Source organism: Antechinus flavipes, chromosome 4, assembly GCF_016432865.1.
Source record: "Antechinus flavipes isolate AdamAnt ecotype Samford, QLD, Australia chromosome 4, AdamAnt_v2, whole genome shotgun sequence".
Classification (NCBI taxonomy): Eukaryota; Metazoa; Chordata; class Mammalia; order Dasyuromorphia; family Dasyuridae; genus Antechinus; species Antechinus flavipes.
The window spans coordinates 382,744,011-382,816,099 of NC_067401.1; the positions used below are offsets into that span (position 1 = coordinate 382,744,011).

Sequence of the window (72,089 nt, forward strand, 5' to 3'; positions counted from 1 at the left end):
AATTTTCTATGTAATAAAAATTATCCCTTTTATCTCCCACGAACCTGTCTCATTTACTTATAATTCTTCTGACTGGGGATATTCTTGAGAAGACACAGCAAGTACTTGACAACTATTTCCACAGATTTGAATAAGTCATAAAACCTGGGAGAGAAATTAATATTGTTCTGTTTAGCCCTGGAGGGAATAATTAGTAACAATGTCCGGAAATCACAAAGAGGCAAATTTAGATTTTTTTGAATGGGGGAAAAAACAACCAAAAAACTTACTTGTGAACAATTATAGAATCATCCAAAGGTAGAATGGGCTGCCTCAGGAAGTGGGTTATTTCCCCTTCACTAGCTATCTTCAAGCCAAAGCTGGAAGATCCCTTGGAGAGGGGATCTATGGTCAGGTAAGGATTGGACTGAATGACCTCTGAGACTCTGTTACTATTAATACCTTCTCTGCTCCCAGATTTTTCCTGGGAATATAAAACATATAGCTGCCACAATGCCTTTCCTAAGGTCTGACCACCTCAATCACCTCTGCTTAAAACATTCGGTGGTTCTTTATCATCCCTTGGGTAAACTAAAATGTCTTTTGCTTGATTTATGAAGCTCCATAATCTGGTTTTAACTCCCTTTCTAACTTCATTTCTCATCCCTCCCACCTCCTTCTCAAATGATGTTCCAGCCAAACTGAACTCATTTCCCAAACTTAATGTACCATTTCCCATCTCTCAGCTTTTGCTTAATCAAAGCATACTTTCCTCTTTCTCTTCCAACTTCTTCCCTCTGAATTCTTTTCTATCAGTGAGAGAGCATGAGGGCAGTAGAAACAGCCCTGGATTTGGAGACAGGGACCTTTGATTCAAATTCCAGTTCTGACATTTAAGATCTTCGTGACCCAGACAAGTTACTCTTTAGGTGAAAATTTTCTAATCTTACTAGCCAAAGGGATTGTGCTAGGTGATCTCTAAAGTACCTTCCAACTCTCATCCTTCAAAGTTTAGTGTGAATGTACATCTCCCCAATTATTCACATTCCCCTGTAACTATCTGTGTTCTTTGTTTCCTGAGTAGAAGTAAGCTCCATGAAGGCAGGGACTGTTATCCCCAGTATCTGATAGATAGCTCTGTATATAGTAGGAACTTAATAAATATTTGCTCATATATTATATATAAACAGAGAAGTGAATACCAGGTTGTTGGAAGAAAGAAAGAAATAGTACAATGAAAGGAGCACAGGACCTGTCCAGAGGAACTGGGTCTGACCATATCCCAGCTCTTGACACATGACTCATGTGATCTTAGGCAAATCATTTCACCTACCCAAGGTCTCATTTTTTTTCAAGCTGTAAAACAAAAGTTGTAAAACACTTAGATGACCTCTTGAGTCTTCTATGACCTATCCTCCCTATTATCATAAGTATTTGTGTTATGTCAGTTTTCTCATTGTATTGTAAGTTCATGCTATGTCTAGGGTCTGTCCTAGCCCAATCCTTATATATAATTGCTACTGAACAAATGAACAGATGAATGGCCTTGATACAATGAGCAGTGACCCAGAAGCTGTTGGTTCTTGCTTTCGTTTCCCCAAGTCATCACACCCACTTCAGACATGATGATTTATTTCTGGCCCTTTGCGTGGTTGCATTCACAAAACATCAGGTCAAGGTGTCAGGGAACCCTCCTCATAGAAAAGGCCTCGAGATATACAAAAATCAAACTCTCTCTTCATTAAAAAAAAGACCTGCATAGACCCTGACACCCACCCACACTCTTCACACATTCACACATCTTTCCCCTTTCTTTGGAATCAGCCTGCTAAAAAAATCACCTTGTCTTCAAGGGATCATTTGCTTCTTTTTTGTACAATATGAGTTAAATAGATTATCTGTCTTTGCACTGAGTCACAGGACAGGAGACGGACGTTCACAGTACAGTTCAGGGAGGGAGGGGAGAAGGGGTAGCCCCCAGGTCCTCTCTCTGGGAAGAAGCAAGGCAGGAGAAACATGGCTCAAAGGGGTTGGTACTTTGGTGGAGCAGGGGGTTGGTGATGGGAATTCAGGGATATGGAGGATGGTTCTCAATACCTCACATGGCACAGAGGTGGGATGACATTTCACCGGAATTAAGGATGCAGCGAATGAAAGACTTGGACTGGGGAACTGGAGTGGGGTGAGAAAGGTAGTGCATATGTTCATTTGCCAGATCCATTTACCTGTTCTAAAAAGTGTTCCAAGTTTAGTTTGCCCTTGAGGGTAAATAATTAGCTTTAGTGGCAGGGGGAATGTTGGAAGGAAGAGGCAGGACCTTTCATACAGGCCAGTCCTAGGTCAGGAAAATCCTTATCCTTCCCATGACTGAGGCTTTTGCTGGCCCCATGATTGGTTCTGTGACTGTTCCTGCCCTTGACCATCCTCTGGGGCAGCCTTATACACAGAAGATGGTCAGGGGCTCAGTGACAGCCCAGGAACCAGAGCCAAGTGGAGCAAGACCAAATATTGAAGGGTAGGATGAGCTAAAGAGGCCTGATGGCCCAGGGGTCCCTGGCTCCAGAGAACACAGAGAGCAGGATTAACCTGGCTGCCTTCTGCCCTGACCCCTTTGGCAGACATGGGGTAAGGAGCAGCTAGGATCAGATGCTCATATTCTGATGCTATTAAGAAAGGAAGATTAGGGATATTCCACAGAGGCAGGGCCACTGGAAGGAGATTTCCTGGAAGCAATGAACTCTCTCCTACCCATCAGTTTAAGGAAATTCCATTCAAACTGGATGGAAACAGGTACTTACTGGGGCAGCCTCTTACTATATTTGGTATTAGAGGGAGATGCCATCCAGTGGAAACTGCTGGGCACTATACCCTGTCAGAAGGGGAGAATCACACAGCCTTGGAGGCAGTTAACAGGGCCCAATGATGGGGAATAGGGCAAGGGGAAGGAGGGATTTGGGGGTCCAATCATGGCTGGGGCTGCCAGTTTCCCTCAGACTAGAGAGGGAAGCTGGTGGGGGTGAGGGAACAAGGACCTTTGGCACAGAGAGAAGTGCCCAGGATTTTTGGGTCCTGGGGAGGTGAGAACATTCCTTTTTCTAATTGTAAGGGAATAAAAGAAACTGGGGTGTCAGGGATTAAGGGAAGCTATTTCAGCCTCAAAGGTACCAATGAGCCAGCAGGGATGTGCCTATAATTGGCCCTGCTTATGTCGGGGTGTCAGCCAAAATCTGCCTGGTCAGAAGGGCCTTGTGCAGAGGAACCTCCAATCCAGGAGAGGTGGGGAATAGGGGCCAGCCAGTACTCCATGTGGGATGTTCCATCTTCCCCTAGCTGAGCACAGATGGAAGAATCCTGACCTTTCCTTTCTTGCCTCGTTTCCTAGCTTGGCCTGCCAGGATGGAGCTGGGGTCACCCCACCTTTTGAGATATCCTTCCAAACCACAGTGCTCACGCCCTGGGGAGAAGGAGCTGGGGGATGGATCCAGGGGCTCAGAACCCCCACAAGAGGGTTCTTGAAAGGAAGGGGAGGGGACACACCAGCAGCCAACAGGGCTAATGGACTTCCCTCCCATCCAGCTGGGACCCCCCTCCAATTCTCTATAGGCAACTCTGGGCCCCTAAGCCCAGCCATAGACAGTTATGCTGGGTACGTCTCATCACTTTTGTGGCCTGTGGTGTGGGGATGGGGACATCTAGCTCAGAAGATGCTCTGTCTTCGATTCTTTCCTCGGCCTGAAAGACAAAAGAGGGGAGAAAAACAGGGTGAAATCAGTAAGGAACCTGGATTCAGAAAAATAAAAACTTAACTTCTCAAAATGAGAAACCGGACCTTGGGATAAAGGATATAGAAATCAGAAGCAATTTTTGTTAGGGAAGCAATGAAATTAATGAAGGAATGTGCTCCAGGAACTACCCAAGAGAACAGGCCTTTCTACAGGGCCTAGAGTACCAAAGTACCAAGAAGATCTCAGGATCAAGTGAGCTCCTCCAAGGGGAATCTCCCAACCCGGCAATCTAGAGGAGCTCTAGTGTGTTTATTGACAGAGGGGTGTCTCTGCGTATTCATTAGGCAGGATTAATTGGGAGCCCTAATGGGTGGGATTCACTCTGTTGGGAGAGAAGAGCTCAATTTAGGGTCCAGGGAGAAACTGAGGAAAGACTGAGCACCTGGATAGAGAGGAAGCAGTTGGGAAAAGAGATGAGACACACTAACCCACTCCCTCAAACAAGCTGCTGTTTAGGAGACTCTGCAAACCTCCATTAGATGCATGGGGAACTTACATAAGATCCACTCTTCCTCCTAGACAGAGGACTAGGTATTGACTGAAACAACTCATGATCACAACTGAGCGACAGATCTGGGGGAGGAGGACATGGAAAATAAGGGATGTTACCTGACTGCTGGAAGGATAGACCCCGGTAACCTGGATCTTTCTGGAGCTGAATTTCCTTCAGAGAGAAGATGGAGGCAGCTGTGGGGTAACAAGAGATAGAAGAGGGATGGGAAGAACAAAAGGAAAGGGAAAGGAAGATAATCAGCATTCATATAGCATCTCCTGTATGTCAGCCACTGCATTGAGAAACTGATTTAAATGTCACAGTAACCCTAGGAGTTTTGCCTTTATAATCCCCATTTTGCCAATGAGAAACTGAAGCAACCAGAGATTAAGTCACTTGGCCAGGGGACAAACTGGGTGGTCAGTCTCACAAAACTGGATAGACCAGAAAACATCCCCAGAGGTGCTTCCAGTGGACACCTAAGTCTGTTTCTATACCCATAAGTTTTACCCTTATCCTTCACTCAACCTCTTTGACAAGTGGTTATTAAGCACCCACTATGTGCTGGCTGCTGCAGCAGGCACCAAGGTGGGAGAATCTGCCTTTCCAGGAGCTCATGGTGTGTATTCAGTTTGTTGGTTCAGAGATCTAGGACGGAAGTGTTTGTGGAGATCTGGTCTGACTCAGTCCTTCTGCAAATGAGGACAGTGGAGTTGAGGGAGGAGAAAGGTGCCCATTGATGGAAGCATCTCCAGCTAATCCCTTCATGTCTCCTCTCCCAGCTTGCCTGGTCAGGCTGGAAATAGGGGCATTCAGCTGTAGGGAATCATTAACCAGGGTGGTCAAGTTCCAGGGGCTGGGGAGAAGGTGGCAAGGAGGCAGGGCACAGAGGAGAAGGGCCACGTGGTCTGTCTCCCAAGGTCGGAGATGGCCCTGCCCACATCCAGGACCTGTCCTAGGTCTTAGTGTGGATGGGGAGAGAGAAAGGGACACATAAATGTGGACTATATATGAGTTCTCTTGGAAACTGCGGGCTGACCTCAACCGCAACAAAGAATGAGTGCTTGGAAAAATATGCATAAATATGATAGGGAAGCTAGGTAGCAAAATGGAGAGAGCACAGTCATGATGTCAGGAGGACCTGAGTTCAAATCTGGTCTCAGACATTCCCAAGCTGTGTAACCCTAGGCAAGTCACTTAACCTTAATTCTCATCCCATCCCCCCAAAAAAAATACGGAAAAATTTATGTAGAAAAAAATAGTAAATAAAGGACACAAAATCAGCGGGTGAGCATATATACCAGTGATGGAAAAGAAAAAGAGACAAACTCTAAGGGAAAGGAAAAAAGACAATGGAAAGAGATAAACTAGGAAAAAGAGCCTGAGATGTTAACAATTTGTATGATTATGGCCATTTTTTAAAACTTCAAATAGTTTCACATGTAAGTAAAATTGTTTTTATTACTGTATAAAGTTAAATTCATAATGAATTACATATACAAAAAAAATCCAGAGATCAAGGAGAGTATAATGAGGGACTAGAGTCTAGAGACTAGAGAGCTAGCCTCAGGCACAAAGAGACTGGGGTTCAAGTATGACTTCTAACACTTAGTGGGATCCTAGGCAAGTCCCTTAGTTAACTGGCCCTCCGTCCCCCAGCCAGTCCTTTTGGCCATTCTGTTGGTCAGGGCTTCTCTCAGGATGCCTTTCAGAATATTGGATGTCTTTCGATTCCAGCTAAAGGAAACCTTCCAGCTTTGCTTAATTACATTTTTCTCATCCGGCACGTGTAAAATAGCACATGTCACATTTGCAAAACAAACTAAAATTGCCTGCTGCATAAGCCTCATTATCTTAAGTGACTTAAAATCCACAAAGAATTTAATAAAAAAGTCTGCCCTTGTTAAAAGGAAACTCTGCATGTAGAGTCAGTTCTACAGACTCCCCCTTAAGGTCAATTTAAATGTACAGGGGCCATCATTCTTCACTGGCAGGGAAAATTGTGTTGCTAACACATATGTACACACACACACACACACACACACACACACAAGCTGAGAACTGGAGATGAGAGCAGGGGCCTGGTGCAGGTCTCTTTCTCAAGAGGGATTCCCTATAAAAACCCAGGTCAGATTTCCCCAGACTTCACCTCCTCTCCCCTTCTTCTCCTTTTCCTATTCTACCCCCTGTCAAATTCCTATCCCTCCTAAAATAGAGAAATCTCAGCTAATCACATAAAAAACAAATCGAAAGAAACTGAAGACTATATAGTTATGAATAAGATTGACTCTGGAGAAAGATTGGGGGGGGGGGGGAAAGCACTTTCCTTCCTTCCTTCCTTATGAGATGAGGATCTACAGGTACAGAATTTTGCATATATTGAAGTGTGTGGGTTAGGCCTATTGATTTATTTATTTATTTTTTTAATCTTTGTTTACAAAGGATGGATTTCTGGGAAGGAGAAGAAGGATTTTATTTGGAAGTGAATGCAATGAAAAAAACAAAAGGCATCGATATCAGCGCTTAGGACAATGTCTGGCACTCAGTAGGCATTTAATAAACACTTGACAGAGCATTAAAATAAGATAAGCTTCTCTTTTTCAAGAGAAAGGATGTTAGAGCTGGAAATAACCTTACAGACAATCTTAGTCCAGTCCTTACATTTTACACTGAAAGAAACTGAGATCTCGAGAAGGAAAATGACTTGCTGGAGGTTCAATAGCTCGAGACAGAATGAATAAACTTTTGGCTTCCAGTCCTTAGTTCTTTCCACAAAAAATCCTACTCCTGATACAGAGCCCTGTAGGCTCTTATGGGATTGTGTATTTAGACCTAGAAGACCCAGTTTTTTTTAACAGATGAGGAAACTGAGACACAGGGAAGTTAAAAGAATTGTTCAGGATCACACAATTTATAAGCGTCTGAGACAGTGACTACAAGTCCAATGCCTGTCTACTCTGCCATGCCGACTTCTTAGACCCACTTACTGTCAGGGAGTTGGTGCACACGCTCCCCCAGAGGACCAAAGTAAGGGTGTCTCAGGGCTTCCTCTGCCGATATCCGATTCTTGGCTTCATACTGAAAAGCAAAGGGTCAAAGAAATAAGAAGATCAGGAATGCTGGGAAGGTGATTAGGGAGCAGCAGCGACAAAGATGCAAAGGTCTCAAATGCCCAGAGAAAGGGGACAGGTGGGATTAAATGTTTTCTAGGCCATGGACCACAGGATTCAAAGCTTGAAGGATCAAGGATCACCTACTTCAATACTAGGTATTGTATTTTATTGTATTTTTATTGTAAGGAAGTTGAGGCTGGGAGGGGAAAGAAATTTGTCTCTAGTACAAATCGTGGAGTCAGGTTTCTCGACTCCAGATTTAGACTTTCTACTACCCCACACTTTCTCCTGGATGAATCCTGGTGGTCCAAGGCACAGGGAGGATATTCCTTGGAATGGGGAGGATGAGACCCAGAGGAGGCAGTGTTCAGGGCCCATTCAACTCTTTGAAGTTTCAGATTTGGCTTGTCTGCTACTCTTGGACCCCAAAGTTGGGAAGCCACTCACCAGGAGGAGACTGGTAAGTAGATCAATGCCATCTGTGTCCAACCTGTAACATGACAATGTCCAGATGTTGAGAGGGGGAAGAGTGAGCTGACAGAGGCCCTGTTCACCCACCATTTAAGCCTCATAGCATAGGATTCAGGAGCCAAGGTCCAAAACATTCCCACGTCCACCTCGGTGCCAGGATCACAGACTAAGAATTGGAGGGGACTTCAGAAATCACTGAGTTCAATCCCTACTTGAGGGATGAATCTCTTCTACAATATAATGGTCATCCAGTTTAAAGGCTTCCAAAGACCTGGCTGACTTCTATTAGATTCCTTTTTTATAGTAAAAACATATCTGCCTCTATAACTTTTATTCACTGACCAACTGGTTCTGTACTCTAACAGAAACCTTGTTTGACAAAGGTTATATAGACTGGGGGACGACAAAGATACTTGCATCTAATTTCCAGCTATAGGACAATAGTTTAGCTGGACTCTGTTTCTTGGAATTCATGGAATTGGTGCTATCTTCTTGCATCAGAGTCTAAGATCTTTTGAGGGCAGGATTTTATTGATTTCTAGTATTTCATACCCCAGTCCTTAACACATAATAAACATTTAATAAATGTGTGATCTATCTCTCCGTTGGTTAATTATTTCACAGAAGGAAGGGTAGGGATTGGCTTGTGTGGGTACCTGGGAGCGTGATTGATGAGTGGCTGGGGTTTGTACCGGGGGAAATTGTAGGCTCGGAATTCGGGCAGGGATGTCACTCCTGGCCAGGTGTCCTCCGTGGGAGTCCCTAAAGAAATAACATGGCGGGGGATCGGGGAATTGAGAATCAATGGGAAAGGGAAGGGCCAAGCAGAGAGCAACATAGACAGCTCTATGGAACCCACAGAGATCTTGCCCAGGTTTGAGAGATGAGATCCTATAAAGGCATCCCTCCTTTCTACTGGTGATGAGAGGCAGGTAACAGGCAGGGCACTCACCAAGCAGGCGGAAGATAAGATGCAATTCTTCCTTGACAGTGGAGCCAGGGAAGATGGGCCTCCCGGTGGCCATCTCGTAGAGGATGCAGCCCACACCCCTGTGAGGAACAATTAGGGAGGGAGGTCACTGGAGTCTGATGGAGCCCCGTTTTCCCCAGGGGCGCCATCATGAAGGTTGTCCTTTCTGTAATAAACCCACACTGGACCAAAGGATTCCTGTGGGATGGGGATGAGTGACATTCAGGGGAAGAGAGGAATTCATTCAATAGTCATTTTATGAGACATCAATTCTATGCAGATCCTTGTGCTCAATGGGAGGGAAATAGGAGATGCAGAGTTTAGCTAAAACTGGTTCCTACTCTCAGAGGGCTTAGTTTTACTTTTGATATTTATTAACTGTGTGATGCTAGGTAAGTAATTTAAGGACTTTTTGCCTAATTTACCCATCTTTAAAATGATAGTATTGAACTGGAGAGCATTTAAAATCCCTTCTGATTCTAAATCTTAGATCCTAATTCCCAAATCTTGCCTGCAGTAAGGAAGAATAAGCCATCAATATAGATAACTATAATACATATTTTTTTACATCCCCTTTATCACAATTGCTGTTCCAAACTTTCTATTCTTTCCTCAAGCCTCCCATGAGTTCTCTTAACTCCATCCTCTTCTTCATTGGTACTTCTTTTAAAAATTTAACTAAATTTAAATTTTTTATTTATTTTAAACTTTAATAAAATAGTTAAAGAAAAATAAATATTGCCATAGGCAAAGTTGAAAATAGGAGAAAATTCAAAATATAAAGCAATAAATTTCCATTTCAAGAAAGCCTATATAATAAAAAATACGCATTGTGTTGAGAGGTGTCCATCTTTTGTTTCCTTGTATATTTTTTGTTCTCTGCCCTGCACTTTTTACATTATCCTTTCTCTCCTCTCCCCAAAGGCTAATTAAGCACAGATATATATGTATATGTGCATTACATACATATATACATACATGCAATACATAGCTATAATTATACACAAATATTCATATGCATCTATGTAAGATAATACTATGCTTGCCTGTCTTGTTTCTTTGAAGGTGGGTAACATCTTCCTTCATAAGTGCAAGTCTTTCCATATTTTCCTAATTCCACAATTCATTTCCTATCCTACAACAATATTCCAACATTACACTATCTAGTTATTTAAAATAGTCTAAATAATATTAATGGGGTTGACATTTAGTGTAGTGCCTCTATTTTCTCTTTTGATTAAATCTGCTTTAGCTTTAATCTTGTGTGAGATTATTATTACCCCTGCTTTTTGCAAGATAAATTCTATTCCTGGTCTTTATTTTATGTTTGTGTGTATTTGTTATTTCCTCTTCTTCCTAACTCCTATACTTTATTTCTACCTGTTACCCTGCCCTCCTATTATTTAACTTGTCCCCCCTTCCAAGGAGCCCTTCCTTATCCCCTCATCCTATCCCTCTTAATTCCATGCCCATTAATCTAAACACCCTTCTATATACTCTTCCCCTTTTCCCATTCCCTCACACTCTTATTTCATTATAAATTCAGAAGACTTTTATTGCCTCCTAAATACATATGTTGTTCTCTCTTTTACCCAGATCTGATGTGAATAGTCTAACTAGAGCAGGGATCCTCAAACTTTTAAAATAGGGGGCCAGTTCACTGTCCCTCAGACTGTCGGAAGGCCAGGCTATAGTAAAAACAAAAACTTTGTTTTGTGGGCCTTTAAATAAAGAAACTTCATAGCCCTGGGTGAGGAGGGATAAACATCCTCAGCTGCTGCATCTGGCCCGTGACCGTAGTTTGAGGACCCCTGAACTAGAGAGAGTCTCCCCTCAGCCACAGAAATTGTCATCTGCCAGACAGTGTGGGAAGTTGGGAATCTAAGGGGGGAAGAGTGAGGGAACCTCTGCTGATAAGGGACGCCAGGGCCAGCTTTATTGCTGAGACACAGGGCTGGGTGAGAAGGAACCAGCACATACGTGGTGCTTACTTTGGGCATTTATAGGAGGGTGGAGTTGTTGGTTTGGTCTGGGTCTGACAGGAGAACTGAACTGCAGGAGGACCTCCCTTATCATATCCACCCCCCTTTTCCCTTAACCTTTTATTTCTTTCTGAATTTAGAAGGCTTTTATTTATTCCCTTCTGTTATATATGTTTCATTGCTGATAAGAGGATTCCAGAACTATTAGTCCTCCCTCATTTCATTCCTCTGAGTCACTTCTCAAATTTCATTTGTACAAGATAATTTTTTACTTTCCCTTTATGATTTTTACTTTTCAGAATTTTATCACACTAAGTTCTACTCCAATCTTTGTTTCACACTACCCAATTACTAATGATAACCTTAAATACACAGTTTACATTTTCATGGATAAAGCATAAACCGTTTGTCCTCATTGAATGCTTCATAATTAGTCTTTTTGTTTATCTTATATTTCTCTTAGATCTTGTATGTCAAATTTCCTATTAAGTTAAGATCTTTTTGTCACAAAATTTTGAAAGTCTGGCAATTCATTGAATATACATTTCTTATTGTTATTGTACAGGATTATATTGAACTTTGCCGAGTATATTTTTGGCCACAAATCCAGTTCTTTTGCTCTCTGATATATAATGTTCCAGATTTGTGATTTTTTAATGTAGCTGCCACTAAATCAAGACCTAGTTATGATTGTGACTCTGCTGTATCTGAATTGTCTTTTTCTTGTTGCTTGTAATATTTTTTCTTTGACCTGAGGGTTTTGGAATTTGGCTATAATGTTCCTATACAATTTCCTCCTAGGATCTCTTACAGGTGGTGATCAGTGGATTTTTTTCCATTTCTATTTTTCCTTTTTGTTCTAACACCTTAGGACATTTTTCTTTATTTCTCGTATTATTATATCAAGCTTCTTTTTTTTTTTTTGGATTATAGCTTTTGCCTAGTTCAATTATTTTTATGTTCTTTTTGTTCTTGATCTGTTCTCCAGAACAATTGTTTTTCTTATAAGGAGTCTCACATTCTCTTCTATTTTCTCATTTTTTATATTTTGTTTTATTAATTCTTAGTCTCTTATAATTTTGCGGCTTCCCCTTGTCCAATTCTAGTTTTCAAGGAGTCATTTTCTTTAGTAAAATTCTGGATTTCCTTTTCTAATTGGTTGAATTTCTTTTCATAATCTTGTTTTTCTTGGATTATTCTTATTTTTAAGAATTTCCCCCCCTTTTTCATTTGATTTTTAAAGTCTTTTTTTGAGTTCTTCTATGAATTCTTTTGAATAAGCAACTATTTAAGGTTACTCTTTGGGGTAGGAGAAGCTTTTATTGCTCCAATATTTCCCTCTGAAGATAAACTACCATCTTTTCTATTCTCACAGAAACTTTCTATGGCTAGTTCTTTCTCCTTTTCCTGTTCATTTTTAAAAAAAAAATTACAGGAATTTGTTAGTGTAATCACCTCTAGTTCTAAAGTGTGGGGATGGGGCCTCTGGCTTTATTTAGGATCTCCTTCAGTTTAGTTCTTCTATCAGACTCAGAACCAAAGCACCCTCCTGTAAATGCCTGTCGCTAGCACCAGATGTGTGCTGGCCCCTTCTCACCCAGGCCTGTGTCTCAGTAGCACAGCTGGTCTTGCTGTCCCTTATCAGTAGTTCCTTCACTCTTCCCCACTCAGATTCCCAACTCCAGATAACAACCCCTGAGGTGAGGTTACCTGTTAGCCTGGAGGTATTTATACCTCACATTTAGCCAAGTCTCATTTGTGGGGGAAATCTGTAGAGTTTGCAATGTTCTGAACTCTTCCTGGATTTTCTCTCCTCTTTGGGATTATATGACACAATCCTGGTTCCCTTTTGGTCTGAGTCTGAATCTCTTTGCTAGTTACCTTTGTTGGTTGTTCATCCATGTCATTCTCATTATCTACATTATCAATGTGGAAATTTGTATGATTGTATGCATATAACCTGTATCAGATTGCTTCCTGTCTTGGGGATGGGGCGAGGAAGAAACAAAAATTGGAAATGAAAATCTTAGAAAGGTGCATGTTGAAAACTATCTTTACATGTAATTGGGAAAAAAATAAATTATGATTAAGTAAAAAAAATGCCCCTGAAGGCCTCTTCCCCTTCTCTCCTCCTGTTCTCACTTACCACATATCGATGGGAGTAGAATACTCTGTGGAGCCCAGCAGGACATCAGGGGGCCGGTACCACAGGGTCACTACTTCATTGGAGTAGGTCTTGGTGGGCACTGACTTGGCTCGGGCCAGGCCTGGGGACAGAGGTATAAGCAAACTGTCTGTCTGATGGAGATACCCTCTGCTTGGCCCAAGTTCCCCGCCCCCAGGCTGCCACACGGGAGGGGAGATGGAGCTGCATATGCCCCTGGCCTGGACCTAGGCCACGGGGGAGCTGTCCCCTCACCCTGGCTGGCTCCTTGCTCTCACCGAAGTCTGCCAGTTTTAGCTCTCCCTTCTCATTGATGAGCAAGTTCTGAGGCTTCAGGTCCCTGTGTAGGATCTTCCGTCGGTGGCAATAGGAGAGTCCCCGGAGCAGCTGGAACATAAAGACCTGAGGAGGGTGGAGAGGGTGGGAGGAGAATGTTCTAAAAGTCCAATCTGGCAAGCTCGACAGTCTCTCGGGGGAAAGTGAGTCATACAGCACCCACGGGTGGGTGTGAGGAGAAGGAAAAATATATAAGTGCTAGGAGAAACTGAATGGCCTCTCATCCACCCGCTGTCTGGGGTCCCCCTCTGGCCCTGGGGGGCTCTCTGCAGTGGTCAAGAACAGGAAGGGAGGTCGTCTTTGGGAGCTACAGCAGAATGATCCCAGGTGAGGAGAGTTCCCGGAAAGACCTCCCCCTCCTCCTTCTGACATTTAAGAGAGACTTAAGGTTTGAAAGGCACTATTTATACACAATCTGATTTGAGGCACTAAGGGAAACTGGATAGACTGAGTGTTGGAGTCTAGAGTAAGAAATAACTGAGTTTTAATCCTGCCTCAGGCACTAACTGTGTGACTCTGGACAAGTCACTTCACTGACCAGCCTCAGTTTCCTAGTCTATGAAATAGGGATAATAATAGCATCTAGCTCCCAGATTCCTTGTGAGGATCAAATGAGATAGCATAGGAAATGGGAGGCAGGGATTGGACAATGAGAAGTTAAGTTCTTACTATGTATCAGTGGATACTATGTATCCACCAGTGGGGAACTATTATTAGCCATTATGCTAAGATGACAGGAAAAGATAATGATAAATGTTGGAGGGGATGTGGGAAAACTGGGACACTGATACATTGTTGGTGGAGTTGTAAAAGGACCCAACCATTCTGGAGAGAAACTTGGAATTATGCTCAAAGGGCTATCAAATTATGTATACCCAGCAGTGCCATTACTGGGTCTGTATCGCAAGGAAATTATAAAGGAGAGAAAAGGACCCACAGATGTGAAAATGTTTGTAGCAGCTCTTTTTGTGGTGACAAAGAATTGGAAAAAGAGTGGATGCCCATGGATTGGGGAATGGTTGGACAAGCTGTGGTACAGAAAGGTAAAGGATCATTATTGTTTTATGAAAAATGATGAGCAAGCTTTACACGAACTGATGCTGAGAGAAACAAGCAGAACCAGGGATACACTGTACACAATAACGGCAAGAACGTGCGATGATCAGCTATGAAAGGCTTGGTACTTCTCAGCGGTTCAGTGATCCCAAGCAGTCCCAAAACACTTTGGGCAAAAACCGCCATTTGCGTCCAGAGAGAGAACTAAGGAGACTGAATGGGAATCAACACATGCTGTGCTCACTTCTTTTTTTTTTTTTTTTTTTTTTTTTTTTTTTTTTTTTTTTTATCCCTCCCATGGTTTTTCCCTTTTGCTCTGACTTTTCTCCAACCTGATTCATATAAAGCAATGTGTGTTAAAAATAAATTTACTGATCCAACCTCAGACACTTAACAATCCTGGCTGTGGGACCCTGGGCAAGTCACTTACCCCAATTTCCTCAGCAAAAAAAATTTAAAAATAAACTTATTACAATAAAAAAGTGTTATCCATTATGATTCTTATCCTTAGAGCCTGACGAGAACCCTGTATAATGGGTATTCCAGACATTATTGTCTTTGTTTTGTAGAAGAGGAATCAGAGCAAAAAGAGTTGGAGAACTTGTTCCCAGAGGGGCTCGCACGGACACTGAGCAATCAGAACCCAAGTTTTCCCGACAGCAAATACAACACTCAGCCACGCGGCTTCTCCACCAGCAGGGGGAAGACGTGTGCAGGGGAGGGAGGGGGGAAGAGGGAGGATTGAAATGTACAAGGCGAGATTGACTGCTTTAATGTGAAAGAGACTGGCTGCTGAAACACACACACACCCCCCCCCCCCCAACAAACACACAACATCCCCTTTCCCTCCCCCCTCCAAGGGAGCGGCTCTTCCCTGCGAGCCCCTCGGGAGGCTGCGAATTTATTTCAAAGACACAGCTTTTGCAGCCATGGCTTTGGAAAATCCTCGGGACTCCTTGTCAGCAAATGCTTTTGAATATATTGTTTTTTCTATTTCTATTCTATTTTTTATCTCTATCTTTGGAATATATTTTCTATTTCTATCTCTGGGAATATATTTAGCAGTGGCAAATCTTTCTATTCTGTAGGAGAGTTTCTCTCAAAAGATAAAAGATCATGCAGCACTAAGTTGGGAGATACAGTAATATTAATTAATTACTATTAATTAATTAATTGTCACTGTTGATTATTACTATCAATAGTAATTATTAATGACAATTATTTATTACTATTAATTAATTATTACCATTAAGTAAATAGTAATGTAATTAATAGTAATAGTAAAAATGTTAACATTATTAATAATAGTAATAGAGTAAAATTAAGACCGATAATAATAGGCATGTGCATAGCATCTGCTATGTGTTAGGGAGTATATCACATGCTTTATGAGTATTATCTCATTTGATTCTCATAATAACCAGGGAAGTTATTTCATTATGATTCTCATAATAATAGAATTATTATTCTATCTTACTGTTAAAGATACTGAGAGAGAGCTTCAGTGGTGTTGTGAATAAGGTAAGTAATCTCCCTGGGTGTCCAAAATGAGCCATGACTACAAAGCAATGGACCGTTCTTTTCTGTCCTGGAAAATGAGAAAAGAGCTCGAGGGGGAGACCACCAGGGTCAAACCTTATTTCTGACCCGTTAGCTGTGGGGTTCTGCTGGCGTTCAGTTTCTCATGCGTGATAGCATCCTAATCGCTAATTTCCTCTGTTTAGGGTTGGTGTGAGGATGAGAGGGGAAAAAGCAGGCTCCGAAGACCTTGAATGTTTGCAAATAAATGTTAGTGACTATTATTAGTAGGACGGCCAGGTGGAACAAGGACAGAATGCTGAACCTGGAGTTAGGAAAATTCATCTTCCTGAGTTCAGTGTGACCCTGGGCAAGTCACTTAACTCTGAATGCCTCAGTTTCCTTCTCTGTAAAATGAGCTGGAGAAGGAAATGGGAAACCCCTCTAGAATCTTAGCTGAGAAAACTCCAAATGGGGTCTCAGACTGAAATGATTCCACAACAACTATTATTCTGGAGTTCATCAGCAACTCTAAGGATTGTTCCTTAAACAACCGAACCAACAGTAACAAAACTGGAATATGAGTAGTGCTTCTCCGGCTCATTTGGATTTATAAGCTCTGGCATATTGTATTAGTCATTTTTAAAAGATCTGAATGAACCAAAGACCAGGGAACCAGGATAGCTCATCAATAGATTGCAATATTGGAAATAAAATCAAAGGCTGAGTAACTGTGATGGCCAATCTTAAAGGTGAAGATCCATGAGTGCAGAATGCTACATATACCGTCAAGCAAAAATGAATGACAGTGATTGTGCTTAATTGTCTTTCCTTGTTACGAAGTTAACTTAATATGGAACAAGGGTAAGTGGACATATCTAGAAAGGATTTATAAACAAAAGTCAACAAAGAATGTTTAAAGAAGAAAATTAATGTGTGGAAATATGTATAGAAGAATTGCACATGTTTATCATATATTGGATTACTCACCGTCTGGGGAGGGGATGGAGGGAAGGGAAGGAGAAAAAAATTTAGAACACAAGGTTTTGCAAGGGTAAATGCTGAAAATTGTCTGTATATGTTTTGAAAATAAAAAGCTTTTAAAAAAAGAAAAAAATTAATGGAATTATTAATGGAGGAGAAATAACAAAAGTGGAAAATGACAAATTCAATTGGGTGCAGTCACTCTATTGCTTAGCTATTTGCAGAGAATGTACTTCACAGAAGGCATGTTTGGGTATCTAAATTAAAATAAAATAGATGAAGTTTTTAAAGTTAAAAAATCAGGCTTTGTGCAGCTTGTGACTTGTGTGAGATGATTGGAGGCAGCTGCTGCAGGGGCTTCTTCCTCCCTTTCCTTGAGGTCTGGGCTTGAGGTTGGGGGGAGGGGGTCCTCACCTTGACATTGTGCATGCTCATGAGGTTCCCGCAGTGGTCCAAGTAGTGCTTCAAGTCGCTGTCCTAGAACACAGCATCTGGCTTGTACCCACTCCACAATAGTCAGAAGGACCCTGGCACCCCAAGCTCCAGGTCAGGAGGCCTTGGCCAGGCAGAGATGGGGAGAGGGCTGAAATACTAGGTCCTGACCCTGTCTCATCTCCAATCCCATCTCATCATTCTATAGTCTGAAGGAGGTGAATTCCTGCAGAGCTAAAGATTAATGGTTCTCCCAGCCAAGGTCACCCAGAGGAAAGAGAGATAGAAGTAGAGCTCTATGAAGGGACACAATTTCTTTCTTTCCTTCCTTTCTTTCCTCCTCCCTCCCTTCTTTCTTTCTTCTCTACTTTTCTTCCCTTCTTCTCTTTTTTTCTTTGATCCCTTCTCTCCCCTTCTCTCTTTTCTTTCTTCTTTCCTTTCTTCCATCCTCTCTCCCTTTCTCCTTTCTTTCCTTCCCTTCTTCCTCTCTCCCTTTCTTTCTTCCTCCTTTTCCCTTCTACAAGACCCAGCTCTGTCTTACCAGATACTCAAAGACAAGGGTGAGGGATCGTTCCGTGTGGATCAGGTCGTGCAGGGTTACAATGTTGGCGTGTTTCAGATTTTTCAGCAGCGACACTGCAGGGAGATGGGCACATTTGGGTCTTCCAGGCCCCTTGCCACCCTGCTCACCTTGGGATTTTCCCTGGGCTTAGAGAATGCATACTCAACCTCAGCACTCACCCACCCCATTACTCCCATCTTCTCTCAGGGACACAATGCCAACTGTCACTCTTCCACCACCACAAACTTCCCTCCCATGTCACAAGGTGGCAAAGCTCCATGCCCCAGGGTGAAGGGTTTCAGGAGGGGCCCTGGTGAGGAGGCGAGGCAGCCAGCCCCAGATGCTTATACCCTCCCGGATGGCAGTGCATGGGGCACCCTCCTCATGCTCCAGTCGGATCTCCTTCAGTGCCACCAGGTTCTCAGTGAGTTTGCTTCGCCCTTTGAAGACGGTGGCATAGGTGCCCTGGAAATAATCAGGGCACAATTCAGGTCCTTGCCCTTCCTGCTCACAGCCTGGAGTGTGACAATGGCTGAGGATTCAAAGCCCCTTCCTTTTGTGCTTTACCTCCAGGCCAATAGAGAACAACACCATAGGACACAAGGTTTGGGGCCCCAGATGGGCCATGGGCCCCAAGTCGGGCATTGGCAAATGGGGCAAGTTATTTCTTTTAAATCAAAATACACATATATATATAGATAGATAGATATAGATATAGATATACATACACACACCTATCCCAAAGAGATGACTAAGATGGGCAGAGACAAAAAGAAAAATTCTCTATTCATCAAAATATTTATAATAGTACTTTCTGTAATAACAAAAAACTGGAAGCAAAATAGTCCCCTGTGACTGGGGAGTGGTAAACAAATTACAATACATGAATTTGGTGGAATATTATTATTTCATAAGAAATGATAAATATGATGAATATAGAGAGCATAGGAAAATGTATATGAACTAATGCAAAAAGAAGACAAGAAAACAAAATGCATAATAACCCTTGCTGTAGGGGAGGGTTACCTGGGAGAAGGATGCAAATTCTAAACAAAGGCAATAAAAAATGAAAAATTTTAAAATGAATTAAAAAATAAAAACCTTAGATCTGAACCTTATATACTTCAGATCTGTCAGAGGACTTATGACTCAACACTTAACGAGCGATGCCTCTTCTTAGGGACAAGGGCCTTAATCAATTCTCTATCCTGGAAAGTCCCCCTCAGATCTCCCAAGAATGCCCAGCTCAATTGAGGGAATGCCCATCAACTGGGGAATGACTCAGTAAAGTGTGTTATATGTTTGTGATAATTGTTCTATGGGAAATAACGAGCAGGATGCTCTCAGGGAAAAAAAAAAAAAAAACAATCTCGAAAATCCTCCATGAACTCAAACAAAATGAAATGTACACAACGTAATAGCAATGTTCTGGGATGACCAGCTGTGAATGACTTTGCTATTCTCAGCAGTACAATGATCTATGACTACTCTGAAGGATTTATGATGAAAAATCCTATCCATACTCAGAGAAGAAAGTGATTGTGTGTGAGTAGTTTAAATTATCCTCTCTTTATTTCTTTTTTAAAAAAAATCTTTTATAAACTTTAAGGGTTTTTATTTTCATTATGGTGGGAGATCTGTTTTCTTTCACAACATGATTTTTATGGAAATGTTTTATGTAACTTCACATGTGTTTCTTAATTGTAGGTGGGGATAAGGGAGAGAGCTGAGAACTCAAAAATCTTAGAAACAAATGTAAAAAAATTGTTTTAAATGTAACTGAGGGAAAATATTAAATACATTAAAAAATAAGATAAGGACAAAAAAAGAAGAAATGCCCAGCTCCTCTAAAAGCCCAGCTCAGTCTCTTACCTCTCCTAACTTGTCCAGTTTCACATAAGTTTCCAGTTTCCCAAAGCCGATATCTGACTGGAGAGGGGAGAGAGAGAGAGATGTCATACTGTAGGTATGCCCTACTAAGTGGCTATTATTAACTTTCTCCATGGTGACCCCACTGACTTCCCACAAATTCCACTCCCTCACTAACATCTCTACCCTAGCGCTATTTCTTCAACAGAAAAGGGAATGAGTCACTCCCAAGTTGTATGGTAGAATAGAGTGCTGGCTTTAGAGTCAAAAAGTTCTTCAAGTCACTTAATCTCACTCAACCTCAGTTTCCTCATCTATAAAATGGGGATTACAGTACATCTACTGCCCAGGATTATGAGGATTGTTTGATTTTACATATATATATATATATATACACACATACACATACACACGTCTATGTACATGTATACACACATAATATGTATATTTATACATGTACATGTATGCACACACACATATACACCTATATATACATAGCTTTGTAAACATTAAAGTGCTACATAAATGCTACCTGTTATTATGACCATTATTATTGTATATGGAAACTAATGATGCTATGAAAGGGAAGGAAAGATTTAACAAAGATCTCTAACAAAGAGATCATAAACTCTGGTATAACTGTTAAATCATCATTATCATAATTTTTCCAGCCCAGCTTTGAATCAGGGAAGATACTCCCCCTTCCCCCCCAGGAAACCCGACTCCCAAGTTCTGTCAGCCAGTCTGGTCCTCCCTCAAAACTCACTGAAGGGACCCATTTGCCCTGAAAATAGAGCGGAAGGAGTAACCCAAAGTTCGTATACAAACTTCCTGCATTCCATGCTAAAGAACTCTGAGGGTCTCTAATTCACTTCCATCTTTCCAGGCTGGGCAATTCAATGGACTCAGGGCTGAATGGATTTAGGGGTATGAGCCTGGAGTGCAATATTAAAGGAGATTGTGGGGGATAGGGGAAAGACAGGAACTCCTTCTAGTCCCTGATCAGTTATTAACTAGATATGTGAGTTTGGTCAATTCATGTAAAGGAATTAGGTCTTGGTTTTCTTCGCTGAGAAATGAGAAAGCTGGACTCATGTAGCTGGAGTCAGTGTGAACCAGCTAGAGCTCATTATTACATTTTCTGTGTGAAATTGGAAATTCTTAGAAAATGGCAAATTCTGTAATGGTTTTGTTGACTCTCTGAAAATGATGGAGAAAATGTTAATAATGCGCCGTCTCTGGCTACCCCCACCTCCCTCCCTGAAAGCCTGTTGTTAAACATTTTCCAACACAAGCCAGCTCTCAATGGTTTCATTTAAATAGCGTTTCCAAACCTGAGGTTTGTTTTAATGACTATCTATGCCGGTGTCTTGCTTTGACCAGGAGATGGAGCCAGAGGCCAGATTTCCCCAGACAGGGAATTTGCTATCAAGATAGAAAGTGGGGACCCATTCAGCACCCCCTGGCTTCTCCCCCAGGGAAAAATGCAGGCCGAGAGCAGGCACTTTCGCGGGCCGTTCTGCCCCTCCTCACCCTCTGCGGAGGGACTCACTAGGGATGCCCGGCGGGACATTCTGCTGAGGGGCTTGGGCAGCTCCGGGCTCTCCAGCTGAAGCTTCTGCAAGAACTCTGGCGGCAGGCGGATGTCCATGGGCAGGGAGAGCCGTTTGCTGACATCCTGCTCGGGGACAAAAGTCTCGGGTGAGAGTCCACAGAACCGGGCTCCACGAGGGCTGCAGCCCCAGGTCTCCCTCCAGCATCCTCAGAGACACGGGACAGGGAGCTCAAACCTCCCAGGAGCCAGGCTGCAACCCTGCCTCTGAGCAATGAGGAGCTGGGTGACCTTGGGGCAAAGAACGCCACCCATCGGAGCCCATCTATTCCTATAAAATGAACGTGAAAAGCAAGCTGGAATAGCGAGGAGCCAAGAAGTGAGCTCGAGGCTCTTCTCTGACACAATTGCTGCATGACTTGGTAAGTCTAGGCTAGCCATAATTTCTGTGCGTCTCCGGGAACTCTCCAGAGCTGTAAGGTACGAGGAGTTGCTCATGTGCATCAGCGGAGAGTATTTCCTCCTCTGGGATTCTTTATACCAGCAGGTTGAAAATGAAAAAAAAAAAAATTGGGGATAATTGTACTTTATTATTTATTTCACAAAGATGTTGTGAAACTCAAATGGAAAATTTGTGTGAACTTTAAAATATAATCAATGATTATGGTTTGTAAATACAGACAGATAAAAACACGCCCAAATGTTATATCTATGGGAACTTCTTGTTGTTCTAGTCAGTTTAGTCACGTCTAATTCTTTATGACTCCATCTGGAGTTTTCATAGCAAAGATACTGGTTTGCCATTTCCTTCTGCAGCTCATTTTACAGATGAGGGTCAAATGACTTTTCTAGAGTCACTCAGCTAGGGCTTGAACCAGATTTGAACTCAAGTATTCCTTGGGGCTGATTAAAGTGGAGTTTGAGATAGAACTCCAAGCCTGGAGTCAGGAGGACCCGAGTTCAAATCTGTACCCAGACACTTAATAGTCTTGTGACTCTGAAGAAATGATTTCACTTTTGGCAGCCTCAGTTTCCTCACCTGTAAAATGGGGTTAATAACAAAGCATCTCTCTTCCTGATTTGTAGTGAAGCTCAAAAAAAGTATCCTGCCAAATTTAAAGTGTCCAGCGAATGCTAGTTCTTACTGTGATCATTATGGTGAGGGTCTCCACACACACGTTCTGTGATCCTGCTGAGCTCAGAGCCTACCTCGCATGTAAGCAGGGAGTCCGTCTCTTACCTCCATGGAGAAACGGCGCTGGTTGTGTTTCCGGTAGTGCACACCTGGGGAGGACTGGTTGTGGCTGTCCCCAACTTCCTCTGCCGGGGAGATGGCACTGGGCTCTGGCTGAAAGTCTCCTCCTACCAGGGGGCCAAGTTGCAGGTGCCCTTGGGCTAGGTCTAAGGGGGAAAAGGAGCAGTTCTACCTGGGCAGGTGAGTTTGCCCCAGGCCTCCTCCTCCTCCCTTCCGGAGCAGAGGTCCCCCTTCCCCAAGAGCAGGATGGGAGAAGTTTAAGACTGGAGATGACATGAAGAGGTTGGGACTGAAGTAACAGGGACTTGCTAGAGAGGGATCAGGATAACTCAGAGACTTACTAATTAAGCCTTTCTGTGCCTCAGTTTCCTCATGTGTAAAGTGAGAAGGCTGCACTTTTAAGGTCCCTGCTAGCTCTAAATCTCTGAGCCAATACTCCTCTACACCTCTACGGACAGGATGCTCCAGAGGAACACTCTCAAAACCAGAACCCAGCATTACTGAGCCCCACTGCCCTCACCTTCATTTCTCCGGCTGTTAAGTTGATTGAACTGCTCAGTAAATTCAGCCAGAGACTCCTCGATGGTCTCTGTTCGGGGCACAGAGAGAGAGAAGCGACGCTTGAAATTCTTCATCTTGTTCATGGTCAGCTGGGGCCCCTGGCAGCCGGATCCTGTGTGGGCACAGAGAAACTCTGAGCCAGGTGGGTCAAACCTCCCCATCCCCACTCTCCCTCCTGCCTTTTCTATACATTTCTATAAAAGAACTGCCCCCCTCGGCCCTTAGAAGCCCCCTCAGGCACACATCCAGAGCAAAGAGCACAGATCTTCTGGAAACACAGAAGAGGAAAATCTGAGTTCAGATCCCCACTCACTGGAACCACGTGGCCCACAAAGCTGCTTCAGATGCTACCTATACAGATACACAAATTATGTGTACGGATTTATGACTATTCATATTATTTTGTTATTCAGTTGGTTTGTTTCTTCATGGCCCCATTTGGGCTTTCCTTGGCAGAGATAGTTTGTAATTTCCTTCTCCAGCTCCTTTTACAGATAAGGAAACTGAGGCAAACTAGGTGAAGTAACTTATAGTTAGTAAGTGTCTAAGGCTGGATTTGGTTTTTTTCTCTTTAGGCCTGGCACTCTATTCACTGAGCTACATAACTACCTTGATATTATAAATACATATACACAAATTTGTGTGTGCATAATACATAATCAGGTGTTTATGTACACACATAAATACATACACACGTGTACATTGCATGCATGTGAATTGTCTGATGTATATACATACACTCACATCATATAAAATATACACACACACATTTGTTGTTTGGTCCAGACCTTGGGATTTCTTTCGCTTCAGATCACAGCTTCTCTGTGGTTACAGCGCGGAGCGGCTGTAAGGTCACCTTACCTCTTGCTACTCACAAAGCCAGTATGTAGCAGAGACAAAGCTTGAACCTGGATGTGACTCTGAGACTAACCCCTCTGATCATTACACAGTCAAACTCATTGTCCAGAAAAGCTCCCCAGTGTTGCAGAATAGACTTCAAATGTAACTGAGAAATGTTCAACAAAATAGATAAAATACCACATAAATACTGTTAATTTGTCATTTTCTAAGTCAATATGTGGCCCACAGGGATGTTTTCATTTGGCACTGATGTCACTGATAGTTAGCTCCTATGACAGCTGTTATTATTGTTATTATTAGTCTAAATAAAGGGCATTTGTTTCTTTGCTCATGACCTCTATGTGTAAATGCTCTCTTCCCCACCAGACTGGTAGCTCCCTGAAGATAGAGACTGCATCTCTGCTCGCCCTGAATTCAGTAAGTCTTCCCTAGCATAAAGGCTAGGGCTCTCTAGATCCAATACAGGATGCAGACAGATCTTCTGATCTGTCTTAGCCGATGCAACAGTGTTTCTCTCACAACACTGAGGGAGAGCAGAAGCAAAGAGATGGATGCAATGGGAGAATGTGAACCAGAATGAGGTTGATTCTCCCCTTCATCTCTGTGATAGCTATAGGTCCAAGAATAGTGAAAATAAATGTTCAGGGAGAAAAAGGGTTCAAGAAAAATAAAGAGCCCAGAGAAGGTGGTGTGGGAAGAAAGGAGAAAAAGAAAAACGAACAGGTGTCATTCTTAGCTGAAGACTTCAGAGCTGAATTAGGAAATCTCAGTGAGAGAGAACACAGCTCGGGAGAACCAACCCAGGGATGCTGTCGGCTAGCTGTGTGACCTTGGACAAATCACTCTGTCTCGCCTTATTTCCTTGTCTCTAAAATGAGGAGCTTGAATAAGACAATCTCGAAAGTCTCTTCCAGATCTTAAAAATCTTTACAGAAGGAAGTTCAGACAAGCTCTTTGGACACTGCCCTAGCCCCTTGGAGACACTGCCTGCTGTCCCTGTCCAAGGTTCTTCCTTCTTTGATTCCTTTCTTCACTTCTCCCCTCCCTCCCCCACTATTCTCACTACTGTTTCCATCTCAGACTGTTTCCTTCTCCCCTCTAGCCCTGGAAAACTGCCCTGTAGTCTGCCTATGACCCTGGCTCAGATAGTCCTTGATCTCTCCAGAGCCCTCCCCTAAACTGAGATGGGTTCCTAAGGGGAGACACTCCACCTCACATCCCCTCTGGGCTTTTACTTATATTGCAGTCGGGGCCAATTCCAGACTGGATATTCTCATCCCTACCACTGGCCGTGGTATTGTTGCCATGACAACCAGGCCCCTCCTGGATCCTCTTGGCTTAAGGGATTATGGGTCAGTACCATGTTTGTTTTGCTCAATGATCACACCCCTCTGTCCTCAGCCAACCTAGGGAGGCTCCACTCTCCTGGCCCACAGGAGCTGTTCCCTGCCAATCACTGGGAAAGACCTCAAACTCCTCCAAGAGGCTGAAGTCCTACAAGGATGAAGGAACTTTCATCTTCACCTTTCTCTAAATTACAAGGTAGGATCCCCTAATGGGAAGTGATCACCTGACATCATCCTCTGAACTTTGTCCTACACTATATGCAAAGGAGAACAGCTGAGTGATTCAGTGGATGCGCAGTGGATAGAACACATAGCCTGGAGGCACAAAAACTCACCTCCCTTCCCTCAAGTGTGGCCTCAGACACTTACTAGCTAAGTGACTTTGGGCAAATCACTTAATCCTGTCTGCCTCAGTTTCCTCATCTGTAAAATGAACCAGAGGAAAAAAGTGACAAATCACTCCAGCATCTTCCCCAAGAAAACCCCAAGTGGGGTCACAAAGAGTCAGATCCAATTGAAAATGATTAAATACTACAATATGCAAAGGAGGAAGACTCCGTTTTGTTTGGGAACTTCAAGAACAAACACGTAAGAGATCCTCAAGGGTTGGGGAGAGAAAAGTGAGAAAGGGCTCTGGACTCTCTCAGGTGATTATTGTTAGATTAAGTCAATCAGGAGCTGAAGGGACCTTAAGAAATCCTCTAAATACAATTTCCTCCTTTTATTAAAAGGAAAATTTTTAGAGCCCGAGGAGGATTGATTTGGCAGAGCATGCAAATGGCAGAACCAGGTTCTCGACCTCAAATCTGATGTTATTTTCATTGTCCCTCTGTCTTGGTGCTCGAAAAACCCAAAATGATGAGGGTAATCCTTTGCTACTATGGAGGACACTGCAAATATGATGTCAAGAAGTTCTAAAACAGCTCCTAAAGAGAAGCTCCCGGGCATTCTGAGCAATGACTCCCCAGAGGGAGCGTTTGATTGCTGGAAGGGAACAACCCTCTTTTAAATTACAGAAATCTAAAGGTGAATGGAAACACTCTATAATCTAGCTCCCACTTACTTTCCTAGCCTTATTTTACATGTTCCTTTTTTTCATGAATTTTATTTCAGGCATTTTCTGTTTCAAACTGGCCTACTATTCTACATATAACATTTCATTTCCATCTCCAAAGGGCCAGGGGTACTGCCATTACTGAAATGCAGCCTATCTTCATCTCTGTTATATAGACTCCCTAAATGCCCTCCAAGCAGGTCTCAAGGGGCCCCTCCTGCACAAAATCTTTCCTGATATCCCCTTTCTCGCCCCATCCCACACTCACGAGTACCCAGTCATTGGTGCTGTCTCCCTCTTGTTACTTGGCACAAGGGCAGCAAGGTGGCATAGGGCATAGGGCACTGACTTTGGAATCAGGAGAATCTGAGTTTATATCAATCATCATATCAAGCTTCAGCCACTTGTGTGACTCTGGGCAAATCACTTAACTCCAAGTGCTTTCAAAAAAATTACTTTAGATATTGTATACTTTATATTTACATCTCTGCGCTGCATTCCCCCAAGTAGGCTGCCAGCTCCCTGACATGAGGGAATATTTCATTTCTGCCTTTGTATCCACTACATCTAGCAGTTTCTAGGGCATAATAAGCATTTAATAAATATTGGTTAAAGTGAACTGACTTTCAGGGATGGGTTGGAGCCAGCTCATAGTGGCTTCCAAGAACTGATTGTTAAATTTTAGGTGTGGGCATTAACAACTCAGAAACTGGCAAACGTTACAATTCCGAGCTTGATTTATTCTTTTGTTTATGAAGACAAAACATAAAAGTGTGGAACATGTGATTTGGGGTTGTTGGGTTTTTTTGGATAGCCAGTAGTAAAAATTTTACAAACATGTCTCTCTGCCTTACTGTGGTTCTCATGTTTAAAAAATTCACCTTATTACTTTATAATCATTTCACAGAGTAAAAGGAAAACATGATACTAATTGATAGGAGCAGATATGCTTTAAGTTATGAACATCATATACAAAGATTAGGGCCTTTGAGGGTTTAAGGTAAAGAGCGAATGAGTGGGAGGTTGGGGAGAAGAAGTTGGCCGAGACTCACTGTGAGTGGAAGAGAAAAGCACAGCAGAGTTTCCTTTCTGATCCACTTAAGAAGGCTTATAAAAGATCCTAACTACCTTTTAAAGGCATTGTTCTTCTTCTCAGCACAGCCCAGTTAACTACACATATGTGTGGTCAAAGTGAAAGTCACAATTTTTAAAAGATCATAGTTTTTTTTTAATAGTAAAAATAGTAAAATAAATAAATAAATAAATAGTAAATTAGAGGGGGGTTAGGAAAGTAAGGGAACCACTGAGGATGTAGTTAGGGATGTTTGTTTTACAGAAGAGATGAGTGCCAGAACAGGGATGATAACAGTCTTCTAACATGTACAGAACTGTGAGTAGCAAAGAAAATCAGTGTATTCCTTTGTGTCCCACCTCCAGAGGGCAGAGGTAGAGCCAATCTGTGGAAGTGCCAGGGAGACAGATTTGGCTCAAGACCAGGGAGTTATTTAATGATCAGAACTATGCAAAGACAAAATGAGTTCCCCGAGAACTGAAGTATTCAAGCAGATCTTGAATAACAATGGACGTTTCTATAGAGAGCTTTAAACTTTGCAAAGCACTTACCATCCATTATCTCATTAGTGACTGACCACCTGGCAGAGATGCTTTCGAGGTCATTTCTGTATTTGGCAAGAAGTTGGTCTAAATGGTTTCCTAGAGCCCTTTCAACACTGAGACTTTCTGCCTTGATAGCTCTTTCCTGCCAAGGGATTCCTGTCTCATCATTTCAATGGGTCCTAAAATCCCACTTCCTAGAATGTCAGAGCTGGAAAGAACTTTAAAAATTGCTTAGTCCAATTCTCTAATGTTAGGGGGAAAAATGAGTTCAGGAAGTCTCACAGAATATTAAACAGAAAGGACAAGAAAACTTAAATATATAATTACAATAACCAAGCCTGACCCCAGAGAAGAGTTAGAAAAAAAGTTACCTTACTCCTTCCTTGCAGAGACATGGAGGGCTTATGAGTATTGAATACTGTATATCCTATCAGATCTGGTCAGCTGTTGATGAGTTTTGCTGAATTGCCTTAACTTCTCTCTCTCTCATTTTTTTAATTTAAAAAGGGTTGGCTTGATTGGGGGAGTGAGTTGAAGTGAGGAAAAGACACTTGTTAATGGATATAATGTAGAAACAAAAGATATCAATAAAAATCAGATTTTTAAAAAAAATCATAAAATGCTAAAATTGTAAGTGATAATATGGGTCCAAAGTCCCATGCAAGGCAGTAATCTCTTCCCTAGCATCTGTGACAGGCTTTGTTTGAGAAAGTCTATCTTATCTCTAACTGTACATCAGACCGAAAGGGAGATATATGAAAAGCATTCACTCAATATCATTAGTGCTTTTGTTATCCTGTCTGTGTATTTCATCTGTTAGACTATAAATTCTGATCTGTGTTCTGAATTCTAATCTAAATTGTTTTAGACTAGAAGTTTCTAGAAAGCATAAGTTTTGTCTGGACTATTTCTATACAGTGCCCAGAAGAGAGTTTCATTTATCCAAAAAAAAAAAAAAATTGGGGGGAGGGGGAAATGCAGAAGTTTTTCCATCCAATTGGAATAGCCTTGGATCACTGAACTGCTGAGAAGAACCAAGCCTATTATAATTGGTCATCACACAAACTTGTTGTTGCTATGTACAATGAAAATTTTTTAAAAATTGATAATGAACATCAGCGGTAAATGACCATAAGATGACAAGATGACTGCGGACAAATGGAGTGATATATCCCCAACTTCTATCCATGTACACACATAACTCCTCCCACCATGTTGAGATAGCCTGGGTCCAGATGGCAGAATATCCATTATCCAGATGGTAAAATTAAAGGTCAGAAAAGATATGGGGAAATAGTTCAGGTATGATTAGCATACAGGTATCACCCAAGTACAGAGTAGTTTTTTTCCTACTAGTAAACTCTTAGGACTTGGCTTTGGAGTATCTCCCACTGCTTTCTTATTGTGAATGTCTCTCCAGCAATCCTGGATCCCTCACCATCCAGCTGGGCTCTCAGAGAGGAAAATGCATGTTGTTGTTTTTTCCCCCAGCTCCAATGCTTTCAGACTGATGAGTCATGCTCAGGTTCCCTCCCCCAATCATCTCTAGGCCTCTGGCTCCCTAGAACACCCTTCCCTACAGCTAGACAATAGAAAGAATGCCTTATGTATGCATGATGGGAAGGGCAGGGTCTTCACTCAGGCCAGTGAGCTCCTGAGCTCCATTTTGGGCCTGACCAATACAGGACTCAGCTGTCTTGAGTCACAAATCAGATGTCTGGGTACTAGAATGAAGGGGGAGATGTTGGGGAGATTTTTTTTTAGGGACCACCAGAAGTGGGGGAAGCCCAAGGGAGACAAGAGGAAAAGGAAGAGTCCTCAAGTAGAAATGGGAAATATCTTTGCCCTAGAACAATAGGATAATAATAACTCACTTCTGATTAGTGCTATAAGGTTATAAAGCATTTTCCTTATGACAGTCTGGTGAGGTGGGTAATAAATCCATCCATCAAGCAAGCATTAAATAAAAACCTTAGTGCTGAGGTTACCAAAGGTAAAATCTAAAACATTCCAGCCCCAGGGGGTTCACGTTCTAGTAAGGAAAACAATATGTACACTGAAGAGTCTACACAAAATATAGGAAAGGTGTTTCTATTAGCATAAGTAATTCTCAAGCCAGGAAATTCTTTCATCTGTATTAGATATAAATTCCATTCTGCATCCTTTATTTTAATCTAAATTGTTTTAGACTAGAAGTTTCTAAAGGGCAGAACCTATGTCTGAACTGTTTCTATACAGGACCCAGAACAGAGGGTTTTTTTTAGTTCTTTCTTACTTCGAACTCAGCTCTGGACTTGTCATGCTGACCCTGTACACAAAATAAATATGAGGCAACTGGGGAAGAAGGTCCTACCAATTGGGGAATAAGGAAAGGTCTAATTTAGCTGACTTTCTTTTCTTTTTTTCATTTCTTTTTGAAGGCAATCGGGATTAAGTGACCTGCCCAGGCTCACATAGCTAATAAGTGTCTGAGGCCACATTTGAACTCAGGTCCTTCTAACTCCAGAGTCAAGACTCTATCCTCATTTAGTTAAGTCTTGAGGGGGGAAAGGCATTCTAAGAGTCAGAGGTTGAGGAGAAAGTGCATTTAAGAAATGGAAGGTCAGCTCATATTTGCAAATGCATGGGGTTGAGAGATGATATCTATGAGATATGTGAGAAAGTCAGTTTGACTGAACTGTGGAGTATTTGAAGAAAAATGTATATAATAAGGCTGGGAGGTAGGTTGGAGCCAGATTATGAAAGACTTTAAATGCCTAATAAAAGAAATAGCATGAATATTTTTATGCTTCTTTTACAGGAAAAACTGAGAAAGAGAACTTTTAAGGCTAAATAAACCTGCACATCCATGGTCAAATCCAAGTGTCTCCTGACTCCAATTGGAAATACTCTTCCCTATCCTGTAACTCTCTCTCCTGATAGTATCATCCTAATAGTTTAAGGATCTCTCTAATAACTATCACCTCCTTGTTCTACAAGGAAATCAAGGAGGAGAGGAGTGATACAACTCAGGGGCAGCTCTTCTCTAAATATAACTGGGGTCATGGCTTAGTTCGGGGGTCAACTCAGAAGCTCTAGACCTAGTGTGAATGCCATCTTTGCCCCTCCAAGGAATGACCAGTCATTCCACTCTCTGAAATAGGGCAACTCCATAAAGCCAACCTATGACCAAAGATTTATGGAGTGACAAGTTCAGTTTTATGCTCAAGAATCCACCAGTAGCCACCATAAATCTCTTCTCAGTTGTCCCACTGTGGGAAGTGGGGAATTGGTTTAAGGCTTTCTGGGAGGGAAGCAGTCAATTCCCTAAAACAAAAGGGAACATGCTACAACTATTCTTTTCAGAGTTCTCCACTAAACTCCTGGGTAAAGGATTTCAGCCTTGTATTCCAAAGCCTTAAGATCAGAAGAGAGAGGAATTTTCTCCTCTGATGATGTCTATTCTTCCTGGGAGTTTTAGTAGTAGAGAAATGGAAGTTTGAATAGACAAATCATTTGGCTGGTGAGAAGTGGAAGATGATGAAGACATTAAGAATCAGCTGCTGTTCCCTGGGTTCTTTACCTTTTCTGTGTCATGAATTTCTCTGGCAATCTAGTAAAATCTACAGACCCCTTCTCAGAATGTTCATAATTGGAGGAAATGCTAAATTTTAGTCACAGATTGGGAAAAATAAAGCTCCAATTTCCACCCCCCATTCAAGTTCACAGACTTCGAAATTTATTCACAACTCTTTGGAAGATCCATAATCCTCAGGTTAAGAACTCCTATTCTAAGAATGCCTTTCAATTAGGGAATGACTGAACAAACTGTGGTATATGATTATAATGGGATTTTATTATGCTCAAAGAAATGATAAGAAGAATGATTTCAGAAATATCTGGAAAGACTTACATGAACTGATACAAAGTGAAGTGAGTAGAACCAGAACATTGTACACAGTAACAGTAACATTGTACAACGAAGAACTGTGAATGACTTAGCTCCTTTCAATAATCCAATGATCCAAGACAATCTTCAAAGATTCAGTTTATAGAGTTTTGTTGTTGTTTTTCTGAGGCAATTAGGGTTAAGTGACTTGCTTAGGAAATGTTAAAAGTCTGAAGTCAGATTTGAACTCAGGTCCTTCTGACTTCAGGGCTGGTGCTCTATCCACTATACCAACTAGCTGCCCCTCAAAGGATTGAGGATAAAAAATGCTATCCAGAGAAAGAATCGATGTCGTCTGAACACAGACCAAAGCAAACTTCCTTCCTCCTTCCTTCCTTCTCTTCCTCCCTTCCTTTATGAATTTTCTTGACCAACACAACTAATATGGAAATGTTTTTCATGACTGCACATATATTAAAAAGAGTAGAAAGAGCACCAGCCCTGAAGTCAGAAGGACCTGAATTCAAATTTGATCTCAGACAATTAATGCTTCCTAACTGTGTGATCCTGGGCAAGTCACTTAACCTCAATTACATCAGGAAAAAAAAGTAGAACCCCTGTTCTACAATTGGGAAGAAGAGGATAGGAGTTAGTTTTGTCATAGGAGAAATGATGAAAAGACACAGGGAATGACTTACTGATGATGATGGGGAACAGGCAACTGGGGAAGAGATGACCACAGCTGGAGAGTGGACGCCTTCTTTCTGCTAGGGACAATCAGGGTATTGAATCCAGCATAGTCCCTGGTATGACTGGTCAGCCTAAGTAGTGAATGAATTATTGTTCCTTAGGTTGAAACACAAGCTGCCTTCTGTCAAGTTTTCCTGGGGAGAATCAGCTCCCTGAATTTGTGGGGTGAGGGGAGGAAGAGTCAGGAAAAGAGCCCTGTCACCTTGGTGCCGTCTTCTCCTCAGCCCTAAGCTGGGGACAGAAGGTCTCAGTATGACCCGGTTTATAGCTGGACCAGGGCAGGGTGGAGTGGTACAGAGTGGCCTTTGTCCCTGGGGCTGAGGAGCCAGCCGGAGCTGTCACTGACTGACTGGTGCCAGGGTAAGGAGGGAGATGCTAGTGTTGGGAGTGGGGGTTAGTTTGTCTGGGTTGGCAAGGAGTTAAAGGGGCTGTCAATCTGTCTGGGGTTTGTTGGGGTGACCCTAGTTAGGGGGAAAGAAAGGGACACAGAATAAAGGATTCTTAATTTGTCAAGGAAATCTCAGGCTTGATTGTTGTCAGCCTGGAGTGGGCTAGAATGTCCCTGCTCTGGGTCATGGGACCCTTCTTAAGGAAGCATCTTCCTCCCCCTATCCGGGTCATTCTGAGAAGTTTCAGCTCCACTCTCCCAATCTACTTCCTTCTGAGCTGACCCATGTACTTCCTGCTGGGACAAGGGTGGAGGAGGCGTCGGCTATGTGGCATGGGCAGGGGAGGGAGGAGCTTGAGGGAGAAGGCCTGGGAGCAAGCCAAATGCTCATGTATTCATAAAAACCTAGATGCGGTTCACTCATTTTTGTTTTCCTTCTAGTTTGAAAAGGGGTAGGATCATAATTTGTTGATAGCAAGAAGAGATTGTAAAAATCGAATCTAATGTCCCTGTTTTACAGATGAAGAAACTGAGACCCACAAAGGGGAAATGATGTGCCTAAGTTTACAGAGGGAGCTAATGGCAGACCCAGTTGCCCACACCATAATATTGTTCTTCCCTGGGTGGTATCTTTCTCCCTCCCCAAAATTTAAATGCTATTTTTCCCTGCCAACCCCTTTGTCATCAGTGGCATCTATTCTGACCCCAGTCTGACCTGAAACTTGATTCCTTGCCAAGCAATAAAAGTACCCCAAGAAAAGAATTCCAGGAAGAGTTCCTGGTTACAGGCCCTTCTTCCTACCCGATGCAGCCCTGAATGCCAGATCTACTTTCCTGGGTTTCTCCACTCAAAAGCGGGCTCAGCCAAGTTGGCAAGGATTCGCTTCCCTGGCACCCGAGATCTTCAGATGAAAGATCTAGGTGGAGGGAGGGAAATACAGAGCACGGTCAGCCATGGGGTGAAGAACTGGAAAATAGTGAACACAGAAAAGATGAAAGGGATGAAGGGAAGAAGGAGGCAAGAGAAGCCATGACTGCCATCCTTTTACTCTCCTGATGATGAGCTTACAATTCACAGCATCAGACAGAGCTGGGCCCAGGAATGACACTCTTTATTCCCCCTCCCCCTAGTCCTCCTCCCCACCATGGAATGTTGGCCTGGAAGGAAACATGGCGCCCAGATGGTCACCAAGGAGACTGGCTGTCAGGGAAGGGAAGTTATTAACCCAAGGTCATGAAGTAATTGAGTGACAAAGCCTGGACGAGTCCCTAAGTCTCCTGACTCCCAAACCACGAGGAGTCTTCGTTATACCACATTGCTCGAGGATTCAGAAGGTCATGAGGCAGTCCGGCAGAAACCCTTTCCCCCAGGCTCCAGCAGGTCAGGACAAGCCGAGCCTGGCTCCCTTGCCTTTCCTCCATCCCCCAAAAGGAAAGTCTGCCCCACCCCCACTCAAGACCACAAAGATGAGCCCAATGGTTTTGGGACTGGAAAGCTGAGAGAGCCACAAGCAGAATGCCCAGGCAGCTCTGGCAGAGACTGGCATTGAGGTTACTACCCTAAGTCAGGAAAGGACGGACCCAAAGGCAAGCTCAGAGCTGGACTGACAGGAGCAGGGGAAAGTGATCACATGGCTAATGGAGGTAAGCTAGAAGAGCAGGCAACAGCCTAGTTAACAGACAAAGTGCTCTAGGCTAGAGACCTGAATTTTAATTTTTAATCTGGTAGTAATGGGCTGGGTGACATTTGGGAGGTCACTAAACTTCCCTGTGCCTCAGTTTGCTCATCTACCAAATGGGGATAATAATCCCTGTTTTCAATCCCTACACTGTTTACAGGGACTTTGTGACTATCAAGTGAGAGAACATATATTAAACTGATTTTTTTAAATTAAGAGGGTGTCTCTTGGTTTTTCCCTTTGTTCTGATTTTTCTCTACCAACATGATTCATAAGAAATGTGTATTTTAGGAGCAACTAGTTGGTGTAGTGGTTAGAGCACCAGGCCTGAAGTCAGGAGGACTTGAGTTCAAATCTGCATTTAACACTGCCTGGCTGTGTGACCCCGGGCAAGTCACTTAACCCCAATTGTCTCAGGGGAAAAAAAGAAAGAAATGGGTATTTTAAAATGTTAATATACACATATAACCAGAAAAAATAATTAACAATTGTTAACAAATTGTAAACAAAAACAATTTTTAAAAAATTTAAATAAATAGAGAGAGGCCACCTGGAATTGTTATGCCACAGTTCTCTTTAACTGTCCTGACTCAGTTTCCCTGTCTCAGTTTCCTTAACTGTTCTGTCTCTGACCCAGTAAAACTAAGGATTATTCGCTCTCGGGTTATAAATTAGCAAGATAAAAGAGTAGATCTCCTGATTCTTTTATGGACTTACAATATTCTTTAGAATATTCCAAGATTAACCCATGATATCTTTACTTCTTTGTCTCTGGAATTTTTAGGTTTTATGGCTTCCCCTCCCTGATAAAAACTTTTCCTCCCTTTCTCTTCTTTGCCTCCAAAAAGGTATTTAAGAAGTTGGGGTTCCTCCATTCATTGCTGGAGAATGGCGTCTGGCAGCTGTATGCTGGACGCTGGATTCTTTGGGTCCTCCAGCCCTGGGACCAATATGGATTCCTTGGTCCCAGTATACTTATCTCTGTCTGACTGGATAATCTGTCCAATCAATCTTACTCTCCCATTAATAAAAATATTAAAACTCTCTAATCTCTCTCCTGCCTCAGTTTCTCCGGCATTACAGAATAGGGAATGAAACTGATTTCACTGGTCAAACTCAAATACAAATAGCTGCATATTAACCTGAAAAAACACAAATTAACATTGTCTATGTTGTATTTAATTTTTTTTTTTTTTGCTAAACATTTCCTAATTACATTTTAATCTGATGTGGGTAGTGCTTGAGAGTTTTGTAAGCTGCCCAATTGAGCTTGACATGGCTAGTCCCAGGTGAGGAAACTCTCTACCAATGCAAGTCGGCAGCTTTTCTGAGACTTGTGTGAACCACTGAGAGGTTAAATGCCTTGGCCAGAGTCATTACAGCTAATATGGGGCTGGACTTGAACCCTTCTAGGCCAGATCTCTATCCATTCACTCGTGCTGATGTCACACAGATTATCGTTAAAACTTCATTGAACTCCACAGGGGAGTTGACAGTAGTTTGTTTTCCCCAGAGAAATAAGGCAAACCCATTTCTCAGCTGCAGAGAAGAAGATTGAGGTAAGGAGAGGGTTGACTGTCCTGATCCAAAGGAATGGTGTCAGATCAGAAACTCTATAACCTGGTCAGCCTTAGGCAGGTGTCTTTCCCACATGGGCCTGAGGTCTTGCCGGTCTCCAAAGTCTCTTGCAATCCCAGAGAGGCAGCCTGGATCATGGAGAACCCTAATGCCAAGGGCTGAAGCTGCTCAGTCACATCCCATCTCTGACACTTTCTCACTGAGCAAGTCTTTTCAGTTTCCTCTCCTGAAAAATTAGAGTAATTGTAGTATTTACCTCATAAGGTTGTTGTGAGGCTCAAATGATGTAATATATTAAAAATGGGCTTTGTCAACCCTCAAGAAGTACAAGAATGCGATTAATTAATACAATGATGATGATGATCCTATGATCCCAATGGTCCTTGCTCTTCCCTGCACCCCTCCCCCTCCCTTTGTCATTTCCTAACTTTATTGACCTCTATTGCAGAGGTACCTGATCTAGAGGAGAGTGACCTACCCCCTTCTCCTTTCCCGGTCCCTTGACATTCAGAACCCAGACATTGCTGGCTCAGACCCAGAAGGAAAGAGGAGGTGACTTTGAGGTAATTCAGAAAGACAAGAAGGTCCAACAGCTGGTTCCCTCACCCAAAGAAAACGTTAAAGTGAAAGCTTGGCCTGGGTCCAGGCAAATGTGTTCCATCACTCTGTACCTCCCTGCCAGCTTTAGGAATGTTTCAAAAGAGCAAAAGACCGTGGTCGGCTGAGCTTTACAGACGTCACAACCATCTTTGGACGTTTGTCTACATGTCTTTTTGGAGACATTCCCTTCCGACTGGGGAAACTTGGCCACGGTTCCAACAGAAGGATTGCCGATTGAACTGATAACATTTCTTCTCCTTCTCTACTGCCAAGGTTATGGCTTGCCCAAAACAGCTTTGTTTCCCTGTATTGGGTTTTAAGCCCCTGTGTCTTCATGAAGAAAGTCAAGCTCTCCGTTGCTTCTCCAACAAAACTCTCGCTCTGGTGGGGAGCTGTGCTCTCCCTCCCCCCTCCCCCCCTCAGCTTTGCTCCACTCCCAAGGGAGAGAGCTGTAAGGTAGCAGAGGCTGGAGAAAGGAGGTGGCTCAAGACTTCATCCCCTCAGAGGTCATCTCCCCTGGGGAAGACAGATGGAATTAACTCATCTCGGAAACCTTCCTCCCTCCCCCACCCTTCTCCCTCTCCCTTTCTGCAGCAGATGCTTTGGAGGCAATGATTGGAATTCAAAGCAGATTTTTACAGCCTCTGTTTGGAATGAGGATTCAGGGTGGGATGACCTTCCTGGATGGACCAGGTAGTTCCAGGGAATGTCAGATTAGAGGCAGACTTTCAAGATCAGTCTAAAGTGGATACTTTTGGACAAATGGCCTATCACCTTCTGAGGTAGCCTTGTTCTAATGAGACGTCAAAGGACCATAGATTTTGGATTAGAAAAGACCTTAGAAGTCATCCTACTTTCATTTTACCAAAGAGGAAACGGAGGTCAGAGGGATTAATCAATCTTCCAAGGTCACAAGGTAATAAACAGCAGGTTTGAATAGTTCAGGATTTGAACTCAGGTCTTCTGACTTAAAGGCCAGCACCTCTTTCTACTGTACTACACTGACTCTAGCTTTCCAGCAAGAAACCTAAATCCCTAGAGCAGTGGTTCTCAAACTTTTGTTTTCAGTATCTTTATCCTATTAAAAATTATTGAGGATCCCTCCAAAGAGTTTTTGTTTATCTGGATTATATTTATAGACATTTACCATATTGGAAATAAAAACTATTTTTGAATTTGTAGACCCTCTAAAAGGGTTTCAGAGATCCCCAGGATTCTCTAGACCATACGCTGAGAACCACTGCTCTAGATGTTCAGAGCTGGAATCAACCTTAGAGATCAATCAACTTGTTTAATGCCTTACTTAACCTAAATGGTAATTTCCCTAAGATCACCCAGTTAGTTAATAAGGATAGATTGCTCATGTCCTGCATTATCAAGGAAAATCATTGATCTTTGCTATACCTCACCTTCCCTCTTTGGAGCAGATTTGTTTTGGGATTTTAGCAAGATCCAAGAAGCCCAAATTAACACAATTCTGGTCTTTCTCTTATACTCCCCTCAGCAGGTAGGTAATTATCTGGACTATTCATTTATTCATTTAACCAATATAGATTGAGCACCTAATATATGAAAAGCATATGGTAGTGATGTAATATGATTTTGTGATCCCCTGATTTTAGGGGGACTTCTGTTCTAATAATATGTCAATAAATCCTAAATCTTCTGGTTTTAGAGCCTGCCTCAGGGACTTCCCACACTACCAATCTGAAAACAACACTCTAATTCTAAATTGACCATTCCTCAATTCATTACTGAGTGATAATCTGGACAGTGAGAACCAAATTCTGGAGACCACTTCTCTCCTATTTCTGAATCACAGAATTAGCATGTCAATGATAGAAAAGATGGATAAATGTGTCTCTTTGCTTCTGTTTCCTTGCTAATTTCTTTTGGAATTAGCCCGCTTGTAATGGAGTTACAATTACAATAAATTTTGCCCCTTGACAAGGAAATGAGTTCAAGCCTGCAAATTCTTTTGAGACACCTTAAGACATTGGTCTGTGACTTCAAACTTTTGGGATCCCCTTCCCAATCTCAACAGTAGGTACTGAAATAGACTTGTATAGATAGCTTTTATTTTTAAAAAGAATAACCACAAAGATCCTATGAAGAAAGATGCTGTCTGCATCCAAAAAACTCACAACCCCCCCCTCACACCCACATTTGTGTCTAATGATAACCATCTCAAGTTTGGGGTGAAAGGGAAAAAAGAAAATTATATAATAACTCTTGAATGTTTGAAAGGAATAGCAAATTTTCATACTGGATGTACAATTTCAGGTACAATCCTGGTTTTCTATTCCACTTTGTTATGGAAATGCTTGTTTTATTTCTTAAGTTCAGAACAAAATAAAAAAAAAATTTAAAAAGAACAAAAAGTAAATGGTGGAATGATACTGGCATATTTCAAAAGGAGGAATGGAGATTACAGCTCAGAAATTGATGGGAGGGAAGAGAATCAATCACCTTTCCTAGACATCTTTAAACTTCTGGAAGACCATCCTATTGTTAGGTTAGATAGGGGGCAGGATACTGCCAAGAGTGAGAGGTGGGGAGGATGATGAACAAAATTACTTCCAGCCAAAGAATCTGAAAATTCCTTAGAGCTTTGTCACAGACTAATGACAACAACAAACACAAAGCAGACAGCACTGAGCCCTGGGGGAGATACAAAGTTTAGACATAACATAGTTCTTGCTTTCAAGGAGTTCTCAGGCTAAGACACATATGCAGATAAATAATACAATAGATTGGCTTGGTGACAAGGCTAGGTTATGTTTACTGAACAGAAAGGGGTCTGGAATGGGGAGGGGGAGGAGAAACACTGCTGAGTCTCTGGATGCAACATGGAGTCTTTAATGGGCAAGAAACTAGTTCTTACCCTATTCTCCCTGGTTCCCCCAACTCAGTCTACATCTCCTAAGGCATCTGTGAGATGACTCATGACCAGGGAGGATGCCCACAGCCCCACCTGGGATGGGGGGCTGACTAAGGAAAGGGTGGAATCCTAATGGGAGGCTCAAACCTGACATTAAAGATGTCATCCTGCTAAAAGGTAGGGTGGGGTCAGTAGGGTAGGATAAAATCTTTCTTCTCAGTCTCTTCTTAAGGGATAGAATTCCAGACACTTATTGTGCTAACTCCTCCTTTTCTCCATCTTTACTTTAAATTCTAGCCCATCAGAAGACACTTTCCCTGAAATATAATCTTCATGAACACTAGAGCATCTGGGAAATTAAATGGCTATCTTCTCTCTTTACAGGGCCTTCCAAATCTCGGAAAGACAAGTTCAAAGAAGCTTTAGCCCCCACCCTTAAGCAGAACCTCTCCCCATCATTCACTTACCCAGGGCTTATTGTTATTGCTCAATCATTTTAGACATGTCTATTCTTCATGACCAACCGCATTTAGGGTTTTCTTGGCAATGGTTTGACATTTCTTTCTTCAACTCATTTTACACATAAGGAAACTGAGGCAAACAGGGTTAACTGATTTGTCCACATTTAGGAAGTGACTATGGCCAGCTTGGAACTCACATCTTCTTGACTCCAGGCCCAGCATAACCTGAGCCTCTTAAGCTGCCCAGTAATTACTTTTCTCCAAATGTGAATCCACCAATAGAATCTATGTTAATTTTATGATTCAATTTACTGCAAAAAAAAATTAAGTGACAGCTATAAAAGGAGACAAAGATGAAACGATCCTTGCTAATTCTTACATCACTATTAGCTTATGCCCTTTTTCCCACTGCTCTGCTCTTAATTTACATTCTCCTGAGAAAGTTTTACTTTATTTGTAATTCTCAGGCTCAAGTAATAAAACGCTCCCTGAGATATAATTCAAGAAAATCATAGCATTAAGGAACTGGAAGGGGCTTGAGAGGACATTAAGTTCAGTCCCTTCATTTTACAGATGAGTATGCTGAAGCTGAGAGGCTAAGTGCTTTGTACAGGGTCACACAAGAGGTAAATCTCTACGGTGATCTTTGAACGGACTCGTCTGAATTCCTAGTCGGTCCACAATACCACACTCATACTCCCCTTCTCAATAAACTCCAGTGGTTTCCTAATATTTCTAAGTTTAAATAAAAATTCCTTACTTTGGCACTTAAAGACCTTTACAGCCTGCCTTCAATCTACCATTCCAACTGTATTATATATTACTTCCCTTTGTGAGCAACTAGCTGATGTAGTGGACAGAGCCCTGGGCCTTGAGACAAAAAGGTTTCTCTTACTGAGTTCAAATCCAACCTCAGATACTTACCAACTTTGTTATCTAGAGCAAGCCATTTGACCCTGTTTGCCTCAGTTTCTTCATTTGTAAAATGAGCTGGAGAAAGAATGACAAATCACTCCTATATCTTTGTTAAGAAAATCCCAAATGGGGTCATGGAGTCAGATATTCCTGAAAACTGAATGAACAACACTTCCCTTCATGCATTCTGTACAGGTCCAGCCAAAATGATATTATTGTTAAACATAAATGATATTCATCCCTCATCATGCCTCTGCTCAGGCCTGAAATGCAGTTTCTATTTGCTTCCATCCTGAAGACTCCCTTGTTTTCCTTAAAGTTTTGTTCAAGTGGTCCCTTCTTTCTACATGTGATCTTTTCTGATCCTAGCTGCTAGTGACCTCCCCAAATAATCACTTTGTGCTTATAGTGTATGCAGGATGTCCCAAAAGTCTTAGGGGAGTTTTCTTTATTAAAAGCTTAAAATTAAGATTTATATACATACATGTTATCTCCCTGACAGATCACAATTCCCTCGAAGCCAAGGATTATTTTCTTTTTGTCTGTGTTCCAGTGCGTGGCACAGTGTCTGGCACATGGTAGGTGCTTAATAAATGTTTATTGATTAAATAATTGACTGAAATGTTCTTTGGGAAATTAGCCCAAAGGCATGCTGCCCAAGAGATGAACTCAGAATTATAAGGTAACCACTCAATTCTGCTTATCTCTCCCTCTGCCAGAGACAGATGCCAGGATAGTCCCCACATGCCATTCATCTATACTGGGGCTGCCCTTCTGGCAGTCATCCCAGTGGAAACAGAGCTAGACTTGACCATCCCAGGTAGATCCACCTGCCTCCTACACACTCAGAGATTCTAATATTTCCTCTCTTGGTCTCACATTCATGGACGGAAGTTCTTTCTTGGATCTAATTTAAATCTCTTCTTAGACACATCTAGTGGTTCAATTCTGAGCAAGTTATTTAGCCTGAATTTCTATAAAATTGGAATGATAATAATAGTAACAACACCTAGTTCCCAGGGACATTGTGATGATCAGACGAGATACTATATTGTATATAAAGTACTTAGTGTATGTAAAATAAAACTTAAAGTATTATATAAATTCAGGCTGCTATATTCTTATATCACTATTAGCTTATGCCTGTTTTCCTACTGCTCTGCTCTTAGTACAGGTTCCACCAACTAGCATATAGCAAGAGCCTACTATACAAACACTGGGTAATGAGAGATCAATGGAAAGTTTCCCACCACCCTTTGTCTAGGAAGATATGGAGTGACAACCATTAAGTCACCTTCTCCTTGGCCTTCCCTTTCCAAGGTAGAAGAATTCCAGTTCTGTTTGTCTTTCTATGCAGGATAGTTTCCCATCCCCAAATCTCTCCCCACTGCCACCTTCAGTTGTTGCTCAGAAAAGTCCCCATCTTGGGGAATAGTAATAGGAGTGGAAGCAATTGGGTATAGAATCAAGTGCATTGGTTTTGCAGTCAGAGCAAAAATTTCACCTAGGTTCAAATCTCACTTCTGATGATGACTATTTGTGGGAGGGAAAGAAGGAAGAGAGGGAGGAAGAGAAAGATGAAAAGAAGGAGGAAGAAAAAAAGAAGGAAGAAAAAGGAGAAAGAGAAGGAAGGAAGGAAGGAAGGAAGGAAGGAAGGAAGGAAGGAAGGAAGGAAGGAAGGAAGGAAGGAAAGAAGGATGGAAGGAAGGGAGGAAGGAAGGGAGGAAGGAAGGAAGAAAAGAAGAAAGGAAGGAAGGAAGGAGGGAGGGAGAGAGAGAGGAGGAAGGGAGAGAGGGAGGAAGGAAGGAAAGGAAGTGGGGAGGGAGGAAGAAGGAAGCAAAAAGGGAGAAGGCGGAAAGGGGAAAGAGAAGGAATTAATAAGCAAACTACTTATTAAGTCCTACTATATATCTGTAATTATGCTAAGCCTTTACAAATATTATCTCATCTGAGCATCACAGATAGGTGTTATTATAAAATCCATCTTACAGATTAAAAAACGGAAGTAGATAGAGGTACAGTGACTTTCACAGGGTCACATGGCTTGTGTCTGATCTAAGATTTGAATTCAGGTCTTTCTGACTCCAGGCCTGATGCTCTGTGCACTATGGAGCCACTTAGATACGTGACTTGTCACTTAACACCTCTGAGTCTTTGCTCTCTCCTATTCAAAACAAGGGAATTACATAAGACAGGGCAGCTGGTCCAGTGCCCAGAGTGCCACCCGGAAGTCAGGATTCATCTTCCTGAGTTCAAATCTAGCCTCAGACACTAGCTGTATGACTCTGGGCAAGTCACCTAGCCCTTTTTGCTTCAGTTTCCTCATCTGTAAAATGAGGAGGAGAAGGAAATGGCAAACCACTTCTTGCTGATAAAACCCAAATGGGGTCATGAAAAGTCTGACACGACTGAACAACAACAGCAACAAAACAAGAAGGCCTCTGACGTCTCTTCCAGCTCTAACTCTATGATCCTAGGATTTCACGGCACCTTTTGTCACATTCCTATTTATACTCCCTTCCTACTCTTCCTCTTCCCCCCTCCTCCCCTCAGTCCGCAGGCCTCTTGCACGTCAATCCTGGATTCCTATAATAGCTTCCTCGCTGACAGCTAGTCTTTCTCCTCCTGTCTTTCACACAATGTCAAACTGAACTTCCCAAAACACCGCCTTCATCATGTCCTCCCCAACAGCCTGCGATTGCTCCCTACTGCCTATCTCTGTCCAAATTGTACTTCTCTAAGAAATGCGCTCCCTCAGTCCTCCATGACTTTCCCTCCACATTCATCCTCTCCTCAAACCTTTCCAAAAGATCCCAGAATTGGAAAGAATGATAGAGATCATTGAGTCTAACTCTGTACAGCATTCATGACAAGTGTTCTCCAGCTACTGTTTTGATGATTTGGGGGGAACCTTCCTTCCTTCTTTCCTTTCCTTCTTTCTTCCTTTTTCTCTCTTTTCTTCTTTCTTTCTGGCAAGTGCAGTTAAGTGACTTGCCCAGAGTCACACAGCTTGTAGTGTCAAGTGTGGATTTGAACTCAGGTCCTCCTGATTCCAGGGCTGGTGCTCTATTCCATCCCGTTTCTGAATTCCATTGCCCCGTTCTCTTCTCTAGGCAGGAATCCTCACCATTCCCATTTTCCTTCCTTTGCTTATGGTGCTCCCCCATGACTGAAAGACCTATCCCCACCTCACCCTCATCCACTTATCCAACTCCTACCCATTCTTATAGAGGCCAGACTCCTCCACAATTGTCTCATCATCTTTCATCATACTAGCAGTATCACAGTGAAACAAGTATTTGTCCCTTAAATGCTTTTGTGGGTTAGTTTTGTCTCCTCCCAAGAACCTGTGCTCCCTGAAGACAGGGTCTGCTTCCAACCCTCCTTTGTCATTCCCCTCTGCACCCAGCCTGGCGCTGGACTCATATCAGGAGCTCGATAATTACCTGATTAATATTGCAGGATCATTTGAGCTGAGGCATTGGGAAGAGAACTGTAAGATAATGACAAAGGAGCCTCGGACAGGGAGGGGAATGTCTGGGCTTCAGCGGTCTGACTGCACTCGGCTTTATTCTGCCTGATGTGAGGGGATGCTTTCTAGAGCAGAAGGCTCCTCCTGGGATGGAACCTCAGCTATTCCCGTAATCCTGGGGGAGATCCTGGAATGATCTGTTAGGGCTTCTTCTCTGCAAAGCTGTTCCTGCCCCTCCAAGGAAGTGAACTCTCCTTCTTTTGAACCCATCCCCTCAACTCAATATTTATCAGTCTACCATATATGAGAGTCTAATGCCTCGATATTTATTAGCTGTATGTCCCTAGACCAGTCAGTACACTTTCTGTTAAAGAGGAATCACAATATGTGCAGTCCCCAACTCGCAGAGCAATTATTAGAATCAACTAAGATGTAGAGGGTATGTGTCTGCTGTTGTGTAATCCATATCACAATCATCTCCTTAGAGATAAAAGGCCCCTTAGGGGCCATCTGGTTCAAGCCCTTCACATTACAGCTGAGGAATGTGATGCTCACAGAGGCACAGGGCAATTTACTCCAAGGTCACACAGGTGCCAGGCGGTCAACAGGCAGTGCCCTGATTAAACTTGGTTCATAGGAGCATAAATTTCAAAGTACAGCTGCATAATTAATAATGATGGAGGAAATAATCTGAGCTACACAATTTATTAACAAAACATGCATAACAAATGGGTCAGTAGAGTCCCCAGTCTGAAGATCCTTAAGAACAAAGTAAAACAGATTTTTATGTATTAAAAACGATTATTCAAAAATTTTGTTTGATTGCTTAGTCATGTTTGAGTCTTCATCTGGGGTTTTCTTGGCAAAGACACGGGAGTGGTTTGCCATTTTCTTCTCTAATTTATTTTACAGATGAGGAAACGGAGGCAGAGTTAAAGTGACTTGCATAGAGTCGAACAGATAGTAAGTATTTGAGGCTATAATTGAACACAAGACCTTCTGACTCCAGGGCCAGTGCTCTAATCACTTCACCACCTAGCTGCCCCATTAATCAAATAAAACCAATTTATTAAAAAAAAAAAAACATAATTGCCCAGGATATAAAATTAGGTAACGTAATTTTTAACTGGAAAAAAGAGTAGGGATTTTCCAAGTTGGGAGGGGATAGCAAACAGGTGCAAATCCCTGAAATCAGATAAGGAGGTGTCCCACTCCCCAAAGTGTCTGTACACAATCAAAGGAACATGGAAACAATAACCGACTGAACAGTATGGGCCAGTTTTCAGATAAGACATATGAGCTAATTGAGATGTACAATTATGAGAAAACTTGCATCAGTGTTTGGAGCTGACTGGGATTTTGTTCAGCATAACCTGGGTCCTTGTTCAAGGATCTCTAAGCAATTGGTAGAGGTGGTCCAGTTTCCCAGCAATGCAGGAGTAGATTCAAACAATGCAATAACATTTTCTCACAGGACAGAAATTGGATTAGACCCATAATTAAATCAAAAAAGGAACTGAGCTAGATCCAGAATTGAGTCACAAATTGGAGTCAGTGTGGTTCACTCAATTCCCACAATTCCCTTAGAAGGGACTTTGGAAGCCATCTAGTCAATCTCTTTTTACAGATGAGGAACTGAGACCAAGAGAGTGTAGTGTTTAGTCCAAGATCACTTGGGTAATTAAGAACAGGGCTGAAATTCAAATTCAGGTTCTCTGATTCCAAATGCAATACTCCCTCCAGTGGACCTGACTATCCCCTCCCATCTCTGAAAATGCCTCCACCCTAGCAGACACTTGACTACTGCCTCATGATGGTCTAGGGATGATCGTGGACTCTTGAGGAATCTGTCAGTGGAGATCTAAATGCAGCAGGTCCTAACTAAGCAGGAAAGGCTAATCTGACCTCCACAGACCAGCATAGTTAGGTTCGGAGTGTTTTGAGTTTTCATTACCAAGTTAGTTGCTGAGGTAGTTGGACACACTTTTTGACTACAGTAATTCTTGCAGACTATCTTTTTCATTGCAGAGAAAGGCAGCAGTAGATAGTGATACACTCATGTTCTATTTCTTCAATAGATCGTGAATGAGTCCAACTTTGTACCACTCATAGGGTTCAAGGCCATACAACCCATTGAGTAGGGGTCAAAGTCATACAACTCATTGGGTAGGGTTCAAGGCCATATAACCCATTGAGTAGGGTTCAAGGTCATACAACTCATTGGGTAGGGTTCAAAGTCATACAACTCATTGGGTAGGGTTCAAGGCCATACAACCCATTGAGTAGGGGTCAAAGTCATACAACTCATTGGGTAGGGTTCAAAGTCATACAACTCATTGGGTAGGGTTCAAGGCCATACAACCCATTGAGTAGGGGTCAAAGTCATACATCTCATTGGGTAGGGTTCAAAGTCATACAACTCATTGGGTAGGGTTCAAGGCCATACAACTAATTAAGTAGAGTTTGGATGCTCAGTCCAGGAGTATTTGCACTACAGGTCAGCTATGGGTAAAACCAGGGGAACCTATCTATAGGTTTTCTCTATAGTGACAGTCAACAATTCATCCAAATGCTTGCACTCTCTGAGGAAAGTGTAATACTAAAGTTTGACAATAACTTAGAACATGGTGCCCACTCCAGACTCTAGTGCCAAGGACAGGCAGGGGTTCTTGACACATAGCTAAGCTCTCTCAATCCTGGCTTTATCATGTCCTCTGCTGAGAAAACTGAGTTCAGGTGGTCCAGAAGTAGCTCTCATATCATTGATACTCTTGGGCACACAGTTTCCTGTATGGATCCTTCCCCTCTGAAGCAGGAGGATCCTGGGCACCTGATGTCTAGGCAAACATTATCACTGTGGTCAAGGCAAAAAGGGAAAGAAGCCTTATTCAGTCTCAGTTCTAACATCTATAAAATGGGAACGAGAATAGCACCTACAGGACGTTGTGATTGCCTGTTGACATATCTGACAGTGCTGTCGTGAGGATTAAATAACTTAGGGAAAGCACTGTAAAGCTACTAAAAAAAATATTAACTACTATTTACCTAATTACTTACATGTTATCTGTAAGCTCCTTGAAGGCAGGATGTTTTTGATTTTCTTTGTGTCTCCAGAATTTAGCACAGTGCCTGGCACTTAATTTGACTTGACTTAATCCTCTCTCCTCTACAGCCTGCAATTGCTTCCTATTACCTATGCCCATCAAATTCGGGTTTCTCTAAGGAGTGATCTCTCCTGCTCCTGCGTTCCTTGGACATCCAATGCCTTTGTCTGGAAGAAAAGCTTCTTCCTGATGGGTGGGCAGGGGTCTGCCCTGTGCCAGGTGGAGGAAGGCAGAACGGGCTCCCCACCACCATGATCTTGTTCTGCCGAGGGAAAGAAGGGGGTGTACCCAGGGGAGAACAGACAGAAAAACAAGTCCTGGAGTCAGAATGGGGAACTGACTTGCCAGACTTACAACAGCAACAATAATAATATCTGACCCTCCTAGAGCTCTTTACGGTACACACGTGGCTTTCGGTACCAATGACCTGACCAGGTTATTGCAAGATTTAATGGTGCCTGTTGTACAGACGAGGAAAATGGGGATTAAACAGGAGAAGTCGGTTACCTACGGGGACTTGGCTGGAATGACCTAGAACTGCTCTGGGTTCAAGTTCACTGACCCTTCTACTTTGCCAAGCTGTCTCCACAAGCCCTTTCAACAGCTTTGGTAGAACTCGGGACTGTGGAATGGGGGTGAGGGATTGATGAAATCAAAATTCACCACTGGGGTGAAGACCTGATATTACATAAGAACCTTCATTTAGGACAAACTAGTATATTTAGCTAGAGCTTATTAGACTGCTGCTACCTGATTCTCCGGAGAGAGAGCCTATCTCCATTGCCAAAAGTGACCAGAAGAGCACCAACAATGGTCCCTCAGGGGCTGTCTACTCTATTTTCCTGCTTCTGGGTAGAATTCTACCTCTTGCAGTCTGAATGTTTATGGAGGTCTTACCTACTAAGAAAGACCTCAGAGAAAGGGATTCTACTCTCTCATTCACTCATTCATTAATTCAATTGTTTATTAAGTACCTAATGTATACAAAGCACCCTGACAGCTTCTGGGTAGAATTCTACCTTCTAGTTCTGAGTGTTTATGGAGGTCTTATCTACTAAGAAAGACCTCAGAGAACAGGATTCTATTCTCTCATTCACTCATTCATTAATTCAATTGTTTATTAAGTACCTAATGTATACAAAGCACTATCACAGCTTCTGGGTAGAATTCTACCTTCTAGTTCTGAATGTTTTTGGAAGCCTTACCTGCTCAGAAAGACCTTAGAGAAAGGGGATTCCATTCTCTCATTCACACATTCATTAATTCAATTGTTTATTAAGTACCTAATGTGAGCAAAGCATTATCACAGCTTCTGGGTAGAATTCTACCTTCTAGTTCTGAGTATGTATGGAGGTCTTACCTACTAAGAAAGACCTCAGAGAAGGGGATTCTACTCTCTCTCATTCACTCATTCATTAATTCAATTGTTTATTAAGTACCTAATGTGTACAAAGCACTGTGACAGCTTCTGGGTAGAATTCTACCTTCTAGTTCTAAGTGTTTATAGAGGTCTTATCTACTAAGAAAGACCTCAGAGAACAGGATTCTACTCTCTCATTCACTCATTCATTAATTCAATTGTTTATTAAGTACCTAATGTATACAAAGCACTATCACAGCTTCTGGGTAGAATTCTACCTTCTAGTTCTGAGTATGTATGGAGGTCTTACCAACTAAGAAAGACCTCAGAGAAGGGGATTCTACTCTCTCTCATTCACTCATTCATTAATTCAATTGTTTATTAAATACCTAATGTGTACAAAGCACTGTGGCAGCTTCTGGTAGAATTCTATCTTTTAGTTCTAAGTGTTTTTGGAGGCCTTATCTGCTCAGAAAGACCTTAGAGAACGGGGATTCCATTCTCTCATTCATTAATTCAATTGTTTATTAAGTACCTAATGTGAGCAAAGCATTATCACAGCTTCTGGGTAGAATTCTACCTTCTAGTTCTGAGTGTTTATGGAGGTCTCACCTACTAAGAAAGACCTCAGAGAAGGGGATTCTATTCTCTCATTCACTCATTCATTAATTCAATTGTTTATTAAGTACCTAATGTATACAAAGCACTATCACAGCTTCTGGGTAGAATTCTACCTTCTAGTTCTGAGTGTTTTGGGAAGCCTTACCTGCTCAGAAAGACCTTAGAGAAAGGGGATTCCACTCTCTCATTCACTCATTCATTAATTCAATTGTTTAATAAGTACCTAATGTGAGCAAAGCATTATCACAGCTTCTGGGAAGAATTCTACCTTCTAATTCTGAGTGTTTATGGAGGCCTTATCTGCTCAGAAAGACCTTAGAGAAAGGGGCTTCCACTCTCTCATTCACTCATTCATTAATTCAATTGTTTATTAAGTATCTAATGTATACAAAGCACTGTGACAGCTTCTGGGTAGAATTCTATCTCTTTCAGTCTGAATGTTTATGGAGGCCCTACCTCTTCTAGTTCTGAATGTTTATGGAGAAGTTACCTACTAAGACAGACCTTAGAGAAGGGGATTCTACTCTCTCATTCACTCATTCATTAATTCATTTGTTTATTAAGCATCTAATATATACAAAGCATTATCACAGCTTCTGGGTAGAATTCTACCTTCTAGTTCTGAGTATGTATGGAGGTCTTACCTACTAAGAAAGACCTCAGAGAAGGGGATTCTACTCTCTCTCATTCACTCATTCATTAATTCAATTGTTTATTAAATACCTAATGTGTACAAAGCACTGTGACAGCTTCTGGGTAGAATTCTACCTCTTCCAGTCTGAATATTTATGGAGGCCCTACCTCTTCTAGTTCTGAGTGTTTATGGAGAACTTACCTAATAAGACAGACTTTAGAGAAGGGGATTCTACTCTCTCATTCACTCATTCATTAATTCATTTGTTTATTAAGCATCTAATATATACAAAGCATTATCAACCTCTCCTAGTTCAGAATGTTTATTGGGAGCCTTACCTACTAAGCGAAAGAAGATTTCTACTCTTTAATTCACTCATTCATTAATTCAATTATTAATTAAGCACCTAATACATTTTTGTACATACATACAAAGCATTGTGACAGGTACTACAGATCTACAAAGATAAGAAAACATAGCTCCAGCTTCCATTAAGTAAGTTTCTTTTATAATCAATCAGTCAACAAGCATTTATTAAGCATCTACTATGTGCCAAGAAAAGATGCAAAAAGAAAAATGAAACTATTTCTGCCTTCAAAGAGCTTTAATTCTTTTGAAACAACATGCAGGTAAATAAGCACATATATCATATATACAAAAGATTCATAAATGCTTGAGCATGTGCCAAGACTGTACTACCAGGAAGTAGTTTTTCCTGTGTCCCCTCCATTTCTCCTTCAGGGCAGGGAATACTGGGGTCTATTTTTGTCCATGGCTATATCACTGCTCTGCTTCTCTCTTTCTCCTTTGACCCTGAGCAGAGGAGACTTTGAGAACAGATGGATTTTCTTTCAATCAGGAGGTTCGGTTGCTTCCTTTCTTCCCAGAGTGGTGCCCTCGTCTAAATCACCACCTCCCCACCCAATCCAGCAATGAGCTCCGTGGCCATCTGTGGGAAGTGATCATAAAAGTCTAGGGACTTCTGTTTCCCCAGATATAAAATGTTAGGGTTGATGCAGTGCTGTGGAATGGATGCTGGCTTTGGAACCAGAAGACCTCACTCCTAATTCTAGCCCTGGTTCAGATTTCAACGCTAAGACTTGACCTTGGATAATCTATACCACTTCTCAGTCTCCTCATTTACAAAAATTAAGTGATTAGTAGACTAGATAGCCTCAAAAGTAGCTTTTAGGTCTAAATCCATGACCTTGCGCCTAGATAATAAGGACTGTTTGAACAATGTTTCAAAGTTTGCAAAATATCTGGTCTTTTATCTCATTTGACCCTCATAACAACCTTGTGAGTCTGGTCCCACAGGTATTCCATTGAGGAAACTGAGGCTCAGAAAGATGATGTGCCCAGATTGTGGTCAGTTAGGGGCAGGGGCAGAATTCCCTACTCCCAACCTAGGGAGTCTATTCTTGCATTCTCCTCTATCAGATTGTCTTACATGAATAATCTCTATGGTTCTCTAATATTTTATGAGACTAAACTAACCCTTTCTGCATGGCTTGATTCTGAGATCTAAGCTTAAGCTTAGAGAGGAGGGAGGGAAGGAAGGAGAAAAGCTGACTCTCTCTGTCCCCTCCCCTTGGACATGTGAAAATGCCCACTCAGCAGGTACTGTCAGAAGGGCACAGGGTCCAGGTTTGGGGGAGTCGGGCAAAAGGCAGGGAAAAGGAGAGAAAAGGTCAAAGCAGGACATTGTGTATGAGGCACAGTGTGTGAATAGGAGGGTGTGTTATGGGGAGAGAGTCTGGCATGACTGTGTCCTAAAGGACCAAAGCTAATCACCCAGGTCTGGAGCACAGCCCACTCCAGAACAGTCCAGAACAGAACAGTGGCTGTAATTAATTAAGAATTGGGGGAGGCATTTTGCCCTGCAGAGATGGTTCTAGAAAAATCCTTTTGAATCCCCCACCCACCCACTTATATCCCTATTATATCAACAATACTTATTAGTCCCTCTGGCTAACAAGTTAGTTAGTGCCCCTTTCTGACTCCAAGCCTTGTTTCTTCCTTGTTCTCTGGGCTGCACCCCCTTCTTTCCCTTGACATAATAGGAAAAATAGTCACCTAGTAGTTCACTTCCAGATGGTGGGCGAGCCTGTTCCTGCCTTCCTCTGCCTGGCCGGGCACAGAGCAGACCCCTGCCCACCAATCAGAAAGCAGCTTTCTTTCCAAACAAAGGCATTCAATGTCCAAGGTCTTTCTTCTGCCCTGGAGGGCCCAGGGTTAGGGTTAGGAAAACCAGAGGGGAAAATGAGTGCTGGGAGTATCCCCGTTGAGACCGGAAGTCCCGAAAGAAGGTAAGGTGACTGGGGCAATGGTAGGGGCTGAGTTTTGGTGCTGTTTTTTTAAACCAGGATTTTAGAAAACCTTTTCCTGAAGAGGGGGCAGAGGGCAGCAGAGAACAGAGTCCCTGGAATTGTAGAGGAAATAAATGCAACCTTAAAAGGCAGCTCTGTCTCATCCCAGTCAGAGTGGGAGACTCCCAGGCAAGAAACCTGACCCTGACAGGAGATCGGCTCCAAAGACCTATCTACTTCCCAATCCCCCCTTTCTCAATTCTGAGCGGTACCAAAGGAACAAGAACTTCATCCTTCCGTTTCCTTCACTAGTTCCATTCCTGCCTTCCCTGGGGGTCCTAGTGCAAAGATAATCCTTCAGTGTTAAAGCTGAATGGAATCATAGAGACCATCTAGCCCCTACCCTTATTTATGGATAAAGATGAAGTGATTTGTCTAAGTCCAATTTGTTTTCTGAAAATCCAGAAGGACCTGGGATGAATGAAAACTTCGATAAACAGGCCAGGGGAGAGGGATGTCTACTTAGCTAGACATCCAGGGAATACAGAGACTCTTACCTAGGCTAATACCGTGATGAAAGGGCTTTGTGTGTCAACCCTTTAATCACAGCCCGTTAGAGGAGCAACAAAGACAGCCTGAAGAAGCCAGAGCAAGGACTGAACTCAATATATTTTTAGTGCTGGAAAGTAACCTTTCTAGGCAACAGAAGAAAGTTTTAGGGATCAGAATGAGACTCAGACATTACTTTCCCATCCCAAACATACAAGCAAAGAAGTGCTGAGATCTTCTCTGTCTCAACCCTAAGTTCTTCTTCCCGGTCCCATCCTATATGGGTAATGGAATAATTGTGTAATTCCCTCTTTGGATCACAGATTTAGGTTTAAGACCCCTGCAAGGGACTTTATAAGTCATCCAGTGCAACTCCCTCTTCTTACAGAGAATTACCTAATTCCCCTCTGAAAATATCCATTTCAGCCCCAGTCAACTAGTACTTCCCTTGATCCATCTCTTACTGGCCCTTGGTTCTGCTTTCTCAGATCACTCTAATGGAATGTATAAATACTCAGAGTGCTTGGAGGGGGAGGGGAAGGGACAGGAAATCTCACGAGGAGCTGACACAGGATGGACAGGGCAAGGTGTCAATGAGTCACAGAGCCAGGCCCTGCTGTCAAGGAACCAAGGAGGGCCAGAGGAACTTGAGGCAGAGGAGAGGGATAGTCCTTGAGAACTGGCCCCAATGAGACCTTTGCTGCCCAAGATCTGGGTGGGGCTGACCTCTCCTCCACCCAATACCTGCTCTTAGAACTCTTCTACATAACAATTAATTGCACAAATTAGGTATGATTGATCCCTGAATTATGAATCCTTAGCTATGCAGACCCATTTCCCATTTCCCCTTCTCCATCTGCACAGTGCTCATCTGGAGGCCTGGGTATCTAGAGATGGCATAGAGGAAACCAGAAAGAGGCTGTAAAGAAGAGTTTTCCCTCCAGTGTGGGATTTCAGTTATAACATCACCCTTCTCTGATCAGTTCCTGCCACCAGATCACCCCCCCTGGGACAAGGGAGACTTTTCTCCCATCCCCTGACAGAGGAGAAGGCTCTCCTCTCAGGGGTCTCAAACAGAAGTGATCCACCTCTGATTCTTAACTTATCTTCCCACCCCACTCTGCACACATTCAGTCCTAATCCTTGTGCACTCAGAATCCCTAACCGCACATTTCTCTCAGAACCAACCCCCACTCCCAAGACACTTCCAGCCCCTAACGCAAAGCCTTTGCCTGCTGGCCGGAGGTGAGAAGTGGGGTACTCATCCATCTGTCTACCCCAGACCCTCCATCCTTTTCCCACACTACCAGCAGACATTCCCTGAGGTAGAATAGGCCACCAACTCTCACAAGTCTTGCCCTTGGGCTCTGGACTAAGTTCAGCCACAAAAAGCAGAAAGGTAAACATATGGGCAATCCCCAAAGCCTTTGCCTCTCCCTCCAGCAATATTTCAATGCTTCCATCACACATCCTCAGTCCCTCAAGGCTCAGACAGAGCATTTGGTCAGAGCTCAGGCCTTGGGCTCTCTTCTGTATGGCTCTCCAGTCCAGATGCCTGAGTCTCCTGGGTTCATAAAAAGACCCCTGACCCAAAATCCTTTTCTAGTAGAGGACGATTAAAGCCTGTTGAGAAGAGCTTTAAAAAGCAACAACAAACTTTGCTTTGTGGGGTGGTGACGAGAGTCCAAGGGCTACTAAGTTGATTCGGATACCTGAGTCCGATTGCAGAAACCTTGAATGGAGGTTGGGAGCAATGGTCGGGGGGGGGGGGGGTCGAGAAAATGGGGGGTGGAGGTATCTGAATATGAGAAAATGCCCTAGTTCTTACTCCTGACCACCTGGAATTTGGCGCTTTCCGGTGGCGCCCCTTGCGCCCCCTCCAAAAATGCCACACACAGAGTACGTCTCAGCTTCTCCTTCCACCCCCCGCCCCAGGGCAGAGAGCAGCGCGGCCCCTTTAAGAGTTTCTCCGCTGTACCTTGCTCCGTTTACACGACGGGCAGTACCCCCTCCTTCCCCTGCAAACATTCCCCTACCCTACCCCCCGTGCACCCCGGGCCGGCGAGCTGGACCCACCGCGCAGCTCGCAGGGCAGGACTCACCGCTGGGCGCCCCGGCTCCGGCTTCGGATCCCTGCCCGGGGTGGGTGAAAGATGGGAGGAGGTCCGAGGAACTCAGTGCCCTGCGCCCTGCTGCTCTCCCCGCCCTGGCACGGCTGCTGCTTCCCCAGCTCAGGAAAGGTGAGCAGCTCCCGAGAGAAGCTGCAACCTGAGCCGGAGGGGGAGGAGGGAAGGAAAGAGGGAGGGAAAGGGGACGGTCGGGAAGGGGAGGAGGAAAGGAAAAAGCCCAGCCCCCGGCCGGAGTTTTTCCACTTGTCCAAATTGACTCCACCCCCTACCCAACCTCCTCCCAGCTCTGCCCTCCACCGCTGCCAATCCCCGGGGCCAGCTTTGCCCAGGTGCCCACCCCCTCCTTCCAGCTCGGAGAGCTCCGAGACCGCAGCGAGCCTTAAAGATCATGTGGTTCATCTTCGTTTACCAGAAAACGGAAAATTATTTACCCAGAGTCACACTGTGGAAGGCAGAGCTGGAATTTGAATCCAGCGCCTTGCCTACACCATGCTGTTGCCTCTCAAGTACTTCTGAAATAGGTGGTCTCTATTATGTCCCCATTCCTGATTCCCTTCTTCTTGCGGTGTTGCTCAGCCCGGTCCAGCCCAGCCAGAGATGTATCGGCGTGAGGGAGGGTTTGGCTGGAATGTCTTGTTGCTTCTAGTTTTCCCATCCATCAGTTCTCTCCAAGCCCAGTTGAGCCAGCCACTTTAGTTTGGAGAAATGCTTCTGCTCCACTACATTCAAATAGCAGAGAATATTGAACATCATAATTCTATAATTTAATAATGTTTGCAAAAATTACCCCATTTATCTTCACAACATCTTCACAATAACTCTGAGAGGTAGGTGCTATTATTCTCCCCACTTTACAGATGAGGAAACTGAGGAGACAGAAGAAGTGACATGTGTCTGAGGTTGCATAGAAATTCATATCTTCCCTACTCTAGAACTGGTACTGTATCCATACTTACTATAGCTAGTATTTAAGCTGAGATCTTGATTCCAGTTCCAGGCTTCTATCCGCTTCTGACTAGCTGCCAACCAGGAAAATTATAAACTTGAAAATCAGTTTATTGTGCTCAGTTGTGTGATGGCCCCATTCCCTGGGGTTTTCTTGGCAGAGATACTGGAGTGGTTTGCCATTTTTTTTTCTCTAGCTCATTTTACAGATGAGAGAACTGAGCTAAACAGGGTTAAATGACTTGCCCAGAGTCACACAGTTAATGTGTCTGAGGTCAAATTTGAACACAGGAAGATGAATCTTTTAGATGCTAGACCAGAAGCTCTGTTTTTTTTACTTTGACACCTAGCTGCTCAGTGGCCTGGGTTCAAATTCTGCTTCAGATCATTCTTGCTATAGGATAATGAGCAAGTCACAACCTTTCAGAGTCTTGGTTTCCTTATTTGAGGATGATCATATTTACTACTAGCAATTAACAGAGTTTTGTGAGCAATATATTCTTTTTTTTCTTGCCTAAGGTCAGACAGTAAGTGTCTGAGGTTGCATAAGAAATTCATCTCTTCTCTACTCTAGGACTGGTATTGTATCCATGTGCCACCTAGCTGCCCCAAGTGAGCAATATATTCTGCAAACCTTAAAGGAATATATAAATTGAGTGATTATTAATGAAGAGAAAATCAATATTTCTTTCACATTAAGGACAGCAGAATAAGTGAACTAATGTAGGAAGATGAAAAATTATACCACAAATCTGGTCATGTTTTAGTACTGGTCCTTTTTTTAATTTGGTGAAAGGAGGAAATTATCATCATCTGGTCAGATGAAAGTTGACATTGAGGACTAGGTGGCCTGTGCCCCCTGCCCCAGTGGGGGGTTGACTCTTGTAATCTAAGGATTATAGCTAGAAGGAATTTCCTCCAGAAAGGTCTACAATGTAATGATTGTTCCCCACAATGACTTTGTCCAGTAGTTGCTGAGACCCAATTATTCCTTTGGTGTCAATAATAATAGGAAGCAATGGTCTTGTTGTTTGTATTCTGCTCCTGTTAGACTGGTCTCAGAGATTTTCTTTAATTCTGGGTACCACACTTTCAGGACAGACATCATCTGAAGACTGGGCAGAGGATGATCAGAATCCTCTAATCATATAGTATATGTTATACTATATACCATAATCATCATAAGACATACCCATACACAAATCACAATTTTAAAATACTTGAGAGCTCAATGATCAATTATGATTCCAGGGGACTAGTGATGAAAAATACTATTCAAATTCTGACAGAGAAGGGTTTCACTGTCATGTCATCTGAGGATCTGAGGGAAATTGGAATATTTAGTTAAAAAAAGAAGATTCAAGCAACCAAAGGGATTAGACTTATTCTGTTTGGACCTAGAGAGGAGACTAGTAGTGGGGTGAAGCTGCAAAGCAAATTCAGTCTCTCTCTCTCTCTCTCTCTCTCTCTCTCTCTCTCTCTCTCTCTCTCTCTGTCTCTCTCTGTCTCTCTCTTTGTCTCTCTTCTCTCTCTCTCCATATATATATATATATATTTTCTTGTTTGTACATATTTTGTTTATTTCTCTCTCTCAGTGGAATGTAGTAAGCTCCTTGAGGGCAGGTATCATCTTTTGCTTTTTTTACATCCCTAGCACTTAGTACAATTTCTGACACATAGTGGATGCCTAATAAATGTTTGTTGACTGACTAATTTCATGTAAGAAAATGCAATCAGAATTCTACAAATGTAGGATGGGTTGGTCCTCATCTGGACATCTTCAAGCAAAGGCTGAATGACCCTTTATCAGGTATGTTGGAGAAGGGATTCTTTTTCAGATATGAATTGGACTACTTGGCCATTGAAACCCTGGCCTACTCTGGGATTTTATATTTCTTAGAGGTATCATAGTATTGGGAAAAAAATTAATTCTAGACTCAGGGACAGGAACCTACAACTGAATTCTGGCTCTTACACAGTAAGTACAAAAGAATGAAGGAAACAATTACTTATTAAGCACTTACCAAGTGCCAGGTACTGAGCTAAGCTTACTTAGTAAGATCAATAAGCAAAAAACCTGGCCAAATCACTTAATAATAATAACAGCTGACATGTACATAATGTTATGAGATTTGCCAAGCATTTTACATATGTCGTCTGACTTGACTTTTAAAACAACCCTGTTTTGATCTACTATATCAGGTTGACCCTCCACTGTGGCAAAGTCTTGGTTTATCTCTATAACAGATAAAATAGTACAAAAAAGAAATATAACAGATGTTGGCAGTGCTGTGGGAAAAGAGACACATTGATGCCCTATTTGTGAAGCTGTGAATTGGTCCAGTCATTCTGAAGAGATCATTTGAAACCATGCCCACAGAGTTACTAAACTGTACATAGCCATTGACCCAGAAATACTGCTATTCTATATGCCAAGGACATCAAAGAAAAATGAAAAAGTCTTATATGTACAAATATATTTATGGAAGTCTTTTTATTGTAGCAAAGAACCGGAAACTAAGAAGGAATGTCCATCAATTGGAAAATGCCTATACAAATTACAGTATGTGAATGTACTGGAATATTATTGTGTTATAGAATTGAAAAAAAGTCAGTTTCAAAGAAACTTGGGAAGAATTGTATGGACTGATGCAAGATGAAGTGAGCAGAACCAAGAGAGCAATTTGTACTATATAACATAATCATTGTAAGACACGCCCATACACAAATCACAATTTTAAAATACTTCAGAGCTCAATGATTAACTACTATTCCAGAGGGACTAGTGATGCAAAATGCTATTCAAATCCTGACAGAGAAGTGATAGACTAAATACTCAAAATAAAATACATTTTTGAACTTTGTTAGTGTAATATTTGTTTTGCTTAATTCTGTTTATTTGTTATAAGGAGGTTATTTTCCACTTTTCTTTTTTGACAAGAGAGAGATGGAAAGAAAAAAAGAAATGCCTAATGATTTTTTAAAATGAAAAAATAAATGTAATATCTGATACATTTAACTTATATGTAAATGAATTATAATCACAGCTGACATTAATATAGCATTGTTGTTGCTTTTCCTTTGTTCTCGAAGAGGATCATGACATCAGACAAGAGATGCCATGAAATGCAAATGAGTTGGATTTTTTTCATTGAAGCTTTTTATTTTCAAAGCATATGCAAGGTTAATTTTTCACCATTGATTCTTGGAAAACCTAGATGGCAAGTAACCCAATATATGTTAAATATGGTAAAATATATGTAAATCCAATATAGCATGCATATTTATACAATTATCTTGCTGCACAAGAAAATCAGATCAAAAAGGGAAAAAAATGAGAAAATAAAATTCAAGCAAACAACAACAAAAGAAGTAAAAATACTATGTTGTGATCCACTCTCAGTTCCCACAGACCTCTCTCTGGGTGCAGATGGCTCTCTTCATCACAAGATCATTGAAATTGGCCTGAATCACCTCGCTGTTGAGAAGAGTCACATCCATCAGAACTGATGATCAAAGTATAATCTTACTGTTGCCATAAATAATGATCTCTTTGTTCTGCTCATTTCACTCAGCATCAGTTCATGTAAGTCTCTCCAGGCCTTTCTGAAATCATCCTGCTGGTCATTTCTTACAGAACAATAATATTCCATAACATTCATATACCACAATTTATTCAGCCATTCTCCAATTGATGGGCATCCACTCAGTTTCCATTTTCTGGCCACTACAAAGAGAGCTGCCACAAACACTTTTGCACATGTGGGTCTCTTTCCCTCCTTTAAGATCTCTTTGGGATGTAAGCCCAGTAGTAACACTGCTGGATCAAAGGGTATGAACAGTTTGGTAACTTTTTGAGCATAGTTCCAAATTGCTCTCCAGAATGGCTGGATCTGTTCACAATAAGTGAGTTGGATTTAAGTGAAGGAGGGCTATGCACAATCACCAGCCTCCCTTTTTCCTCTGTAAACATCTGGATCAGTGTCCAAATATAGATTAGAAAGACTGAAGAAGGTTTTTATAAAGTTAATGTTACATAATATCTACAGGGCTGATCTTGAAGGCTGGAAGACCTGACTTCTAATTCTACCTTTTAATGCTTACTGGCTGTGTGGGCCAGGACAAGTGACATGACCTCTCAGCACTCTCTGGAGACTCTCTAAGATCATATCTGACCTTTTAGAAAAAGGAAATTCTTCACCTGGCATTTCCTTTACCTATGAAATCATAGGTCTAATCAAAATGTACATATTTTGTGCTGTACTTAAATTGCCTCAATTCTGAGGAACTGAGATGTGGACCATTCATCCAAGGAGGGTAGTGGGGGAAGATGAAAGTGACCAGGAAAGGGGGAATGAGGGGCTGTCTTGGAAAGGATGTTGGGAATGGATTTATTTTCTCCCAGGAAGCTACGAGCTTGAGATTATGAAGATTATGAAACTCTCATCTTCTCATTCTCCAGGAAAGGTATATACTTATATCCAACAGAAGCTAGTGAAAGAACAGCAGGAAAATGGGGGGAAATATATGTGTAGGGGGGAGGAGGAAAGCCTAGGGGAATATCCAAAGAAGGGCCTCTCCACTCTGCTTTCATTTTGAGTTTTTGTATATTTAGAGCACGCAGATTTCCCTAGCACAGACGCTTTATATAAAAATAAAGGCGATAAGCAAAGCTGAAGTGTCAGGATGCTAATGACTCCAGCAGGTTCCCAGAGAGGAGGGGCCTAGGCCCTAGTTCTGCCTGGGCAATTCATAGGCAGATAACTGAAAAAGGTGATAGGATATAAAGATGTGGGGAGAGCCTCTTTTGGGAAGAGATGAGGTCTGCTCTGAGATCAATAAATCCTGCCTACTATGGGGAGAAGGCTAGGTAAAAGGGAGCAGAACTTAAGCCATAGCGAAGGCAAGAAGGACAGAGCTCAGGTTACCCATAAATTTGAGCCCAGAAATTCAAGTTATTGTGCACAAAGCCTGAGGAAGGCCAGGGAAGGTCAGGAAAGGCCTTATGTTCTGGGTGGCACCTGATCTGGGCTTTCAAGGAAATTAGAGATTCTGAGAGGCAGAGGTGAGCAAAGAGGGCATTTGAGGCATAGGGGACAGCTTTCAAAAAGGAATAGAAGGGGAAAAAAGCATGGAAATGTTTGTCCATGTGTGAGGAGCAGCAAGGAAACTAGTTTGGCTGATCCAAGAGCACATGAAACAAGTGATATCTAATAGACCTAAAGATAAACATTTATTAAGCTCCACTGTATAAGGGATGTGAAGTTAATAATTCACCTCTAGTATACTTTCTTTTCTCACATTAGAAAATGTGAGGTAGATGATACAGGTATTATTATTATTCCCATTTCCCCCCTTATATTTTTCCTAATATACTGTACTGTTTCTCGTATAGTACAGTTCTTACTCTTCTAGAATTTAATTTAAACCTGCCTATATAAGACTGGTCATAAGACCTATAGCTAGATGAAAGCTTAGGGGCGCCTTTAATCCAATATATTCATTTTACAGAGTAGTAAACTGAGGCACACAGAGTGGCAAATAGTGGGGCTGGGATTTGAAGCCAGGTCCTGTGATTACTAATTTTTACCATATATGTGACGTGGAATCTCCCACTTGTTGAAGGAGAGTCTTTAGGCTAAAGCTACACAGCTTGAAGGGACTCTTCTCTCCATCCTTTGGGTCTTCGTCCCCCATTCATAGGAAAGTGAAGATAACAAGCACATTACGGATACTTCTATCTCATAGGTAGGACTGGAAGACTGGAGGTTGGTCCAAAGCTCCCAGTTGATGGAAGAGGGCTCTGGATGCTCTGAATCTCAACCTTGGGAATTCCTTTGCATTCTAGAGTTAGGAGTGAGAGGGCTAGAAAGGGACAGATAGACTAATGGAGGCTAGAATACTGGAAGCTCTAGGAGACAGATGTGTATGTTTATACAATGGATTTGCAATGCTTCCAAATGCTCATATCTCTGAGCCAAGGCTCAGAGGCCCAAGGGCTCTTTGTTTCATAGGGCACCCAACACTCAAACTCTGTGTGTGTGTGTGTGTGTGTGTGTGTGTGTGTGTGTAACTTATACCTCTATGTATACCATTGCCCAAGCCTAGCTCTACATTTCCTCTCCAGACACAAAGGGATCTCTTCTCTGAAGGAGAGCTGCACTCCTTACAGCCCATTTCCCCTTCTCTGCAGATGTTTCCCCCCAGCCAGGAAACCTGGCTCATTACCCTACGATTTCCAAACAAGGGGAGAGGAGGAACTCCTGAACATCTCTATTCAGCTCAGTTACTTCTGGTGCCCCAGTCCCCCAGTCCCATTCACAGAGAGGCTTCTGGGCAGATGCTGGGTATGGGGGTGGGGGGTCAGAGGAGGACACGTAGAGCTTCTGCAACCTTTTCTTCCCCTTTCATCCTATTCTAGAGGGGTATGGGAGGTGGAGGCTCTTGTAATTCTCCAGCTCCAATGCTGAGATAGAAAGAGATCTGAGCAGCATGACAATCTCAGCTAAGAGCCCCAGGGACTAGCTGGGGATGCTCTCCTCAACAGCAGTACAGACCTTTCCTCCTCCCCTGTTCAACTTCTCCCCCGCTCGGCTCCCAGTAACATGCCTGCTGCTCTGCAGATTGGACAGGCATCCCTGGCCCCTGGCGGGATCTGTGGGGGAGCTGGAAACAGTCTCCCTCCTTGGCTGTGTGGGCAGCAGAGGAGAGTAGCGCCTTAAAAACCCGAGCAAAACTCAAGCCAGACACATTCCTCTCCCCTGCCCCCACAGATGATCCAAGACATAAATCAAGGAAACTGAGGGCTTCCCCCTTTCAGCCTATTATCACATGTCCCTGATGGAGACCTGGGAAACTCCTTAGCTTAAAAAGGCCAAGGTCTCCCCCTGCACCAGAGTCATCTCCAGTCGTCCTCATCCAGAGCTGACCACTGAACCCAGATGTCTCCGGAGGCTGGTGACCCAGCCCTCCCTCCCTCCAATCCCAAATCACTTGCGAGTTGTAGTCTCATCTTCCTGATGCAACAATCAGCAGCAACATGCTCCTGTGTCCTAAGGAATAGCTGGGTAAGGTCACTGTGGGCCTGCGTGGTGTCCTGGAAGCAGCAGTGAATCTGGAACTGGAGATCAGGAGTTCAAACCTTAATTCTGCTACTTACTCCTTGTCAACACTTCCCTTTCCAAGATCTCAGTTCCCTCTCTGCTGGATGACAATATGAGACCTCTAAGCTCCCTGCTAGCCATTCCTGGTCAGCTAGGGTCATCTCAGGTTGACCGGAGTCAGATGATTCTCTTGGCCAACAAGGACTGCCTTTTCCTTGGTCCGTGTTACATGGGAGCTGATGAATGATGCTAAGATCCTTGTCATTCACATTACAGCCTTAGTTCCTGCGGTGAGAAGGACAAATAAATGCAGCTAACATGTATTTACCTGCAAGGCAAGGCTGTTCACAATAAGGAGCATGAGAAATACACTCACTAAATCTCCCCAACTTCCTCCTCCTCCCCATCTCCAATATGTGATCCTTGAGACCACTTCACATGGAATGAGGGTTGTTTGCCAGAGGGGCAGATTGAGCATATAAACACAACTGTCCAATCACAGACCTGTTCTCCCTAGCAACCAGTAGAAGCCATTGGACCCCCCCTACCCCTAACACACTCCTCTCTAGTAGTACTCTCTTATATCTGCCTGAGCTTTTTGCTTCTCCATGACAACAGAGGCCTGGCAAATAGGAAATTTGTTCTTAGTATCAGGGCCAAAAACCAGGGAAAGGACTAGGGATCTATAGGGCACAGAAAGGGTTTTGAAGCCAGGAAACTGAGAGAACTATCATCTTGAGTCCATGTCAAACCCCTGAGCCTCAGTTCTTCTCTCTATTCAATAGATATTTCACTACTCAGTTGGTAATAGTTTATGGAAGAAATAGTTCAAGGGTCTTTGGGATCACTGAGGGAGGTAGAAGTGGTTGAACGGGACAGAGAGTATCCTGAATGACTGGGAATCCTATCGAATAATCCAACTCCTGAGTATAGGTATATCTTTTTTTTTTTTTTAATTTTTTATTTAATAATTACATTATATTGACACTCGTTTCTGTTCCGATTTTTTTCCCCCTCCCTCCCTCCACCCCCTCCCCTAGATGGCAAGCAGTCCTTTATATGTTGGATATGTTGCAGTATATCCTAGATACAATATATGTTTGCAGAACCGAACAGTTCTCTTGTTGCGTAGGGAGAATTGGATTCAGAAGGTATAAATAATCCGGGAAGAAAAACAAAAATGCAGATAGTTTACATTCGTTTCCCAGTGTTCTTTCTTTGGGTGTAGCTGCTTTTGTCCGTCATTTATCAATTGAAACTCAGGTCTCTTTGTCAAAGAAATCCACTTCCATCAAAATATGTCCTCATACAATATCGTTGTCGAAGTGTATAATGATCTCCTGGTTCTGCTCATTTCACTTAGCATCAGTTCATGTAAGTCTCGCCAGTCCTCTCTGTATTCATCCTGCTGGTCATTTATTACAGAACAATAATATTCCATAACATTCATATAACCACAATTTACCCAGCCATTCTCCAATTGATGGGCATCCATTCATTTTCCAGTTTCTAGCCACTACAAACAGGGCTGCTACAAACATTTTGGCACATACAGGTCCCTTTCCCTTCTTTAGTATTTCTTTGGGATATAAGCCCAATAGAAACACTGCTGGATCAAAGGGTATGCACAATTTGATAATTTTTTGGGCATAATTCCAGATTGCTCTCCAGAATGGTTGGATTCGTTCACAACTCCACCAACAATGCATTAGTGTCCCAGTTTTCCCGCATCCCCTCCAACATTCATCATTATTTTTTCCTGTCATCTTAGCCAATCTGACAGGTGTGTAGTGGTATCTCAGAGTTGTCTTAATTTGCATTTCTCTGATCAATAATGATTTGGAACACTCTTTCATATGAGTGGTAATAGTTTCAATCTCATCCTCTGAAAATTGTCTGTTCATATCCTTTGACCATTTATCAATTGGAGAATGGCTTGATTTCTTATAAATTTGAGTCAGTTCTCTATATATTTTGGAAATGAGGCCTTTATCAGAACCTTTAACTGTGAAAATGTTTTCCCAGTTTGTTGCTTCCCTTCTAATCTTGTTTGCATTAGTTTTATTTGTACAAAAGCTTTTTAATTTGATGTAATCGAAATTTTCTATTCTGTGATTAGTAATGGTCTCTAGTTCATCTTTGGTCACAAATTTCTTTCTCCTCTACAAGTCTAAGAGATAAACTATCCTATGTTCCTCTAATTTATTTATAATCTCGTTTTTTATGCCTAGGTCATGGACCCATTTTGATCTTATCTTGGTATATGGTGTTAAGTGTGGGTCCATGCCTAATTTCTGCCATACTAATTTCCAATTATCCCAGCAGTTTTTATCAAATAATGAATTCTTTTCCCAGAAGTTAGGGGCTTTGGGTTTGTCAAACACTAGATTGCTATAATTGACTATTCTGTCTTGTGAGCCTAGCCTTTTCCACTGATCCACTAATCTATTTCTTAGCCAATACCAAATGGTTTTGGTGACTGCTGCTTTATAATATAATTTTAGATCAGGTACAGCTAGGCCACCTTCATTTGATTTTTTTTTTCATTAATTCCCTTGAGATTCTCGACTTTTTATTGTTCCATATGAATTTTGTTGTTATTTTTTCTAGATCAATAAAATATTTTCTTGGAAGTCTGATTGGTATAGCACTAAATAAATAGATTAGTTTAGGGAGTATTGTCATCTTTATTATGTTCGCTCGGCCGATCCAGGAGCACTTAATATTTTTCCAATTATTTAAGTCTGACTTTATTTGTGTGGAAACTTTTTTATAATTTTGCTCATATAATTCCTGACTTTCCTTTGGTAGATAGATTCCCAAATATTTTATGGTATCAACAGTTATTCTGAATGGAATTTTTCTTTGTATCTCTTGCTGTTGGGTAGGTATATCTTTACATATATGAGATGTACTATGAGACTAGCTTCCCTGTACATCTAAAACAAAAGCAAACATAGCAAAATATAATCAGAGTTGCTTTGGAGCCATAACAAGGGAGGTCTAGTTGTGTCAAGTTAGCTTGCATTTATTAAGTTCCTACTGTGTACCAGGTATTCTGCTAAGCACAGAGGATAGCCAAAACAACACATCAAGGAGCTCACAGTCTAATGGGCACAAATAGCCATGTATAAACACACCTATACAGGAGACATTGGAGATAATCTCAGAGGGAATGCACTAGAATTAGGGGGGGATTTGAGGAAGACTTCCTGCCCAAGGTGAGATGTTGGGATTTAAAGAAAACCAGGAAACTGAGTAGATGCCCATCAATTGGAGAATGGTTGAATAAATTGTGGTATATTAATATTATGGAATATTATTGTTTGGTAAGAAATAACCAGCAGGATGATTTCAGAAAGGCCTGGAGAGACTTACATGAGCTGATGCTGAATGAAATGAGCAGGACCAGGAGATCATTATATACTTCAACAACAATACTGTATGATGATAAATTTTGATGGATGTGGCCATCTTCAACCATGAGATGAACCAAATCAGTTCCAATACAGCAGTAATGAACTGAACTAACTACATCCAGGGAAAGGACTCTGGGAGATGACTATGAACCATTACATAGAATTCCCAATCCCTCTACTTTTGACCGCCTGCATTTTTGATTTCCTTCACTGGCTAATTGTACATTATTTCAAAGTCTGATTCTTTTTGTACAGCAAAATAACTGTTTGGATATGTATACATATATTGTATTTAACATATACTTTAACATATTTAACGTGTATTGGTCAACCTGCCCTCTGGGGAGGGAGTGGGGGGGAAGGAGACAAAAGTTGGAACAGTTTTGCAATTGTCAATGCTATAAAATTATCCATGCATATATCTTGTAAATAAAAAGCTATAATAAAAAAAATAAAGAAAGCCAGGGAAATAAGAAGACAGAGATGAGGACACAGCTAGAGAAAAGACACCAATGGAGCGTCTGGTACAAAGAACAACAAGAAAGCTGGGGTCCCTGGGATGGAAAGTTTGTAGAGGACAATTAGGAATAAGAAGGAAAAGGAGGCAGCTAAATGGGGGAGTGGATAAAGCCTAAAGTCAGAAAAATCTGAGTTTAAATTCAACCTCAGACACCTAATACTTCCTAGCTGTGTGAACTTGGGCAAATCCCTTAATCCCAAAACTTTGTTGTGCCTTGTGAAACAAAAAACTGAAAAGGTAGGAAGGGACTAGTTTATGAAGGACTTTAAAAACCAAAGAGAGATTTTTATATTTGATTCAGGAGGTAATACAGAGCCACTGAAATTTGTAGAATAGGGGTAGTAATATGGTCAGACTTGTACTTTAGGAAAATCACTTTGATAGATGAATGGAAGATGTTCTGGAGTAGAGAAACATTTAAGGCAGGGCAACCATTTGTTATTGTTGTTCAGTCATGTCTGACTTTTTGAGCCCATTTAGGGGTTTCTGAGCAAAGATACTAGAAGAGTTTGTCATTTCCTTCTCTAGCCCATTTTCCAGATGAGGAAACTGAGGCAAACAGGACTAAGGGCTTGCCCAGGGTCATACAGCATGTAAGTATCTGAGGCTGGATTGGAACTAAGAAAGACGAATTTTCCTACCTCCATGCCCAGTGTTCTGTCCACTGTACCACCGAGATGTCCCTTTAATACATAAGTAATAAAAACAAAGCATCTGGCTTGGCCCTGGAGACACAAAGCCAAAAGCGAAAGTGTCTGCCTTCAAAGAACTCATATTCTATTAGGGGAGACAACACATATACACAAATGTTCAGATTAAATAGAAATAAATATGATGAGTTTAGAAGAGAAGGCACAAACAGCTGAGGGGACGAGGAAAAGCTTCACACAAAAGGTGGTACTTAAACTATGTCTCAAAAGAAGCAGGAGATTCTATAAAGTGGAGGTGAAACGGGAATGCATCTCAGTGAGAAAAATAAACATTAAATAACTGTTAATACTGGGGAGAGCCAGGATTTTTCCCTTCTTAGATCTTCATTCTCTTCTAGAACAAGCCAGCATCTGAGTAGTTATTGATGGATGAGGTTGCTCAAATCACTACTGTATATGCCTTTCAATTTTGAGTAGATGTTGTTGCCCCACTCAACTAAAGAACCTTAAAAAGAATTTAATCTAAAGTGAATTCTGATCCACTGTGTTCCACTCCAGATCTGGGCAGGGGATATAGAACCTTTTGACTAGATTATCCTAGATGGGGTATATGAATATAGATGAGTCTCTTTGATGGAAACTGAGTGATTAGACTCATATTCCCTCAGCCCCTCATTAGAATAGGTTCTCTTCTCATTATATTATTCATTCTTCTCATCAATTGTTAGCCAATCAGAGTCAATTGCCTCAGGAATACCCACTCTTCCAAGGGCATAAGCATTGAGGGGGTTACATGAGGAGTCTTTGGCATTTGAGAGTGCCATTGACCCTTTTTATTAATTATTGCTAGCATGATTAATAAAATGATTAATTACCCAGAAACTAAGTCACCTATTGCAGGGAGATAGCCAGAGGGAAAACAAGGAGATAAGAGCTTAAATGCAATGTGTTGAGGGAGGACATGAGGGCCAATTAATCTATTGAGTGTGGGAAGGAGAGTGTCTGTGTACACTTTCTAGTGAGACTGGGTTGGGTTCAGGTTAAAAAGGACTTTGGAAGCCTAATGGGTGTTTTAGTTTATCTTAGAGACAACGGGGAACCACTGGACTTTATTGATAAGGAGAATGAATTTTCAACCCTTCACTTTAAAAAAAAAAATTCATTTTGGTGCTGTTTGGAGGATGAATTGAAAAGAAGAGAAGACTTAAGGTTGGTTCACCAATTAGGAGGTCATTGTAATAATACAGGAGAAAAATATTGCAAGTCACCAGATGGATATAAAATGTTGTGGAGGTAACATGGAAAGACTTCCACATTAGATCAAGGTCTAGACTAGAATCAAGAAGATCCAAGTTCAAATCTTGCCTCGGGCACTTATCAGTTTTGTGATCTTGAACAAGATTCTTCTGCCCCAGTTTATTGGTAAAAAATGGTGATAATAATAGCAATAGATCTGATCCTCTAGGAGTTGTTATAAAACAAGATAATACTTCTAAAGCATTTTGCAAATCTAAGAGGGTTTAAAACTGGAAGGACTCATGTGGTATCTGTGTTATTTAATAAGGGGCCATAATGTCAGGGTGTAGATGAGATAACAGAAAACAGGGAAGTTGGTGGAAGCATTGGCCCAAATCCTAGAAGAGGGGGTGAGTGGTGGATGTTAATGAATCCAAGTTTGAGTCTATCATCCATGTTTTGACCAGGAGTCTAGGAATGAAACAGGGACTTTCTGATTCTTATTTTTTCAGATGAAGAATCCAAGCCAGAGAGATTAAGTAAATTGCCCCAAATCACACAATTAGCATCAGAACCTGGCTTCAAACCTATATCTTTGTGCCCAAAAGGCTATCAAACTGGGCATACTTTTTGATCTAGCAGTATTTTTACTGAGTCTGTATCCCAAAGAAATCATAAAAAAGGGAAAGGTCTTACGTGTACAAAAATGTTTGTAGCATTTTTGTACACGTAAGACCTTTCCCTTTGCTGTTTGTAGCAGCCCTTTTTGTAGTGGTAAGGAACTAGAAAGTGAGTGTATGCCTCTCAGTTGGGAATGGCTAAATAAGTTACAGTACGTGAATGTAATTCATATTACTGCTCTGTAAGAAATGATGGACAGAATGATTTCAGAAAGGCCAGAAAAGATACATAAACTGATACCGAGGAAAGTGAGCAGAACCAGGAGAACATTGTACATAGTAATAGCAACATTGTATGATGATCAATTTTGATACTTAGCTTTTCTCAGTGATACAGTGTTCTAAGATAATGCCAATAAACTTTGGATGGAAAATACCATCCACATCCAGAGGGGGAATTATGGACATTGAATGCAGAGTACTATTGAGAAAACAAATAATTTAGGTTTCCTAAGACACTGAGGCTGGGGGTCTTTCTACCATACCCTAGGGTTCATCTACTTAAAATCATAAGATTTAAAGCTCTTTGGGATTTTTGAGGTCAGGTAGTTCAACTCTCATTTTATTAAGAAGGACATTGATATGCATAAAGGGAAAATAATTTTATCCAAGTTCTCACAGGGCAATAATGGAAGAGCTGGGATTTGAACCTTTTGATTTGATTTAACCAGAAAGGACTTCCGGAGAACTTTAGTTAGGGGTGATGTAGTACAAAAGAGGCCGAGTTACATTCTATTTTCCCAGTTAAAAAAAGTTTTTAACAACTATCTCCTTTCTGCCTCTCAAACGATCCTGGTTTTAGGTTACATTGAGAGCAGTCGCGTCCACAGCAATTAGACAACTGTAAATTACAGAGGCAGAATGTGTTAGCTTCTTCTCTGTTGCTCATTCGTTAGCCAGGATCCAGAGAGGCTTATGTACCCCCCCTCCTGGAGATGTTTCAGGGCCAAAATAATGATTGGTATTTGTGTCCTCCAAAAACCCCAGACTTCTGCACTAAAACCTCCTGCCTCTCCTATCTAAATAATGTTGTTTCAAGGCATTTTTTTTTTTTTTTTTTTTTTTTTTTTTTTTTTTTTTTTTAGCAACAAGGACATTGTGGTAGATTTTCCTAAAGCTTCAGTCTGACAACATAACTCAAAAGAAGTAAGAGATTCTTTGAGTGAAGGTGAAGCAGGAGTACAGTCTGGGCAGGGAAAGAGAGACTGAGCAAGGAAACAAGGAAACAAAAGAAAAAGGATGGTATGTTGTGGAGCAGCAAGAAGACCAGTCTGGCTAGATTGTGTGTGGGAAGGAGAGAGTCTGTGTAATACTTTTTAGTGAGACTGGAAAGATGGATTGTATCTCCTACTCGTTAATGTCCAATGGTTCCCTAGTACCTCTGGCGTGAACAAATTCTTCTTGACATTAAAAGCCCTTCACAACTTGGTTTCAGCCTTCCTTTCCAGCCTGATTACAGAGTATTCTCCTTCACACATATATTGCCTTTTCATCGTTCCTTATATATGTGTCTATTTTCTGTCTCTGTGACTTTTAACTGGCTTTTCTCTATGCCAGGAATGCACTTTTTCCTTAATCTGCCTCTTAGAATCCATAGTTTCTTTTAAGAATCATCTCAAGCACTGTTCTCTATGTGAAGCCTCCTTTGACCCCTAGTGCCTTCCCTGAAAAATTATCTTCTATCTACTTTGCAATTTACCTCTCTGTCCCTTCTCTGTCTTTGTCTATCTCTGTTTCTCAGTTTCTCTCTGTGTCTCTCAGTCTCTTTCTTTCTCTGTCTTTCAATCTCTCTCTGTCTCTATCTTGCTCTATGTTTGTCTGTCTCTTGCTGTCTCTGTTTTTGTCTCTCTCTCTCTCTCTTTCTCCATATGTACATATATATATGTATGTGTCCCATCAGCTAGATTATAAACTTCTTAAAGGTAGGATCTGCCTCCAAGTGGCACATAGTAGGTGCTTTAAAATGCTTGTTGATGAATGGGGGGATTGAGAATCATGGAACCTTAGAATGTCAGAACTGGAAGGGGATCTAGTCCAAATCCCTCCTTTCAAAGATAAAGAAACAAACATTCAATAACCTGCTCAATGAGACATAGTTTCGTGTGTAGCAGTCAGGATTTGAATTCATGGCCACTGACTCAAAACCTGTGTCTTTTTCATTGTAAATATGCCTTTTTTTTGAGCCTTAATGCTGAAGAAAATCATGCAGTGAGGGTCATAGCTCCATCATTGGGAATTGAGAATTTGGTGACAGCATAGTGGAATGGAAATAGAGTAA

The 72,089-nt window shown here is 42.0% G+C and overlaps 1 protein-coding gene across 1 annotated transcript; it reads right to left on the reverse strand.

Annotated features, from left to right (window-relative positions):
* Positions 1–1,594: 1,594 nt before the first annotated feature.
* On the reverse strand, positions 1,595–55,449 carry CDK18 (cyclin dependent kinase 18). The gene is made up of 16 exons (XM_051998531.1): positions 55,232–55,449; positions 23,042–23,194; positions 22,507–22,667; positions 21,267–21,392; positions 19,718–19,774; positions 18,196–18,310; positions 17,825–17,919; positions 17,266–17,328; positions 13,236–13,359; positions 12,940–13,060; positions 8,794–8,891; positions 8,498–8,603; positions 7,818–7,860; positions 7,245–7,335; positions 4,374–4,451; positions 1,595–3,711 (listed from the first exon to the last, which is right to left on the reverse strand). The coding sequence occupies exons 2-16, from the start codon at positions 23,163–23,165 to the stop codon at positions 3,677–3,679; spliced, it is 1,437 nt and encodes a 478-aa protein (XP_051854491.1). The 5' UTR covers positions 23,166–23,194; positions 55,232–55,449; the 3' UTR covers positions 1,595–3,676.
* Between the last annotated feature and the right edge of the window lie 16,640 nt (positions 55,450–72,089).

Excerpts from the sequence above, each read along its gene's own strand:
- CDK18 (XM_051998531.1), bottom strand. The coding sequence starts at position 23,165 with ATGAACAAGATGAAGAATTTCAAGCGTCGCTTCTCTCTCTCTGTGCCC. Across the intron at positions 22,668-23,041 it reads TAACAGCCGGAGAAATGAAG|ACCTAGCCCAAGGGCACCTG; the intron begins GTGAGGGCAGTG and ends TTTCCCCCTTAG. Across the intron at positions 13,360-17,265 it reads TGAGCATGCACAATGTCAAG|GTCTTTATGTTCCAGCTGCT; the intron begins GTGAGGACCCCC and ends CACCCTCCTCAG.